Here is a 70,848-nt window from a genome sequence, read left to right as displayed (position 1 = left end):
TCCAGACAACAACCTGCTGTTTGAGTTCTTTGTGAGTATCACACTGTCATTCTCGAAATGCAAACATGTGTATAAATTCTATTGTCATGGCACAAAGGTTATGTCCATCTGTCAGATTGTCCATTAATCTGACAAGTTTGCAGTCTGAGAACTCATTGACTGTTGTCTCTACCACACAATTTATTGGGCCTAAAAAAAAAACCTGCTCATGGATGTGGATAAAATCTTTAAATAGACCAATAAGAAGTCAAATTATCATCAGAAAATGTCATTAGCCATTACTTTCTCTTTATATATTGAATTTTACTCACTGTGTGACTTATTTGCTCCCTACATTGGTTACTTGGTTGGTTATGCTGCTGCTGACTGTTTTTGACAGAAAAAAAAAAGAATTGAATCTTCAGGTTGCAAATACTGAGCAAACTTAGAAGTACCTTAAGTCAAGATACTCAAAATCAATCTGAGATATAAAAAAAATCCCATTGCTTTAGTGTATTTTCGTAATAAAAAGGTTACTCTTATTTCTGATGTTCTTTAAGAGCATCCTCACCAAATATAACCCTATTCAAAATTTTGTACAGATATGAAAGTTCTTTATCATCATTATCACCAAGCACTATGCATAGTTTTATGTTATTTATTTTCCTTATTATACCCCTCCACCACAACAACGTGAGATCATACACATTCTGTTCTTTTGTGTTAAGATCCAGAATGACCAGTGTCAGGAGATGGATCAGTCTGCTGATACAAAGTGGCTGAAGCTCACCAATCATGGCGAATGGGAAACCCACACGGTAAAGGTTTCACACTGTAAGATGAATAGGAGGAAGGATGAAGGACAGATCTTTGGCAATGGGCCTCAGTCTTCCAAAATAAATTTGTTGTGCTGCACATAGTTGGTGGATACAAGCAGGAAGCCTGTTTGTACACAGGAGACAGGAATCACAAAGTGCTGTCTCCTGTAATTTTCCTGTCAGACTGTAAAATTAGTTTCTTCAGTCATTTCCAGCACTATGAATGCTTTATGCATTAATATTAGTCTATTTAATTAGTTAAACCTTTTGAAATAAAACGATTATTCAGTTACCTCTTACGTGCTAAAATGCATGAAGTTACTGGTGACCTGCTTACTGCATGTTCCACTATGTGCATTGTGCTATTTTACGCTCTGTAGGTAAGCTTCAACATTTGCACTGATCTCTTAAAGAATTTTAAATTTAATATGGCATATCTTGTATATTGGAACTGCATTAAGCAGATCTGGAATGTTTTCTGTGTACTGCTGCACTGGATCTGTTCATCCCACACTGATAATTCTGGAAAACCTGTATTCAAGGTGAGCTTGAAATCTGGTACCAACATCTTGTACTGGAGGACAGGAGGTGTTTTGATGGGGACCAAAGTGGTGAAGCCTGTTCTGCTGAAAAATGTTCAAATTGAAGGTTGGTGATATATTTTTTCTGTTATTAGTTTGTCTAAAGAATAACTAAGAAAGGCTTAGCTCTTTTTTTTTCCCCCTACCGTAATTTTCCTCCCAACAGGTGTTGCCTATACATCAGAGTGTTTCCCTTGTAAGCCGGGGACATTCAGTCGAGCTCCAGGCTCCTCCACGTGTGAACCCTGTCCTCGGGACACGCACTCTGGCCATGGAGCCAGTTCCTGCACTCCCTGCAACACCACCACTCAGTATGCAGGTATGGCTTGGCATATATTTGTGTTTTCAAACTGCACTGCGGTATTTAGTGTAGCCTAATTGCTTTCACAGCTGCTCACAGAGGCACAGAACACATCCAAAGGATTTAGAGAGGGCTTGTCCTATTTTCAGCCACATTAGTCAAACTTTTGAAGAAAAAACATGCTTGCTAGTTCAGCACGATGAGCTCGTGTGATCACAAGGCAGAAGCAGATGGTGTTGCGATTTTTTTCTTTTTTCTTTCGAGCTTCTGTATTATTTACATTTTGTTTTCTAATGTCCCGTTTATGAGGATAAAAATGTTATTCTCAAGAATAATATTGAACTTTTCTGGGTATATTTCTGAAAGGGATTTACTTTAAAGGAAGTTGATTTAAAGTATGCTAACTATAATATATACATACACAACCTTTTTAGTTGTTGTGTTATTCCCAGGTGCATTGAAGTTTGATAAATCTAATAAAGAGGTAATCTTTTTACTAATAATAGATTTCACCACAGTTAAGTCATTCAGAACTTACTGCAGAAGGCTGGATCATTCTGAAACGTATTACATGTGAATTGTGATCTGTTTTGCCCTTTCTTTGCTGCTGTTTATCAGCAGTATCAACATTTCTATTTATTTTGACAGAACTGCAAATAAAGTAATTACTGGCTTTTCTTGATTTGAAAAGCACTACTACTTAATGGCTGTGTATTTCAATTTCCATCATGTATTTTAGAAGAAATTGTGGCTCATTTCTAAATCTGCTTTGTCATGTCTTCAAGAAAGCTTAATTTTGTAGGATTTTGGATAAACGATAAAATCAGTTCTTGTCACTGTATTTTGTTTCCCAGCTGAGGGATCAGCTGTGTGCAAGGCCAGGCCTCCGTGTTCCAAAAAAGATTATTTCCAGATCCACACAGCATGTGACCATGAAGGCAAGGTGAGAGAGAGAAGAAGCCACCTTTCAGTTAAACACGTTGAGTTGACTCAATCTTCTATACTGTGGTTCAATAACGTAATGTGGAATTTCAGACGCAGGTCATATACAAATGGATTGAACCCAAGATCTGTCTTGAGGACGTCTCTGGAGCTCAGACTTTGCCTCCAAGTGGTGCACGCGAGCCCTGCCCGCCCTGTAACCCTGGGTTCTACAATAATGACACGGCCACTTGCTCTCCTTGCCCTCCTGGAACCTACTCTGATGGAATGAAAGGTACCGAAATCTCTGTTTATTGAATTTCTTTTTCTTCTCCGTTTTTCTCCACTTACTCTTGTTTTTATTTTGGGCAGTTTCTTAACTGTGTTTTTCATTGTGTTAATTTTGCAGCATGTCAGCCATGTCCAGCAGGTACTGAGCCCACATTGGGTTATGAGTATAAATGGTGGAACGTTATTCCCTCTAATATGAAGACCTCCTGTTTCAATGTTGGAAACTCCAAATGTGACAGTATGAACGGTGGGTAGTCTACAACACTCTTGTTATTCAAGTCTTTTGATGTATTTTTTATTTGTCTGTCATATAGAAGGAAATTTAATTAAACAGGTTTTCAGGTGGCACCCAGCTAACATAGCTTAGCAAAAAGTCGGGAAAAAGCTAGCACAACTTTGTCTAAAAGAAGCAAAAATGACCTACTTATGTACCTAAAGGTCTTTACTTATTATTTTATATTATGAAGCTATTCATTTTGAGTTATTGTGCTTATTTTCAGTGGAGGCTTATTTTGCACCAAGCAGGTTGTTTGTCGTTGTTTTTCTTATTTTCCCATAATATTATTTGTAAATTCATTGCAAAACCTTTACCTATTTTCAGATTGGTGATACTAATTTTCGGAGATAATTCAAGATGTGTCTTTGCTAGAATTTGACCACTTAAACAACACAACTGCACACTGAACGGAACGTATTTATTTGCCATAACTGTGTTTCATGAATGGCTGCTGCTGCCCGCTCCTGATGGTTGAGCTGAGTTGTCACTGCTACTCACTTCACAAATGATACGCTTTTGTAGCCATACGATGTGTGACACAGAAAATTGTTTTAGTCATGTGCAGTGGTAAATGCATGCATTTAGATTTTTCAAAGGTATGTGTAACCTTAAAAAGCTAAAGAATTAAAAAAAAAAAGAAAGTTCAACACCATTACAGGCGAACATCATTATACAGCCTGTGGAGGGCTGTTTGTTGAGATTATTGATTTATAGATTGGTCACAGATACTCTAATCATTGTTGTATGCATATATTCGTTTTTCAAACCAGTCAAGCTGTATTGAGAGATCTGCTTCACTCTTTAGGTTGGGAGGTTGCAGGTGATCATATTCAGAGTGGATCAGGAAGCTCGGATAACGATTACCTCATCCTCAACATCCATATTCCTGGCTTCAAGTAAGTACAGTCATGATGGGTTTCACGCTTATTACTGAGCTGTCTGTTTCGTTCTGACTTGACTAATTCCACTCTTCTCTGTCTACATTGGCCTCAGGCTACCTACGTCGGTGTCAAGCCACTCTGTGACAGAATTTGGTCGCATCACATTTGAATTTGAAACTTTGTGCACAGCTGACTGCGAGCTCTACTTCATGATGGTGAGAGCAGCTCCTAATGCATGCTTGCTGCTCTCTACATTATAGAACAAATGTTTAGTGTCATCATTTCTTTAATGTATGTTTCAGGATGTCAACAGGAAGAGCACTACGGTAGTGGAGTCATGGGAGAAAACAAAAACAAGACAGACCTACACACACATCATGACAAAAAATGCTTCGGTTTCCTACACATGGGCTTTCCAGAGGACTAACCAACCTTCAGATGTAAGCGTGAACAGACAGATCCTTAGATATATTCACATTAAGGCTGTAAGTGAATGATATATATGAAATTTATCACATGTACTTACTGTTACCTCCACACTTCATATCAACTTGCATATAATAACATCTTTATCATGCTTGATATGTTTGGGAAACTCAGCCGGACATTTGAAAGAACCTTTCTTTTTTTTAAGGTTTTTTCTTCTTCTTGCAGTGCTGCTTGAGAGTTTGTAAATGTCTTTATTTCTGCATAAACACGGATTAAGACGTAATTTAAGACAAAAACACTACTATTCATCAAGTCCATCAAGGAAACCAATCTAAAATTACTTTATGTACGAGTGGCAATATTGATGTGAAAGTTGAAGTACAGTTGAAGTACAATTCGAGTCAGATGTCTTCAGTTAGGTAGATTTCTGTCAGGTATTTTCTAGAAAACTTTAATTTGAGTGGGTGCCCTGTATTTAAAGAGCTTTGAAGGAAAAAAAACCCATAACAGACAGTTTACTGTCCGTTACTGGGTTTAAAACACTTTTTTTTGCTGCTTTAGGTACGTCTGTACATCAACGATGTGGCGCGAATCTACTCTATTACAGTGAGCAATGCTGTGGATGGGGTGTCCTCTAGCTGCCGGGTTTGTGCCCTCAGCACTCAGCCCTCCAGCTCCGCATGTGTGCCATGCCCACCTGGACACTACATAGACACACTTACCAGCAAGTGTATAGAGTGCCCACGTAACAATTACCTCATCCCTCACGCCACACCGGGCTCTGATGCCTGCAAAGTTTGCGGACCAGCCAGTAGAAGTGACAAGGTTGGTTGCTGATTGTTGGAAAGGAATTGTGTTCATCTTTTTTGATACTCTACACAACAATGCATCTTAAACCTGGGTTTGAACTTTCTAGGACCACAGATACTGTTACAGTGACTGTCACTTCACCCACACAGAGGGCAATATCACTCTGACTTTTGACTTCAGCCTTCTTGGGTCTGTGGGGTCACTGATGAATGGTCCAAGTTTTACCTCCAAAGGAACAAAGTATTTCCACCTGTTCAATATCAGTCTGTGTGGACAGGTGTGTAAAGACGGAAACCCTCACATGCAAAAAAAATTCTGCCATTTCAAAAGTTTTTGTTCACAAATGGAAGGACTTTGCTATCTGCACTCTTTCTTTGTTTTAAGGGTCAGATGGCAGTCTGCACAGACAATGTGACAGACCTGTCAGTCTCTGAGTCCCAGAGAGAGAAAGGCGACGGTCCCACCGCTGTGAAGACCTTCATCTGTCAGTCAACAATTATCCCAGCTAGTGGGCGGGGCTTCCACACTGCACTCTCTTCACAGTCCATTAACCTGGCTGACACATTCCTTGGTAAGTAAGCATAGGAGGTAGGCGGCAGCAGGCAGCGGCAAAAATCTGTGCAAGATGAAATAGAAAATATATGGTGACAAGTAAAATGTCTTTTTTTCTTTTAATGTTAAATGACTGTTACAGAAGAAATATGGTCTAAAGATTAAATCACCGAACTTGCACATATTAGCAGTTATGTAGTTCTTTTTTATTCTTAACAGGCGCAACTGTGAATGATAATCTTGAAGGAATAAGAGCAAGACCAGAGCTGTATCCCAAGATGTCTAAGAAAGTCCCTGATGTCAACTTCTACTACAGGTATCTCTGTCATCTCAGATGTTTTTCAGTAAAGGAAAAATTAGTGCTGTAATGTCTTTTACTTTCGTATGTTTCTTGGTAAGATCTTTGGAAACGACATCATCTTGTGAGTCAGGTCGGAGTGCCGTGGTTACACTTCGCTGTAACCCAGATATGAGCGCTAAAGGAGAGCTCTCAGTTCCCAGGTATTGCTTATCATCTGTGCGGTGTCTCTTGGCCCCTTTACTTACATCAACTTTGACTTTTATCAATGCTTTCACAAGGTTTCGGAGTTACAGTGTGCTTTTGGCTGTTTTCAGTCAGTGCCCTGCAGGAACGTGTGATGGCTGCACCTTTCATTTCTTTTGGGAGAGCTCAGGGGCTTGTCCTACATGCACAGAGAGAGACTACCATCAGATAGAGGGAGTCTGCAAAGGACGACACCAGGTGTGTGTGTGGACGTAGCTTAATTCTATGAGTACGTAGCTTATGTCTATGAGTACAGGGGAGTCTTTGTTTTGGTTTTACAATCAAGCACTCTGAATTAAAAAAAAATACAATGGATAGACCTTAAGTTTTAATTTGATGCTTTATATGTCAACATCTGATGTTTTTGAAGAAAAATGATGTGCTCTTTTATACTCAGCCAAACAAAACATACTATGATGCTAAAACTTTTCAGCTCCGAGTCAAAACCTATAGACATTTCATTGCCTAACAGTCGTTAATGTATGTTTTGGTCCGGTCCCATCCGTCTTTAATTATGTATGTATGCGTTCATCCTCAGGATGTGGTGTATGTGTGGACTGAACCGAAATTATGCATGGGAGGTGTGACCTTGCCTGAAAAGAAAACATTGCTTTGTGAGGGTATGGAGTTCTGGGTTCGGCTTGGTGCTGGGATGGGAGCTTTCACTGCAGTGCTGCTTTGCTCCCTCACCTTTTACTTTTGGAAGAAGAACAAACGGTAGCTCGAACCTCATCATCTTTCCATCCCATTTATCTCTGCCCCCCTCCCCTTTCCTCCACTGAACAACTGTTTCTCCCGTCCTAAAGCTGAACTTCTTAATGAATGTAATTTTATTTTTATTCCCCTCTTTTGTTTGTCTCTACTTTGGAAATCCTTTTCTTTCCCTACTCCAAACTCCTGTCATTTCATCCCATCTCTTCTTCCATTCTTTCTTTGTCACAACAGTGTTTTAGTATTTATGGGGACATAGTTCCTTCCTACTATATTGATTGTTTTTCTTGTTTCTGCACAAGGTTGGAGTACAAGTACTCCCGGTTGGTTATGTCTGCTAACAGGGAGTGTGAAATGCCAGTGGCTGACAGCTGTGCTGTGATGGAGGGAGAGAATGAGGGAGACATGGAGGATGAAGTTGTGTACACAAAACCTTCTCTACTTAGAAAACTCAAAGCTATAGCTTCTAAGGTGAGAGTCACAGCATCATCACAGCAAGAAAAGTCTCCAAAGCTCTTTAAACTGTTGCAAAATAAACATGTTTGCTTTTGCTTCAAGGGAAATGGCGACAACTATGAGAACGTGCAGCTGAACTTGTCTCAATCAAAAGCACTGGTGTGGAGCTAGAACTGTGGGAAAGTGAGCTGGAAAGAAGGGGAGATATCAAACCCCTCAAGACGCTTTCTCTGAGTGACCCCCTTAACTAACCGCCCCCATTATGTGCTTTGGTACCTGGAGTTCCACTAGTGTGTACGAACACATGCATACAAACAAAACACACATCATGCACCTCGTGCCAGGTTCAGAGGAGTCCCGCTAACATGGTGGCCTTAAAGCTTGGTAAGACAGAGCCATAGTACTGTGATGCTGGTGTGTGAGACACTTCCTGATCACGTTCTGACGGCAACTGCTGTCAGGAAAGGTTGTTAGAAGAGCTCAGGGTAAGACAGGGACTGATTTGAGTTCCTGTGTTTTGTTTCTGTTTTATTTATATTTATTTCTCTTTGTGTAAGGTATGGTATTTGTTTGACAATCTTGCCATGTTTTGTGTGTTTCCATCTCCCATAGATGCTTCACACAGATTGGTTTGTTCTGACCGTATAAGAAATTTATCTTCTCATTCATTTGCATTTTTTCTTTTTTTTATGTAACTTTGAAGATATTGTAGTGAGATCTGCTGACAGATTGAAAATCATCACATCAAATTATGCTGTGTAGGTTGTTCTGTTGACTGTCCATGTGAGTCAAATAAATGATGATTGATGTATTTATGTAGAAGTGGACTCAGTGTGAGTGTTGTCTTGTGACCTCCTTGAAGACTGAAAGGTTTAAGTGGCATTGGGGGTGAAAATATATTTATTTAAACTGATTTTTGTTATGGAACACTCAAAACCTGATCTGCCTTGAAAATGCGGACACCAAGTCATATATTTTAAGTGTCATAATCTGTGAGGTCACATTGTTTGATCATTTGCCCCAAATTAACTGACAAATTGTGCATTACTTAAGAAAAGGAAATTTTCTTACTTCATAATGGGACCAGTAGAAAAAGAGAAGTTGGATAAATCAAAACTTGGTGTCTGGTTCACAAAAATACATTTAATCTATGTTAAAGCTGCAATACATTACTTATCCTTGTATGTCAGGGATGTGAATAAATAGCGTCACTGATTTGAAGTTGACCATGGATTTAAAGGAGACTGAAGAACTTGTTTTTTCCCCCCTCTCATAATTTGTCATTTTCATAACTCAGTCCCGGAAGTCATGTGTTTACACTGTTGGGAGTAATGATGTAATCTGAGTTTTTTTTTTTTTTGGTAGAATGAGTGCTTCTTCTCCAAGGATTTGTTTTATGCTCCACAGACCTTTGTCACTTTTCTGACAAAACTATTTCGTCGAAGTGCAGAGCTTTGGCCTGCCGGCTGAGGGTCAGTGGCTTTAAATTAGCTAAAACCTAATATGATATTGTACTAGCTGAGGGCACAACAGTTTAGTACAATTTCAACATGATTTATTACTTTCAAAATGATCACAGTTCAGGGTCAGAAGAATAATTTGAAACTAAGTGACCTGAGATTAAATGAGTTCATTGTGTAGCAGCGTTTTTGTCCTACAGGCATGCATATAATTGCAGTGACTGAGTCACCCAGTGTCATAGTTTAAGATACAGATACACACCATGGTGAAGCTAAATCAATGTTACACGGTTTAAGTAAAAAGGGTGTTGTATTATCGGTTTGTCACCCTTTTCAGTTAAACATGAATTTTCAAAGAAAAAATTTGATGATTTGATAGAACATGGTGACAAATGCAACTGAACTTCAAAACAGAGGAAAGGATTAAAAGTCTGAATAATGTAGGCAACATTATATTTTAAATTATATGGCTCACCTATAGTATTTTAAGATGGGAGATACTGGGTCCATCCTATTTCTCCCCTCTACTATGAGAACTATTTAGATGTATATATGTATAATTTTCACATTATTGAAACCATTGCTGCTCTAATGTCTCACTTTGCTCAGGTCTTCAATGGTCTTCACTAAATTGTCCTGCAGAGGGCAGTGAAACACAGGTGTTCCAAGACAACTTCTGATATTTTACTTAGTGTTTTGGTAGGTTTTGTGCATCATTACATTAAGAAATAATGAATACAGGTGATTTAAACATATAGATGTATGTATAATGCTCCTCAAGTGTTTAATGTGGTTAGGATTAAAATATGGCAGCAGTTGGCACAGTTATCTAAGTCAACCACCAGAGGGAGATCATTGCCAGAGCACAGGGAACGTCTCATCCAGTTATGATTATGTGGACTATAGAAATTATATTATATAACTACCTTAAGTAAATTAGTCAGTATAAAGGCATTAGAAAGAAAACGCCAAAGCATGCAAAACTATCCTTAACACTTTTCTTATCTTAACACAGTGACATAGTCACTTTTCACAAAACAAAGCAAACCTACTATGGCACATATTTGTCAGCACAAAATTTTGAAAGCTTACTTCATTTCATCTTTCATGCTTCCCTATCAAGGCTTTTCCTTTTTTCTTTTTGCTTTTATTCTATGTTCAGCCTTTCTTTCTTAAACAGATTAAGCCTTGACACTGGCATGCATTGTCCTAAAGCAGGGAGCACTCCAGTAGATGGTTTAATTGGAGGGCCGTCACTCAGGGAACAGATGAGGCAGAGTGTTAGAGCACATCTTTCAACATTTGCCAGCACACACTATGAATAGAGCCTGTGTGTGTGTGTGAAACGGTTGGTGATGTTAAACCTGTGTTCAACATTTAGATCCTAGCTATGATTTACAGACCCACTGCACTACATTTTCTAAGCACATCAGATGGAAGGATGAGCAGACACCTACAACTGTTTGCTTCATGTTCTTTATTATGATGTCATCACAGCCTCATTATTGCACATTTCATAAACACGGAACTATTGCTTTGCGACTGGTCAGTTCCAGACTACAAATTGACCTCAGCTTAATTTTGCCTGAAGAGATCCTGTCTCATTTCAAAGCCCAGAGGCCGAGGACACATTCTATTATATAGAAGGAGCTACAGCACTGAGGCCTTTGTAGAACACATGGCAGTTGGCAGAGCCTGAATAGAGGAACAATAACGATAGCAGAGAGCTGTTTGAAAAGGATATTCATGAGTAAAGCCAATTTAAGAAGTTTTCACATAAAGTTATTGAGTATATGAGATGATAAATTCAGAAAGGCAATGAGTTTTTAACGGATGCAATTTCTTTAAAGCTGAATTCCAAATTAATTTTCCCATTCAGCCACCAAATCCTTTGTCTGACATGCTTTCTCCTCAAGGCAGCCTCGATGGCATATGCTGCAGTGGGCACCCAGATCCAAGTGCTCCAGTTCAAGTTTGAGCCACCAGTCTATTGCTCTGGCTTAGGTGGTCTTGGCTGAAATGGACTGGTAGCAAGTTTCACACATAGTGTGGAGATGAGGTGCATAAAAGGTGGTGAGGGAAAGGTTGAAGGGGTGAAGCGGATTGTGAGAGAAAGGGTCAGAGGAAGAGTGTGAGATTTGTCTCAGACTAGTCTTTGGACTAAATGAGCAGAGAATCAGGGTTAAGTGATCCGTTTGTGCGGCCATTAAAAGCCGTGAGCACAGGGCCTCACTGAGCCAAATCTCATCAGTCACTGCCAATTTGAATCGGAACCAACAACCCGTTTTTCCTCTTTCTCTTCCCCTTTTCTCGGCCACTCCACACCCCTCCTCCCACTCCTTCTCTTCATGCAGACAAATAGACATTCCAGCAGAGAATGTGGTGGTGGTGGTTGTCCATAGCAACCTGCCATGCAGGGTGTATCTTGTGAGAGCAGGACCACTGTGTGAATGGCTAAGCCTTCTTCTAACAAAGACTGCGAATCTCTGAGATGCTTTGAGCTTCCATAGAAGTGCTGCGACTTCTGGGCTGTGGGAGTGCTTTACATAATCCGGCAGCAGCATCCCTCTGCTCTGCCACGTCGCTCTCTTCTGCTGCTCTCTGCACCTTACACACATGCCCCAATGTAGGTCGGCTCATCTTGAAGCAATGTCTGAAATTCTGTCAATCTATCATTCAGTGTGATAATCACAGGGAACTGTTGGAGGACAGCTGTGCGAAGGTGTTGACCAATCAAAAGATGAATATCTAAAAAGTTCAGCCTGTAGCTACAGTGGGATTTTTAACATGGACAAAATACATTTCAATTGCTTGCAAAAAAGTAATTCTGATCACTTGTCTTGTTGAAAACATCAAATGTAACAGTCACACTTTATTTCAGACAGCATATTATATGTAAACATTTAAGATCAGTTTATTAATAAATTACTACCATCCTAAATTCAACAAATAGTTGCATGAGATTAAACTCTTTAAAATTAAATTTGCAAAATTAGTCCTCTAGTTTAGACTATTGTCTTTTCATATAACAACTTAAGTCTTTATATAATTTTTCATTTATTCCACCACATGAATATCATCCAGCAGGGGTTCTGCAACATTTCCAGCCACACTTGAATATGTATGGATATCTTAATAAACTAAATTTATACTATGCATAACTGTTCTGCTCTCACATCCTTTTGTTAGCTGGGATTTGCAGGCAGCTGACACTGTGTGCTCTGCTTCCTCTCTGGGACTGCCAAAGCCAGCTGCTCCACTGTGCCTCCCAATGTCAAGACAATTAACACAGGCGTGTAAACTGCACACTTCGATAAGTTTACGAGTCACTGACTCTGTCTTAATAATATTTATATACTTCTCTTCACCTCTTTTCTGTCACTGGAACTGCTAAGGTGTAAAAAGTAAAATCTGTGTGATGGCTGTGTATCAAAAATGATCTCTCTTTTCAGTATCAGACTGGAGAAAGAAGGGTGGTGGAGAAAGTCATTATAAGAAAGGGAATTCTCAGAATCGCTGTTCCATTACCTCAGGTAAACAATCAATGGCAGAAGGCTTGCTCCAGAATAAGATGTACTGGCATACCACTGCTCTGAAGCATGTGCTTTATACTGAGGGCACTTTTACACTTACCAAACAAAGACTTGGAGCAGGGGATGTAAAACTGATCTCTAACAACATCTACCTATAAAACATACAATAAGGCACATAGCCATATTCAAAACATCACCACATATGGTATCTATGGGGCACAAAAAAAAGAAGCTACTACTGCCCTGTAGTTGGAAAAAACAATCAACATGTGTTCATCAAAGCAGACCATTTTCCTCCATCAGGGTCTGTGTCATTTGAGTACACAAAGTTCATAATTACAGGGTAAGACACTGATTTGTTCTTGTTGAGTGAACTACCGCAGCACAGTCTGTGTCGACAATTTTGAGGCTAAAATTAATGCGTTTGTTGTACTGTATCTTTTCAGCTCAGCTTTTTGTTATTATTAGTAATTAATCACAGCAATCTTTCAAAGAAACAGCAGTGTAAGAGTGGGTGTGAGATACTGCTTTGCTGGAACTATGGCCGTTTAGATAAAGGGATTCCATAATTAGAAGTAGAAAAATGAACATTTGTATCAAAAGCAAAACATGTTTTCCTGCCAAAAACAGCCAAAGTATGTTGTCATACAGATCCAGGATGCAACATGCATCTGTTAATATGTGATAAGATGAATTCTCAAACTGAAAATTGCAGATGATTTTGATGGATGGTTTTTTTTCCCATTCCGGCTGTTGTAGCCTATCCAGTTTATGCTTTTGTCACATTCATTCTAGGGTTACAAGACTTTTAACATTGTGCTGTTTGAACCATCAGTAGTATAATATACAAATGTACAGATAGACATTAGAAATGCATACATTATTGGTTATTACAATGAGACCTACAAAAAAGCATGAGAATAAAAAGTCCGTGGGTATTGCAGGTGAGGCAAGCAGAGCCACAAATGTGCATCCAGACTGAGGGACACAGATCCTCCTAACAAGATTAAGCGCATGTCTATTTACATAGCATCATAACAAAGCTATCAAAACAAAGGCTCCAAAAATTCCTCCTATAAACTTTTTTTTGTTCTTTAGTTTCTCTACGTACAACAGTGTCGATTCCATGTATATACATCCCTAGAAAATAATTTAATTATAGTTACACACTTTCTACATTTGTGAAACGATACAGTTCTAGTCCACGAGGAAGGAAGGTGTTCGTATGTATGTGTATATGTAAACTTGTTTATGTTGGTGTGTGTGTGTGTGTGTGTGTATGATTTGGGGAAACAAAGCTGGAGGAGACAATGTTCATCATTTGGCTAACAGTCGAAGGGCAAGATTTAGGGAGTGGACTGGATGTGGTCACAGAGAGGAAGTAGTGGAGTCGACAATTTCTCTCCCGTTGCACACAGTTGGGACGAAATTAGCGCTGACAGAAGCTAGAAAAAGATATTTAACACAAAGGTTGAAAGGAGAAGATGATGACAGAATAGAAAGACAGACATCAGGGCCTTCTTAGATATTTGATTTTTGTATATAATCATCAAACTATCCAGCTTGTATTTAAAAATGATATGAACACAGAAACATAAATGGAATATCATATTTTTTTCTAATAGAATACACCAGTGTGTTTGTCACTGATGTTTTTATCCCTACAGTAAATTCAAAAATGCACCAAATAAGATAATGTCATCGTGTTGTTTTTATCTTGTGATCTCAACAAAGGCAGCTTTGGAGTCACATTAAGCTGATTTCCGCCTGTATGCTGACATACCAACCAGAATAAGATATCCCCAGGACAATACTGGTAGTCACAAAGCCCGCCCACATCCTCATTTTGATCTTCTGTAATAATTCTGTAATTTCAGTATGAATAACCTGTGTTTACTTCAGTACCGCCTAAAAGTTTTTGCAAAAGTCACAGACATCTATAATAAAGTATTGCAAGATTACAGAGTAAACCTTGATTAGAATTAGAGTTTAAGAAATACTGTTAAACTATAAATGTATAGAAATGGGTACTAACTAATTTTATTAATTTAATGCAACAAAGCCTTTTGAAATAGGTGGGACAAGAGACAAGGGAGTTTTTACCGCTGTGTTTCATAGCTCCTTAAAGAACAGTTCACAAAGTTTCCAAAACCGAGGAGAAAAACTGTTTTGACAGTGAAATGTTTTTGTATTATTGATTTCCGCTCCTTTGTTGTATTTTTCATTTCATAAATCCCCAAATGTTTTCAGATTGTGACAGGTGTGAACTGCAGGGAGGCCACTTGAGTTTTTTTCTACTGACGGTACTGTTGTAACACGTGCACAGAATGTGTTTTGGCCATTTCTTGCTGAAATATGAAAGACCTTCCTTGGAAATATGCCGTTTGGGTGCCAGCATACGGTGCTCCAGAAGCTGAGTGTACTGTTCAGCATCAATGGTGCCTTCACAGATGCAGGTTACTCATGCCATGTGAATAAATGTAACATAATAGCATCTCTAACACTGGCTTTTAAACAAGCCATATGGTCCCTCCCCATTTAAACCTGAAGTATATGGCCTCTATGATTTAAACAAAAATAATTTGATATTTTGATTCATCAGAATCAGAAAGTGTTTTTAGGATGCCTCATTTATTTCTGAAAGGCTGTGTTCGATTTGACCTCACTCTGGCCCCAACAGTTCATTCACCAGGTTGAATAGCCCACTGTGTGGTGGAAAAAAAGATGGTGTGATATTATATGATTTCTAATCAAATGTAGGACTGGAATGATTTGCAGTTTATTACATTTTGTCATCAAAAGAGGTTGTACGTAAAAGCAGAATTTTGCTTAAATGCAGCATTAAAAAGATAAATTAGGCAGCACAGAAACTTTGACACCGATCTGTCAGAAGAAAACTGACATTGCTTTAGAAGTAAAGGGATTGGTTGTAGCCTACCATGAGATGCGTATGTGGTGGCAGCCCCACTGACACTGAAGCGATTGAGGTTGAGCCTGTGGCTGGTCACATTCTTTTGTGGCTGGAACATGATAATATGAACCTTGGGAGCAAACATACAGCCCAGTACCACAAAACCACTCAGGCTGACCGAGATACACATGGTAGTGGTCTGAACCTGCAGAAAAGGGGTTAAAAAGACAATATGTAATTAGTGTCTGGACTTTGATGGATAAAACTTATGCTAATTTTGCTGCAGGTAAGAACTAATTTGATGATTATAATCTATAGTAATAAACATTTTTCAAAGTTATCACTATAGATAATACAATAATGTCAGTTTAATTAACAATATTTAAGATATTGCCAGAAGAGTCCATCACTATGCATGTGTTAACCCAATGAGGCATGTGAGGTGAGAGGACAACTCTGTTGTCCAACTTTATGACCTTGTTACTGTCCTGAGGATAACAATTACAGAATCAATCGATAGAAGACTCAGTCAGCAGAGACCACAGCAGCCAAACTGAACACTCTCTTACTGGTAGCTTTAACATCATTCTTTGTGATTCATTGTATCAATGTGTGTTAAGTACAGTTTACTCTCTTGATCACAGGTCTGCAGAGTTGTTTGCTCTATGTCCCATTCAGATAGCCTTAATCGTTGCTATAAGTGTTAAAGCAACTCCAAGTAAGCTCACATCATAGCTGAGCGCATTAATCAGTAATCAACCCTTCAACATCTCATCTGTTTGTGTAAATACTGTGTATATGTGGGTATGCATATTGGTCAAGTTACAACTGTGAACAGACTAATCCTAAAGTAAGATTACAAAGCAAAAAAAAAAAAAAAAAGCTTATACCAGAAAGATTTTTCTTTTCTTTTTCTTTTTCTTACAAGAATCAAATTGGCAGCACTGACCTCAGCACTCCTCTCTTGGGCCTTTTGAAATACTGTCTGCGTGTTCATGGATGTTTGTGGACGTGAAGGTATATATGTGTCTGCTTAAAATTTGTTTGGCTTAGGTGAACACTCGCTCCTCTTAAATCTGGACTTGTGTCAGCAGTTTAACAGAGTCTATCTTTTTGTCACGCCTGCACTGCAGAGTTAGGACATCTGCCGATAGGATTAGAAATTAAGTTGCTACAGCACCAGTGTTGTCCCTGTTTTATTATCTGCCTGCCTTTATCAGTCAAGTTGAGGGAGTAAAAAATGCTTCAAGAAGTGATTCCTCAAAAGTACAGCAAATCTTTAAGTTTAGTCTAAAGGTAACTGGACATTTTTGGAAAAGTTTGCTATTTGCCTTTCTGACTGAGTTTTTACTGATGACAGTATATTAGGGCCATAGAGCTTTAAAGAAGAAGAAAATACAGAGCCAGGGAAAAGGGATCTTCATTACAATAAAAAAGCACAAGTTTCCCCAGATTTAGTTTGTAAATATACAGGATTGAAGATTACATTTCTGAGAGAAAATTCACAAATTTATGAGACAGATGAAACGACTTTATATCACACCACAGGCACTGCTGTGTGCTTTATATTATATGCCGGAGGTGAAGGCATTTAGTCAAGTCTCAGAATCAGTTTGGAATAAAAACTGGCTCATTCTCCCAATTTTAGCTTCAGAACCATAATACTATTTTTTCATGATGCAATGAGGCTTTTGTGCAGAGGCAGCTAGATTTCTTTTATTGCAAAATGTCTTTATTATTTGATCATATCATATCATATAGAAATCGTAATTCTCATAAATTTACAAATTAATTCCTTGAATGTATATATCCATATACATATACAGTATATATTCTTTACCTATAGTGGTCCTAATACACTGTCATAGTGGATTGATACTGTTCTCTTGTTGATACAATTGATATGAAACCGTGTGTGTATAGTTCCCGACTTGCTTCATTTGTGCACTTTGGTTGTTATATATTGTTCCTGGACTTGCAGTTTAAAAATCTAAATTAGCAGAAGCTCCATCTTTAGCAGTCATCATGATCACGACCTGTCACTTGTGCATGCATGTATACAGTATGTTAATATACCCTGTAATCACTGGATGTGACATAGAAGATGGGAAGAAAGGCCAGCCAAATTATACAAGTGGTGTACATGGTGAATCCGATGAACTTGGCCTCGTTGAAGTTCTCAGGGCACTTCCTGGTCTTGAAGGCATACCTATAGGAAGAGAATCACATTTCTGATAGGACAGACATTGCCTGGAGAGAAAATACCATTATCTGGTATTATATCAATATTATTAACTGCTGCTGGTTGAATGGGCCAGGGTGATAAACACGAGTCACTTTAGTAGGATCATCATTCACAATTACGAGTGACAATGAAATCATCTGTGTAACACTTACACAGTACACAGGATGACCAGGAGCACATCATATCCCAGTGACAGCAGCATGCTGGAGTCGCGTACATTACATTTGAGAATGACAGTCTGTCGTCGCTCTGGTAATGTGAAGCGTCGCGTCCCGGGAACCTCCAGCAGCAGCCACACTGACACCATCACTAACTGAACGGAGATTAAACTCAAACAGATGAACACCTGAAAAAGAAGGGATGAGTAGAAGATTGACCATCTAGCTCCACTGTTTGTCAGTCTATCCATCTATCTGGCTGATGTAGATAGAGGGACACAAAGCTGAACTCACTCACCTGAGAGGATGGGCTAATAAAGCGAGGCCTCACTGCACCAGCACCATCTTTAACACCATTGAAAATCCTAGCGATTCTGTTAGTTTTGGTAAGGAGGGCAGAGTAGCAAACAGCAAATGATGTACCCAGGCCGAGGCGCCGCAGAGCACAGATGGCAGGAGAAGGTTTGGCCAAAAAGAGGAAAGTCATGGCATATGACATAAACACTCCGGAGAGGAGGATGTAACACAGCTCTCTTCCCGATGCTTTGACCAGTGGTGTGTTGTTGTGTCTGACAAACACCCAAAACACCAGGCCAGTGCATATGAACCTGCAGACAGGGAGGAAGTTGAGCAGTCACAGAAGATCAGTGTCATGTTGTTTCTATCAATATTCTGTTATATAAAGATGAGATATAAAGATGAGAAGTGAAGCGTTTCCTTAATAGCATCGGCCAAAACGGTGAACATAAGCGAGCGCTGTATTTGATTAGTAGTATTTACTAAAAAAATTGGTAACTTTTATCAGCAATATTAGTATATGTCATCATATGTCACAACCTAGTCCCCTGGAAAATAGAATACAATTTTACATTTCTGGAAAATTTCAGTTTTTTTCTACATTTTCTATATATCTTTCATACATTTCTGAGTTTACTTGTAGGACACATGCATGAACTTCTTTGTGGTCATGCACAGACATTAGCTTTATCAACCAACAAGAGGTAGGCAGGGTTGATGAGAACCATGTTAACCTACAGTAGAAGATTACTCTCTTCTTTCACTCTGGTTAACACTGTTTCAAGGCATGGCTGCAACTCAGTGCACTCAAGCATTTAGAGGTGGTCAAGTTCAAACCAAGCATGGGGAAGAATGGGGAAGAAAGGGGATTTAAGTGACTTCGAATGTGGCATGGTTGTTGACGGGCTGGTCTGAGTATTTCAGAAACTGCTGATCTACTGGGATTTTCACGCACAACCATCTCTAGGGTTTATAGAGAATGGTCTGAAAAAGAGAAAATATTCAGTTAGCGGCAGTTGTGTGGATGAAAATGCCTTGTTGATGTGAGAGGTCAGAAGAGAATGGGCAGACTGGTTTGAGATGATAGGAAGGCAACAGTAATTCCAATAACTTGTTACAACCAAGGAATGCAGAATACCATCTCTGAACGCACAACATGTCGAACCTTGAAGAAGATGGGCTACAGCAGTAGAAGGCCCCACCGGGTGCCCCTCCTGTCAGCTAAGAACAGGAAACTGAGACTACCATTCGCACAGGCTCAACAAAATTGGACAATAGAAGATTGGAAAAACGTTGCCTGGTGTGACGAGTCTCTTATTTCCGCTGCGACATTCAGATAGTAGGATCAGAATTTGGCGTAAACAACATGAAAGCATGGATGCATCCAGCCTTGTATCAACGGTTCAGGGTGGTGGTGTAATGGTGTGGGGGATATTTTCTTGGTACACTTTGGGCCCTTTAGTACCAATTCAGCATCGTTTAAATGCCACAGCCTCCCTGAGTATAATTGCTGACCATGTCCATCCCTTTATGACCAAAGTGTACCCATCTTCTGATGGCTACTTCCAGCAGGATAATGCACCATATCACAAAGTTCATATAATTTCAAACTGGTTTCTTGAACATGACAATGAGTTCCCTGTACTCCAATGGCCTCCACAGTCACCAGATCACAATCCAATAGAGCACCTTTGGGATGTGGTGGAATGGGAGATTTGCATCATAGATGTGCAGCCGACAATCTACAGCAACTACTGTGTCAATATGGACCAAAATCTGTGAGGAATGTTTCCAACACCTTGTTGAAAGTATGTCACAAAGAATTAAGACAATTCGGAAGGCAAAAGGGGGTCCAACCTTTTACTAGCAAGGTGTACCTAATAAAGTGGCCAGTGAATGTGTAGTGAGGGTTGAGGAAGAAAATACATAAATTCCAGCTCTGTTGCCAGGAAACAAGGCATTCAGACTGTCTGCCAGACATGTGTTCAGACTGTTTGTCAGACGTGTTAAAAAAAATACAATTATTATGTACAGCATGTGCATTAAACACATATGGTTTGGTTTCCTGAAAGAAAAAAAGTGGGCTAATGTACAGGTATGGAAATATTAACTTTAAAACAAATACTTCTTAGACTGAGCCTCAGTTGACGATTCTAGACCCTGTGGTTATAACTCTTGCTACATCCGCTAAGCACATATCAAATTTAATGAGAGTAGTTTTATCCCTCATGCAAGTTTTGAAACTTAATTTGAGGGGTGCTGTATAACACAACTGGTTGAGCAGGCATCTCATGCACAGAGACTGTAGTTCCTCAATGCAGCCAGCTCGGGTTCGAGTCCCAGCCTCAAGCCCTTCACTGCACATCCTCCCCCACTATCTCTGCCCCCTTTCCTGTTAACCCACTGTCAAATAAAGGCAACTAGTGCCTATAAATCCTTTTGAAAAAATTGACTTGATTTGAAAATTCTTTGTTCCTCACCCCACACAGGCGATGGTTATTGGACCAATGGCCCAAGCATCTTCCCACATTATATAGTCCTCAGGAAGGTCATAGCAAGATGTCAGGTCTTCAGAGGGCCACTGACCAGGGGCACAAGGTGAGCAGGTGAACTCATCTGCCAGGTATTCATGAGGCTCACACGCTGTACAGATCCAGCAGCAGTATTCACCTGGGAAACAGGAATATTGGCAGAATATTTTTTTCTTTTTTCAAAAGGCAGCACTGCTTGGTATGTTGCTATGACAAGAGAAAATTGTCAAAATTCACACTCCTACCTGCCTGCATTTTCTTCATCTCATTGCGTTCACAGGGGTCACTGCACTGTGAGGTGGGCACCTCCTCTTTGGGCCAGTGAATCAGGTCGCTGTTCAAAGTCAGAGTCTCTGCCCACTCACCTACTGGCACATAACCGTAACGTTCACCAGAGCGCTGGTAGCTGAAGATGTTGTATCTGCCCATGCCATCCCCCTGGGTATCAAACTTCACTACTGTCTCACTGCCTGGGGGAGAAAAGGGTGCTGTAAGGGGATGAGAAGAGAGAAAAAAGTGATAAAGCCAGTGGAAAAAGAGAACAAAGCTAAACTATCACTAACAATCATGCCATTGATGCCTCATTGATCTTTTCTGTTGGGCTGAAGTGGGAACAGAGACAATAAGCAATGGTCAGCTCAGCTTTGGAGTCCAGAACAGAGAATAAAGGCCATTGGAATAACATTTTCATTACCAGCCAGTTTTAAAATTATTTGCAAAGAGACAATAAATGCCTGTGATGCTTGGTGATATGTGTATCACTGGCTTCCCATCCTTCCCGCAGGTCACATGAGAATAAAATTGCCGGCCCAATTTCCTATCTGATAAAGTTTACTACCAAATGCATCATTAACAAACTGTCTATAAAACCATAAAGTCATGAAGGCATAGGATTGAATCCCTGGACAACGTAATAGATACCCACACACTGATAGAATTAGCCTCTGGGTTTCCTCTGTGAGGGAGTCACACTGCTGAAGCTGCCAAATGGGTTTGTATATATGTTGTTTTGAAAGAATTACCATCTACCCCGAAGATGTGGGAGGAGATTGTGAAACTGGTTTGATACTGAAACTATAAAAAAGGAGAAAATATGTATGGACAGGTCAAGAAGGAAGTATTGGACCTGTTAGTGCTGACAAAGTGTATGTCTCTCCTAAGATGCCACATCTGTCCTTACAGCAGAGCAATCAACTCTGTGTTGCTGACACACAGAGATATGTATTATGTGCTGCTGCCTGTCAAATGATGATGTGACTATGGATAGTACAGGGTATGCTGGGCTTATAAAGCATCACTCTTCAACATATAACAAGACTTCTGGTCCTCAGTGTGTAGCAGCATTAATGATACTGAGATATCTTTCCTGTGTCTCTGTATGCTTGAGTTAACAGCAGAATATGCAGGCAAAATTCATTCTCCATACACACAGCTTGAGATCAGTAGAAAGAATCAAAACACAGATTGCAAATAAGCTGTCGGGCTGAAAAGTGTGCTCGCATGTGTCTGCGAGGATGTGCACACAAATGGGAGTGGGAGCTGCATTAAGTTTTACTTTACAGTATGATAGCTAACGTATTGCTCTGAGCACTGTGGGAGGCTGTGCTGACAGAACACAAGCTCTGACCCTGCTGTTAGTCTGCGTGCATTTGTGTGAATGTGTGTATGTGTGTGCAGGCAGCACTGACAAGGGCTAAAGCTGTCCTATTGTTGAGAAAGCTCAGTGCGCTCAGAGAAGAATGGTGTGTCAGATGGCAGCAGAGGGGGTTAGGGTTTATGAAATCCATAAATCACAGAGACAGCACAACTCTCTATCTTCCCTCTTTCTCTCTATGTCACAGGAAATTCTGGGTGTCAAGTCGTCTTTTCATATCAGAGCTAAATGTTTAGTTGACAGCTAAAATGAAAGTTATTTCAATAAGAATGTGCCGATAAAATCTTGAGATGACGGAAAGATATTAATCCATTATACTGCAAGTTGCCAGATAATAAAGTCTGCTAATAACACCAAGCAATAAGCAAGCCAGGCTATCTTCTTCTTTGACAGCAAAACACACTTGCAGAAAGAGTTTGCCATGAGCTAATTATCATAACTGTGCTTTACTAGGACATTAGATGTGTGCTGAAGTCTAATTAGCTGCATGTGGTAATTACATATAATACAGACTAAAGAGATAACAGTAGTCTAGACTACAGGCCCATCTGATGGCATTGTGTCCTTGACTTCCCTCAAATAGATCAATTCAGAGAGCAAATACACTGTTAGCACTGGTGACTCCTCTTTGTAGCCAACATAAGCAACCTTGCTGACGTGACAAAATGGCTTAATCAAAACAGTCTCTGAAAGTACAAGTTAGAGCATGTGAAAGTCATCAAGACGAGGCGTCAGAGAGGCGTCAGACTGCAGAGAGCAGAGACAAGTGGTCCTGGTCTGACTGATGGGCGACATTCTCTCCATAAATCACTGTCTTAGAATAAATGGAAACAATATGGTGAAATACAGTGGCAAAATGACTTTTGGACTTTTTACCCGGCCACGACGACACCTATTGTTAGGGGTATACCAATCTCACAGAAATGTGTGAAATGAATGCTACCGCTTTAACGCTACATTATGTGTACCTCTTGTTGTATTATGCACCCAGAAATTAGGGCCAGTAAATAGTCAACTAGCATCTTGATCATGGTGGACACACTACAAGTTTATTTTACTTTTAATAACTGACAAGCTTGGATGATTCTCACCCAGCAACAATCGTGAAATTAACCACAACCAGGCCAAGTTTGACATTAAATCCCATATGTCAGTGTTAAAGTCTTTGTGGGCCAATACCAACAGTAATACCATATCATTGTGCACCGTGAGATGTTTTGTTTTTCTCTTTATTGATTTATTATTGATTGTGTCGTCTTTTGCAAATCATTATTGTCAAGTCTTCGCTTTTGTGTGTTTTGTTTGATGTTTTGATTTGTGAAATGTTCTTGGTTAGTTTTGCTGGGGTTTTTTTGTGCACGTGTGCATTATTAATTTGAGAAAAACTAAACCAACATGCAGAGTAAGTGTATGAAAAACTGGGTACACTCATTCAGGTGTTAGTTAACACAATACAACTCTAGCACAAGTGTGGTAAGCAACATGAAACAGTTATGAGAACATTTCTCTTAGTTTCAAATAGCTGTTTCTCTACAGGTGAAGGGAAATTAGTGTACTGATCATGCAAAATGATGATGTCATCTCAAGTAATAGCAATCAGATAGTTATGTAAATACATGTATTATAATACAAATGTTAATTATAATATGCCTAAATGAACCAGCCATGCATCTTCCTGCAGCGTGTATCTAGAGAATGTGACTTTGATAAACCACAAACTGAACCAATTCAGTCATTTTAAGAGGGACATGGTGAGTGTTTTGTAATAATAACCTGTACTTGGACTTTTTTGCGGAGTCTTTGCACACTCAGAAGCAAAACCAAAAACAAATGATTTTGTGTCATCTCAACCACACAATACTTTCTCCTCGCTCTGCCCTGTCCAGCTGAGACCCACAGCAGACTTTGCTCTCAGCACTATGCATTGCTTTGAGTGACTTGCCATGCTTTTGAAGTGTTTTGTGCATCCAAAACTGGGCAATATTTTCTCAGCAACATTCTTCCCAATTCATTTATGCTGCATAGCCAAACTTCACAAGATGCAGTGTCTCACATAATTAGCAAAATAATATTCTAAGTTACAGCAAAGAAAGAAAAAAAAGCAGATTAATGGGAAATACTTTTCATCTTAGAGAACTCAATTCTTTGACAATTCAAAATGTCTTAATTCCCATAGAATATCAAATAAGGCAAAACACTGAAAATTATGAAGTTAGGTGAGATAACCTGCAGTACCCATGGGACTTTCACATTTCCACAAACCTGAGAAACACCTTATTATTCTAGCTTAATTAGAAAAATGATGAAAACAGGCTTTCTATTCAAAAGCTGCAAAATTAATTATGTCCTCAGCCATGTCAGGCTAAAGTGAGTCCCACTGGGGATTGTGGGTATTAAAGGCAGGGAAACATGGAGCAGGCAAAGGGGGACAGCAGGGATAAATAGAAATAAGTAATTTCAAAATGTAGAGAGAGAAGTAAAAAGGCTCAGAGCAAGAGGACAATTTTGTTTGTGAGTGTGTGACTAAATACACACACACACCAATCCCTTAGCGTTAGGACACAGATACACAGGGACGCGTACTCATATGTCACAAATGCACACAAAGGGAGATCACATTGGCTATATTTGTTCTCCCTTTGGATTCATTCTCAAGGGACAGATGCGCTGGGTCAAACAGCAACGGGCCTCGCAGGAGTACTAGAGGACAGATAGGGTGGAGTAAAGAAAGTCTAGAATAAGGGAGAGAAGTGGGAAGTAGCATTAGGCTGAAGCTTGAGCGAAAGAAAGGTGTTGAGATAGAGGGGACAAAAGACAGAAATGGCAGGCCAAAAACAGGGGGTGCCGGGATGGAGGATGAGCCGCAAGACAAGATAAGAGTAAAGAAAGGAGGGAAGTGACAAGGAAGGATAGGCAGAAGAATACAGTGGAGAAGGGAGGAGATAGCACAGGGGAAATGCAAGAAACTAATGTCATGCCAGTAGAGATATAGGTGGATGGAGAGAATAGATGGAGGATGGATAGAAGGATGAATAAAGTGAAAAAGTGGAGGAACAGACCAGTGCTAAGAGGCTGGCGAGCAACCTTGTGATGTCTGAGTGGGATGTGCTGTTTTTGAATGTACAGAGTAGCACACTTTCTGAGTGAGAAAGAGGAAGGAGATGGTGAGATATAGAAAGATGGAAGGATGGGGATCAGGAGACAAAATGTCAGAGAGACAGAGGAAGACAGAGATGGAGAGACAGAAGAAGAGAGGGAAGTAAAAACAAGACAGAGAGTGAGTAGAGATTGTTTTCTAGCATCTAAACGTTGGAGTAAGCTCTGTGCTCAATATGGCCCTGAAGGCACAACGCCTCTGCTAACACAGACATATCACACACACAAAGACACACACACACAAGCGCAGAGAAGGGGGAATATCACATCTATCACCACTATTTGAACGGAAGACTGTGTGCATGTGTGTATATACTGATCTGTTTGCTGCAGATCGGGGAGGTGGGTGGGTGGGAGTTGAATGATGGCTCTGAGAAGTGTGTGGGTTGGGGGTGTCTGCAATTTCATGCTGGTAGAAAATCAAGCATTTCAAGCTGCCTCTTTGCAAAAAAAGCTGACTGTTTTGCACATTTTTGTCTGTGTCTCTCTCTTGCGTATGTATATCTGTGTTTAGTGTTGAAAGTATGTGGCAAGTACTCATAAAAATACACAAATATGCTCCTCTGTCTTTTACTAGTTTGTATGGAGTGGTTCCCATCATCTACCAGATCACCTCAACAATTGGCAACACCGTCTGCTTCATTACCATAGCAACTAGTGAGATGAGACTAGATGAGAGCTGCATATGAAAATTCTCCAATCCATTCCTTCACTGGATCTCATACACTGTCAGTAAAACAGAACAGCCTAATCACAGCTAATGACAGTGTCTGCTGAATTGTGAATGAAAGTTAATGAGAGTAGCTTGAACTTCAGTACATCTGGAGGCATGAAGAGAGATTAAACTTTGATGTTGTATAAAAACTGTACAGGGAACATGCATGTATGTAAAAGAGGAGAAAGGAGAGAGTCAGAGAGGGCTGAGGAATGTTGTTTTTTCTAGTTCAGACTGAGAGCACTGCGGATGGTGATGCTGCAGTATTTACTCCCAACATTCAACCTCAACTCACCTCAGCTTCCTCCTCACATACTGTAGATGGGAAGATGTATATGTACAGCAGTGAGAATGAGTCATTCAAGGCAAACCAACAACTGAAAAGAAAAGCTGCTCCCATACTTAGTTAATCTGCATTGTCATCAAGATCCTATCGATACAGATTCTCTGAATGAGGACATGCATGCAATTATCAGCAGTAAAAAGAGGGGATCAACAGTGGTAGGTAAAAATGTAGAGGAGAAAGCTAATAAGCCATATATATGAAGGGAGCTCTCACTCTCTCCCAAATTCTACCCCATTTTGAAACTTTCCACCTGTGAATATACATATACATATACCTATTCCTATACATATTCTATCTATCTATCTATCTATCTATCTATCTATCTATCTATCTATCTATCTATCTATCTATCTATCTATCTATCTATCTATCTATCTATCTATCTATCTATCTATCTATCTATCTATCTATCTATCTATCTATCTATCTATCTATCTATCTATCTATCTATCTATCTATCTATCTATCTATCTATCTATCTATCTATCTATCTATCTATCTATCTATCTATCTATCTATCTATCTATCTATCTATCTATCTATCTATCTATCTATCTATCTATCGACTCTCAAATTGAAATGCAGACACACACCGAAAAGTCAAATCTTTTGATTCATTGCAGAAAATGAGGATGGAAAATTTCAAAGAGAATTCTCTTCTTCTGCTGACGCATGCTGTCCCACTCTGGAATTGCCTCAGTGCTTACTTGCTCTTTCCATCCTTTCCTCCCAATCACTTTTCTCTGTCTTACTCCTTTTCACCTTACTCCTTACTCTCTCTTCTCATTTTAATCAGCATGCCAGTCTTTTCTGTAAGCTCCCTCCTGCCTCCCTCAGTGAATGATGCAATATTCTCGTCCTCCATCCATCCCCATCCATCCCCCCTGCTCACTCTCCCCAGCGTCCCATGGCAAAGCTGCTGTGTTAATGTTGTTTGGCTGTTTTGATGTTAGCTCCTGGTCACGGTTGGTAGAGGATAAGCACCTCTAAACCTGTGTCAGTCCCTGAGACACAGCAGTTTATTTATAACACTTCCTTTGTACACAATCTGTCTGTCAAGCCAATCCTCTGTCTCTGCTCTCTCAACTCTTCAGAGACTGACAGACAGACAGACAGCCTACTATAGGAGCTATTATAACACACACAATCTCATTAGTGCAAGAGAGGAGAATATGGCTGGCGGATTAACTGCTACTCTCATACCTCAAAGCAACTTTGTAGTGTCGCATCAATTACGCATGGGTAGTAGGTGTCATTGGCAAGCTGGCTCTGACAATACAAAGCAATTAAGTAGATTTATTTCAGTAGTCTTATATGTTTTAAGGTTTAGGAGAAGGACAGCAGCCATGTGTCCATTACAAGATTGTTAAGTAGGTACAGCACCCACAATCCTGTTTATTTTTGGTTATCTTTTGCATTTCCTTTCCAACATTCACTTCTTTTTACTCTTGATTCACCTTCAACCCCTTATCTGGGACTCTAAACTCTCATCATCATGCTTTTGCTCTCTTACCTGTGAGGCTGACATTAAGGATGTAATCCCTGTAGAGTTTGCGCCCATCCAAGGCCTTCATACTGTCACACAGCTTGGTGGTGTTGAGGCACAGGCTCCGTTGCATATTATGGAGGGCATGGGCCATGGCATACACCGCATTAACCACAAACATGATCTTGGACTCTGGTTCAAAGTATCTTTTGTCCATTGACAAGTTTGTGTCACATGGTGGGAGAGACGGCTCTCCCAACCCCACACCACTCGCTCCCAAGGAGCACTGAAACCGCTGCTCCCAGAAGTCCTTGTACCAGGGATTCCGATGGTTTTTGACAGGATTTAGACTTAAGAAGTAGCGATTGAATTCTGGTATGGGGTTGGCAGCCAGTTCAAGTGTGATAGCTCCTTCAGCAGTGACCTCATTTCCCTTGACAATGCTTTCCTGTGCACCCCAGCCATCACTGGCCACCCATATGAAGGAGATGTTAAGCCTGGCAGCAGCTGCCAGCAGCTCTCTGGCATCATCACTACGCAGAAAAAGGACAGCCACGCGGGCATTTGGCTTCTGAAGGAGCTGGCGGATCACAGCTTCGTAAGACTTCTTAGCATTTGAACGCCCAACCTGGACAAAAAGAGGATGCATGTAATGGGAGTTTGTTAATGCCCCTTCCACACTGATATAAACCATTTAAAGTTTTCATCATTATGGAAGAAAAGCTAATTGTGTTTTGCATCTTCACACCAACATATACCTCTGCAGCAAATGAGATGAAAAATTTGACTATGAAAGTATAAGATAAGCTATACTTTTCATTCTCATAACTGACAACACTACTGTAATATTAAACGCCTTCTCAGCAGAAGATGAGATAAATCATAAAGACAAACTTTTACAGACTCACTAATTAAATGTCTAGTTCATTGTTACTGCATTAGAGTGATACACAAGATTTGTCCTTTTTTGTCCATTTTCAATTTCTTTTATTCATGTAGATTGCACCACAAAAGAAAAAACAAAACAACTAAATTCTGTCCCAGTCTTTACCTTCTCTGAAGTGGCAATACAGATGTTCCTCATGCGTGCCTCTTGTTCAAAGGCCTCTATACCAGTTTCACCGTAATCACCCTCAGATGCCACGGTGGACACGTATGTCCAGTTAAAGAATCGGAGGATCTCAGCCATAGCTTTGGCCTGGTAGAAGTCAGGTGGTACAGTGCGGGCAAAATAATCATAGCGTGTCTTATCACTGAGCTTGGCACTCGTTGAAGCATAGCTTATCTGAGGGATCTGAAAGAGCCTGAGAAGATTGGCAACCTGAAAGGATACAGTAAAATGAGTTATAAATCAGGTGAAAGCATTCAAAGCTTGCCCTACATGTTTCTTAAATACATCACAGTGATGTACACATTATATTTAGCCTGGATGAGAAGCATCACTTGTTTTAAGCTTAATTTGTTTTGTAATTAATAATACAAGACCTTTGAGTAGATTTCATAAGAGGATATGAAATGGATGTTATTACAGCTATATACAGTTTGAAAGAAAAGGTTATCAATAAGCCTTTAAGCGCATTATTCTATAGAACTAAAAACTTAACGCTGTCAAGTGGTTTATTGTAACATTTACAGCACAGATGTTTTGTGAGGTGGCAGCAACAGAGCTAGTTAATGTCCAATTAATTTAACAAGTCACTTGAAAGTGGTATGAATGTACACACAAAGAGAAGGAAATTGGGAGACACTGAGGAACTGTCATCAAAACAAACATTTTTTGTGGTTATGAAAACATTTCTGTGCTAAAGAAAATGTGGATTTACCCAAGATACACTAGAGTGTTATCTGCACACTTTAGGATTTGTTCCCTATAGTAATCTTGAAAGGTATCACAGTCATTCATTCATATCAGTGCAATAAACTTTGATATAAATAAATTGAAGTGCATAAAAGAGAGTTTTTGGTTCTTAATCCTTTGTCTCTGGTATTTTCCCATTGGAAGACTAAAAGGGCTTTTACAGTTAACTCAGTTTGTCTGGATTTTCAGACTTTTCAGCTTGATTTGGAATAAAATTCCAGGCGCCAAACCACTGTCAAAACACCCTTAGGCTTAAATAGTAGAACTCCAGTATAGCTGCTCAACCCAAACTATGTAAATCTGGGATTAGCATTGTTCGTTAGATGGTTTTTTTCCCCTGTGACAGGATAGTATGTATTGCAGACATCCTCAGGAGTTCATTCACAAAATCATGAAAATGTTTTCGTCTTCCTAGATTTAATTTAACATTCCCCCTTTCCTGTTTCATTGAGGTTTGGTCCTGTTCCCCTCTTTATAATTTTAGTCACAGCTGTTACACAAACAATGGAAATATAACTGCAAGACATGCTCATCTTCACAAAGACTTGTAAACATACACTAGCAAACTTGTATATACCCTAATAAACTACACAGACACGTTTTTGCTTCAGTTTAATCCCTCCAGAGTGCATCACTCTGGGTTTTTCTATATTTCAGTCATAGCTCAGTTGATGAGCTGTTTTGACAACATGTCAGAATCTCACAGGCTAATAACGGAGAAGATTAGAAGACACACAGGTCGACTCACTCACGAGCACTTGCAGTGACATAAAAACATACACACACACACCTATAAACATGCAGTCACACTTATGTCTGCTTATAGTTCTTCAGGCAGGTTTTATAGCATTAATTTAGAAGTTGACTTAAATGTCATGGAAGGTCACAGCTTCACAGGTGCAAATTGTAACCGCATCGCTCTGTGATCTGCCAATGACCAAAGACCAGGACTACCTACAATAAGAGGTCCATCTGCAGGGACTTGAGCAAAGAAAAAAAAGAGTTTACTCTGTTTGTGAAAGCTTCTTCTTTCCTTTGAGGGAGGAGGGAAGGGAGTTGTACAGTAGGAATGGGCTGATTGTGATAGGACTCAAATGGAAAAAAGAAGAAATGGTGCAGTGGAGGGGTAGATTATTGTGTGTTTTCTGCTTGAAATGCAAGTCACACAGACACACACACATACACAGAGTCATGCATCATAACTTCAGAAGACATTAACCAGTACCTCCCTACCTTAACTTAAACATGACATTTCTTTTAGTTTGTTTTATGTTGTCATCTTAAAAACTAAAAATGGGGACTAAATATTTCTCCCAACAAGGAAGGCACATCTCCATGATGTGAGTGTGTAAACAGATTAAGGTACCCACAACATGAGTAATACCTGGATCATGCTCAAAAACACTCACACATGGGAATAAACTAAGAAACACATACACACAAATGAATGTGATGGAGGAATGATGCCTGCTAAGTAAATGCCTCTGAGGCATTGGAGTGCATGGATAAACATAAAATAATTCCTTTCTACTTCATTTAGAAGCAACAGACAGACTGGCCAAATAGAGAAGCATGAAATAGTAGCTGCATTAGATTCACTGGCAGGAGATCAAAAAGCAAAGCAAAGTTAAGGCCTCATAAACAGCAGTGCCCTCAGAAAAGACAGGTTAAAAAAAACAACGACCAAGGCAACAAAGGGCAACAAGTCTGAGCAGTAAGAAAACAAAGGATAATTATGTGTGTGTGATGAAGGACAAGTGGCAGAGCAGATATGTTAACAATGGCTCCCTAAGGAAGGAGGAGGAGAAGAAGAGGGCTGAGGTCAGCACACACTGAACTTTCCCCAAAAAGCAGGGTGGGTGGTGGTGCTGGTGGGGTGGGGGTGCATTTGAGCACCTCTGGATGCATATTAAGATGGAGAAAAAAAGAAGAGAAGGAAGGGAGGAGATGGAAGAGAGCACAGACGTGCAGGAAAAAGCAATATAAAACACAAGAAATACAGAAGACCAGAGGATGAAAAGACAGAGAGACTGTTGCAGAGATTAGGGATTTAAAGACTGATAGCAGGAGGCTTTTGTGCATTCACAGAGGAGTAAGGGAGAAAGAGGTTTTATGCTAAACTATGCAAATTAACCATCTATGTGACAAGAGCTACAAGAGCTGTAGAAACACACAAGAACACTCTGACTGAACTTGATTCAACCAAATGAGAATGCACACTTGCATGCAGTCACATAAACATGGGAACTTGAGAACTAGAACATGCCACTGGAATCCGCCTTTGCAGAATTGCTCATGAAACTTTAGCAAGGAAAAAAAAAGCTACCAGGAAAGATGATGAAATATGTTAATAATTCTTTTCTATTTTTCTGTGTATATAATATATATATTTTTTTTTTTACCTGTATAGAGACACTGCTAAAGGACCCTCCGATGACTCCTGCAATGGCAAGTGGGCTGTCATCCTGTAGAGCGTAAGATCCGTCTGGACAGATGAACTCTGTGTCGTCCACCTTGGTGAGGGAGGCTCTTACAAACTCCAAAGCCTAGGAGACACATGCACATAGATATTTCATGTCACACGAGTGTGTGCCATACCGTGTACCATATGGCCTATCATTTCTATCAATTCTTTATCAGCCGTTGAATTGTGTCGCATAAATGAACACAGAATGTTTATGATTTTTTTTTCCATAATGGATAGTTTCTGTCTTTTTGAAGAGACTATAAACATCCATCACTGCACACCAGGGGCTTTTAATGCTTTCAGTACAGAGTCCAAATCGCAAATGAACTCCTCTGAGACCAAAGCAGATATAACATATTTCTATTATGTTGACAAAACAAGTATTGAATCAGAACCATTTAAAGACGCTAAATGTGAAGAATTCAGGGTTTATTCAGCGAGTTAAAATGCTCGTTACATAGCATCCCTAGATGCATCAGCCCTGAATAGCTCAGTAATAATAGGAAACTTTTTAAATTCAAAATGTGGCAAAAGGTCGAGTACCCCAACAGCACAAGATAATCATTGGCCTGACAAACCTTTGTCGCACTGATCTACTTTTGCAGAGGGTTTGATTGGTGTCACCTGAATCACATGTTGCATACTCATACTCTTGTTAATTACTAAGAAAATTTATTGCAACTGTAAATACTGTAGATTAATTTTTGAAGTTAAAATAAATAGAAAAAATACATTCTAGCAACAGAGGCAATAATCAGGTAAAAGTCTACATCAGTCACGTAATTACTCATTACTTTTAATTAGAGGCAATCTTGAGGAAGTGACATTTGATAATGGTATAGTAATATTTGGGTACCATAACTGAGTTAACTGAGGGTTAACTGAAATGATCAGGAGGGAATTATACTGCAGTTTGTGGTAATGCCTGCCCTGTCAGCGTTTTTGCAATGTCAGATACGAATAGGCTATAAAGAGTGAACATGTTTAGCACATGTGAATCATCTCTGTATTCTGCATGAAATTTTGAACTGATCACTTCCAACTGGGCCAAAAGACTCACTGTTATATTCTTGAATGTGAATGAAGAAGATGGATTGTGCTGAATGAGTATGAACTTTTTTTTCTCTCTCTGAACCTGTGTACATTGTGAGTGGCTGCAGATTACTTGGGTCTGGCCTCCACAATGAATTCCTGACAATACTGACATATTTTGGCTTTGTTAATTTAATTACTTACGTGTGTTTCTGGTGTGACCTCAGATTGATCAAAAAGTCATTTGTGAACCATCACCCGCAGAGGTCAACCATCGCTCTACTCCACTTTAAAGTCCCAGTTTCCCCAAATGTAAGTGTATAGTAGAAAACCCATGCTTGACTGACAAAAAATGCATTAACAATAATATGTACAATTACTATATACATACATAACAGTATTTCTTTGTTTGTTTTTCAGTTTTAGTATAATATTACCACGAGATGTAATGCAGAACAAGTAGTTGACCACTTTGTATCTGTGATTTATGATTATTATGCACAATTTAAATTTTTTAAGGTAGGCACATAGATGCCTACCTGTATCTAGAACAATAAGTTGTAAGTTATATGTGTTAGCAACAAACCCTTTTGGACCCTGTGGGTTTTAATTTGGAGTTGCAGGTTGGACTTCCTTCCCAGATATACGTATTGCTAATAATAGGCAGTTGCTTGGTTATTATTATTTTTTTATTACATTAATTAATTATTACCTCGTTATTATTATTATCTTCTTATTACTATGTTATTACGCTGCCATAATGCAACATGATTCCTGGCTATGCAACTCTAACACCTAACACACATATATGTGAAAAGAGTATTGTTTAGCTGGCAGGGAGAATAAACTTTAGATAAAAAATAACATTCAGAATCATCTCCTGTTGGGAAACAAGCTGAGTCTGTGCAGACTGATTATGCTCACCCACCTGCTCCAATGCATACGTATCTCTGGAGCAGGTATCAAGGATGTGGACCCCAAGGGAGACCCCTGGCAGTAAAGTGTTGTCCATGTTGATTCTGTCTATGGCAAACAGCATGGCCTCAAGCCTCTGGATTCCTCTATCTTCATTAACACGGCCACACTCCTCCATTCCAGCTCCTTTCTCATGCACTGGGAAAAGGCCGCCGAGTACCAGGTCGCCCTCGATGCGGATCTCTCGACGTAATTGAGGTGGGTCTGAGAGCAAGGTGCCTTGACACATCATAACCAAGACTAGAGAAGGAATACGGGACACCATGTTGGGCTAAGGGAGGGCTGGAATTGTCACAATGTGAGGAGAGACTCAACAGAGAGTGAGACAGAGGAGAGTGAGGGGCTGAGGGTAAAGGTTAGGGGTGAGGGGCCAAGAGTGAGGTGTACAGAGCGCAGAGGGGTTGAGTCAAGCAGTGGCCAAGGATGCTTGGTTCTATTTGTGGCCCATGAAACAGTCAGGGAGAGCTGAGCTGGACCACACATGGAGGGACAAACCATCTGGGCATCAGTGCTCCTTGAAGAGAAAAAAAGAGGACAAAGAGTGGAGATATGTAACTTAGTCCAAGTGTCATTGGAGATATCTTAAAGCTCAGGGGCTGCACTATGAAAAACTTTTGCAAGTGTTAGCACCATAAAGTATAAAGACTGCAAAGCGGATCTTTAGTGTAGATGGGGACATTTTTAACAAGGGCTCGGAGTCATTTCTGCTTCACAGCAAAAGCCAATCCATGACTAAAAGGGATATAGAATTGTTTTGAGACTGTACCCTTCTATTCTTCCAACCTCCTCCCTCCTTACATCGCACAGTAAACTTGTTATATGTATGTATGTGCGTGCATGCCCCTGGTTGTATCAGGATAAGCCAGCTTAGATGGCTGGTTGATACATGAGCACAGCCTTCTCATGCCACAGATCAGAGAAGCTTGTTTAATCTAATCTCTCTTCCAACATTTCTCTGCATGAGTCTATACCCCTAAGTATATGTGTGTGTGTGTTATCAGATTTATTGCTCCCTCTCTCCCCTGTATAATTATAGTGTGAAGACAGAATGGATTCTAGCATGAAAGACGCTATCTGACAACAATGAAGCGAACAACAGCTGATGCTACTGATCTCTTATGACTCAATTAAAGCTGTCTTTCGGCTGTTTTGTTCAACAACATTGTACACCTCCAATGATATGAAGTATGTGAGCTTAATTCCAAAGATGCATTCCACAAATTTTACAATTTACCCGTCACAGACCATATTATTCAGGATGTTACAAAATGCCCTCTGTAGCTTTGGTACAAGTTTTGTCTCATAGAGATGGAGTGTTTTAGTGGAAATTATGCATTAGAAACTGAAGGGTAGAGCTGTTGGTATTTATGCATTTATGGAAACAAAATATTACAGTATGTAAAAGGTCAATAAGAGAAGTACACTTTGAGGAATATCTTAAATCAGCTGACATCGCAGTGTAAACACACAATGTGTGTCTTGATTATTAATAATTGACAATTAGATTGGGTCACTTTGGGTCTTTTTTTTCTGCCATCATTGGGATCAAAGCCAGAAGGCAATAAGCCAAGTATGATGTGTGAAGCACAACGACAACTCTATTCTAAACAATCCTGAAGCAATTTGCAAAAAAGTCCAGTGGATTGCTGAACTATAAAAGTAGAAGCTTTTGGCCGCACTGAGCAAAGTTATGCTGAAATATATAGCGGGTGCAGAATTACATGAAAAATAAAATTTTTTAATTACATGAAAATCTGTCCAACTGTTAACCGCAGTGCTGGATTGATTATGTTTTGGCTTTGTGCTGCAGCCACAAGACAGGGAACGTTTCAGTGGTTAAGGGAAGCTGCAAACATGGATGCAAATTTGTCCCAATCGCTGATGTTGGTTAATTCACCACTATTGCCTATGACAAAATCTCGTCACAATTCTAAAAATAATGTTGGATTGAGAATAGCTATAGTAATGTTGGTGAGCCGTGAAAAACTTCTGCCAATCATCTATGGGTTCCACTGTCATCTATGTGAGGCTAATATATTTTTGAAGGACAATGGATTGAACTTCAATTAGATGGAAGAACTTTAATAGCTTTGATCCCCAATTTTAAACTTATAAGCAAATATTAGCATGTGAATGACAGTAGGCCAAGCCTCAAATAATTATCATGAGTTTGGTAAACATCAGCATGCTGATATTTTATTTATGACTCAAAGATCAGATCACCCAGATCCTTATCCAGATGATATCCTGAGACAATATACTTGTGTTATTTTGTGGGAACTGACTGTTAAAATGATCACAGTGCAACATTACAATACTAAAATTCTTGTATAAAAATATTCATTTAATCTTCAAGCAGTACTTGGTGTCAGTTCCTGATGTACCAGTGGTAGCATGTAAACACTGTAAACATCTTTCAGGAGTTGGGTGCACGTGTGAAGAACCAGAACTGCTTGGTTTCAGTTACGAAAAGTTTGAGGACAGGTCTTAGGGACAATGTTTCATAATGGGAATCCAGTGTATCAAAAAAGGAGAAAAAGATATACACTTTCCCTGGCCTGCTGAAACTCGATGGGTCCTGACAAAGCAACAGAACGCCTTTGTAATGCTGCCCAAGTGAGACAGGGCTGTATTCCGCCGCTAGTCACTTTGTCTTTTTCTCTGTGTTTGTTTTTCCTGTTTTACAAATGCATGAACAATTCACACATATGTTTCCCTAATATGGAGTTTCGAGATTGAAACTATTATGGTCATGAAAAAGATTCTTATAACAATATGTGTATTTTTTTCTAGGACATTTCATTCCTCTCTGTTCCTCAGGATGGACAAGACAGAAGCTGGAAGTAGTGACGATGCTTCCTGTTGATCACTTGTTTGTATTTATGTTTTGGTGTGTGTGTGTTTGTTTGTGACAAGACGAGAGGGTATGCCTCGCCTCTTTGGTGGGCAGGTAGGAGGATGAAAGCTTCTCTTAGATGTATACAGCTCAGATTTTTCTGCCAGCAGCTGCCATACCTTTACCACACTGCTCTGTAATATAACACACAAACAGCCAAACACACACACACACACACACATATCCAGACAAACACCCACCCACACACAAACAAACACACACGCACATACACACAGCCTGTGCTCCTCTGAGGGGTTGACCTAAAAGCAGACTATTTCTATGTTTTGGCTCCCCATTCTCTCAACCAACAGAGATCTGAGTGTGTTCAGGAAACACGTAGAAGATACACAGAATTTCGACAATGGATGAGCTGGTACATCATTTGAGCCACAAAAAACAAAGAATTAGAGAATAATAAATAAATAAATAACAAAAAAAATAATACATAAATAAATTGAATATATGATCTTTTAAAGTAAGCTTTTTCTCAGTTAAGCTGTATAAAGCTGTCTTCATTCAAAATTAGACAAGAATCTACCTGATATGGATATTTAATTTAACTTGATGCCTGTTTTTTTTATTCAGATGATAATGCTGATGGCGTCAATGAAAGACCTTTATACATTCTTGAAACTATCATGCTTCCCAGATGTGTGTGTTTGTGCACTGGTGGAAAAAGGATTCCACAGGGAAATGTAGAGTTCTTGGAAATTCACTCTCCAAACAAACTGATTATTAGAGGCCAGTTTGAGATAAACACAAAGGAATTTTGTAATGAGCTCTTTGAGGACAATATTGCAGCAAGGCTGCAGACATAGTATAGCTGCGTGTTTGTTTTGGGTATGTGAACTTGTTATGTTGATTTTGAAATACAAAATTGTATATTTATAGGACTAAACTATAATGAAAGCTTTTTTTTAAGGCCATACTTTGAGATTGATTCACTGTAATTGGTAACTCAATTGGAAGTCAATGTCCCAAAAATATGCCAAATAATATCTCCCAGCAATTTTACTCTCCTCCCAGGGTGTCGACTGAAATTAAATGTTTGCTTCATTATAACTTCTTGGAAAGTGACCAAAACCAGCTTCCTGTCTCAAGAGCAACTGTGAAAGCAAAGCGCACACTGTGATTAAGATGATTGTGATTCTTGTATTTAAAGGTTCTGTTAGCCAGACAAATTTAATAATCAAATATCATCTCACCTGAAAAAAGACCAGGGGACACTAGATTGTGCTCCTCTATTTATTGCAAACATTTGCAAAAGCAAATATATTCTGTATTTGGGTCTATGCAAGGGTTGCAAAAGCCACTTACAAACTAATTAACACACTATCCATCAATTCATTTCTATGTCAACTCTAATTTCTAATCTAATTTAGGGTCACTTGGGGCACGTTCCAATCCCAGCTACCATCAGGCAAGAGGTGAGGAACATTCTGGACAGGTCACCAGTCCATCACAGGGAGACACAGAGACAAACGAGACACACAACCATGCACACTCACTACTCGGGTCAGTTTTAGAGTCACCAATTAAACTGAAATATTTTTTTTAACCTTAACATAAACCAGAACCCAGAGAAGGTGGGGGCATTTCCGGATCTTCCTTATGTAGGCAATATATATATTTTTTTCCTTAGAATGGTAGATATTTATTTTGCTTTTCGTGATGCAGCCCGAGACTGTGCTTAGTGACAGTAGTTTACAGCAGTACTACTGAGGCCATGCAGTCAGTTTAGAATCGTGTCTTTATTAAGTTCCACCTGAGGGCCTGCCGACCATTGTCATGCAATATTGATTTATGGCCTTGTCTCCTACATATTTTTTGATTCTCTGACTATTTTAATGCCAGATAGCAACATTCCCATAACTGTGAAGCACTACATGAGGAAATGTCATTCTTGAATTGATTATGTATTTGTGTAGGAGTCCTTCCTAAAGTTGTAAACCTCAACACATCTTTACTTTTGCCTGATGTGTCCTTGGCATTACTTCTCCAGTCATTTTATCTACCATGTCCATTGCAGCACATAACACTCTTGGAAAAAGCTTTCATACACTATTTTTTCTGTAAATTCTGTCATGAAAACTGCATAAACATTTTCATAACATCAATATACACAATATACGCATACAATAAGCAAATGTCTCACCTGAATAAAAAGGGATAGGAGAAGATGGCAACTGGCACATGACAACATCACCAAAGACACCTGCAGGGGAAATGGAAGACACACATTAGTAAACTACAGCAAGAGAGAGACTTGACTGTAGATCATAAGAAAAGAAGGGTGCAGGGAGTTGACTACTGACCCTTCTCTTTGGTAGCTTTTATGCAAAGTAACATCTGACTGAAAAACCCTGTTTCAACCCTGACCCTGGCAAGGTGTGTAGGCTATACATAACTACATTATTTTCTTGCTTCTCTCACTCGTTTATTTCAAGACTTCCTCTCTGTATCCCCTTCTTCCTTCCCTCCTCTCCCTCTTCCAACCTCTTTACTGGATCTCCCATTTATTTTCACCTCCCTTACACCCTCCTCAGCTTTCACTCTCCCCCTAACAGGCAGGGCTGCTGTGGATGACACGTATCCAGCTGAGAGCAGCCATGCAGGGTCGATGGACCGCGGTACACTGGAGGAGAGATAGCCTCACAACCCATCCCTGTGTGTCTATTTTGTTTCTACTGTGTGCTCATATGAGCGTGTGCTTGTTTGTCTGTCTATCGTGACCCTCACAGAGCTCACCGCTACCCCAGTGACCTGAATCTCACAGTATGTTTGTGCAAATGTGTGCTTTAGAGCAACAGAAATGAGGGGTGCGTTATCAGGAGGTTTGTTATTACACACCAATAAATTTAGACTTTGTAAGTCTTCATATGGACTCTTACAAGTTCATCAATAAATTCCTTAATGTATCTTTTCAAATTATTTCTCTCCATTTTATCTTTATCACTTAATCTTTAATTTAATTAATCTTAAATAAGGACAGTGATACTCATTACTTTTGATTTGATTTGGGGTACATTCATTGAAATTGTCCTCGTTAAAATGTGTATGAAGTCTACTACTTTTAGTTTAACCCTCACAAAGCAATTACATGAGTGTTTGTACAGTGTATGTGTGTAAATACGGTGTCCCAGACTTCTGATGGTCTAACGGGTGCAATGGGCTGTGACCATTAATTATTTACAAAGTAGGTTTTAGGCAGGATAGACCAATAATCCATAAACAGGGCAGAAAGATCTTGCAAAACACAACAACTTAACAGCCAGCAGAGAAGATGCACATCATTCTTTTTTTGGTGGCACAGCAGTGCACATTGTAAAGAAAAACAAAACCAACAAAAAAAGCCACATTCTACTCCTTAACTAATAATCATGAAAAATAAATCAGGATGCAGTTTTACTGGGAATCTGATAAACTGTTACTGGATGCTGACTGATAGTGTGTATTGAGTGTTAGCACTGGTCTTACTTGGGTTAAACCCTTTCATCACCATTTATAAATCAAAATCAATGATCAAATACTCTGAGCTCAGACGTTCCTGTATTGATTAATCAGTCTGTTCCATGATTTGCATTAAGTTAAAGCGGTATCATGTTAAAAAACATAAATATATATATATATATATATTTTTTCTTTCTTTTCTGGACTTTACAGAATGTTGAAATTGAAAAAAGAATGACCACAATGCCATTAATATCATGCTGTGAAATTTCACAGTCCACATTCTACTAAAGAAAAAGAAGTGCGAAAAAAAATATATGTATATAAAAATGGATTAACCCACACAAGAAGTAGTGCTCTTCAGGGGCACAAAGGCTAAACTGGGCTCTCATGTGCAGTGGGTACTCCAAAAGGATGCTCCACCAAAAGAGCTTTTACATTTGAGCGCCGCACAAGGTTTAGAGTAGAAAGCTTGGCACTGTGGACTGCAAGAGCAATTAATATACTATAAAACAACTTTAAATTATATTTTAAACAAGACATTTTTAGGTATGTGCTATTTTGTTATTGGAGTTCAATGATGTATCTGTGTATGGCACGTGCCACTCTGTTTGAAAGATAAAAAAATGGGATGAGGTAGCATCATGGTTGAGCTTTTTAGCCGCAAAATACAGGTTATCACAAAACTGAATATATGTATGCTGAAAGAGAAAGTCGGGAATGAGGAACATGACGCGGTAAACTGTGACGATACTCGCTTACATTTCAAGCCTTTTCTCGAAAACTGAGCTGTGTCAAATTCACATCAGTCATCTGTTTATACACTTAAATACAACTCATAATTGATCTGCTTCACATAAGCCTTTCCGGATCTGAGCTGACGTCATTGTCAAGTCTATTGTTTAACAAGCCACAAAGTTCACAGACAGAGGAAGGAGGGGTGGTTGGATGGAGCAGCTAAATGCTGCACTTTTAATTGTTTGTGAGACACGAAATCAAAAATAACATACTGTATGTTCCACCAGTGGCAACGTTACTAAAAGAGTTCCTAGTTGAGCTAAGAAAAAAATGGTGGTCAAATCAGAAAACAAACATAGTTTCAGCTAATGTGCATTATTTTTACAATCTGTCATCCTCGTGGACGTTGTTTTACAATTTGCCAGAACGTGTCAAGGTAGTCTCATCAAACTGCAGGGCACACGGCCATTTATAGAGAGCCTCTTGCACCCTCTAATGACAACATTTACATTATGTGTACTACACATTGTCTAAATACCCTTAGATGAACAGTGTCTAAGGTGTCATTTCCACAAAGGTTTGTGTTCATATGTGAATTCATAAATGTCATTTGTAAATTTTGTCGCCCTGTAAATTAATACTTTAACATCAAAAGCATTTTTTCCCCCGTTCAATGATTATTTTTTCTTCCACCACACATAAGCAATTGACAAATGAGGGTAAACAGCAGGGTCACTCCCATTCATTCAAAGCAATACCTGACCCACAACAAATGGAGAGAATCTCATTGATAAAACTGTTTGACCTTAACTTAAGACCTAAAGTTTGCAGGTCTTAACAAGTCACAAGCCGTTTAACTTTCTATAGCAGCAGCTGGCTGCAGATGTTTGCCATTTCTGTGTATTCTCTGAAAGCACTTTAATTTTAGAAAATAGAAAAAGAGTGGTGCCAAGGCCATCCTTACATGTTAACTCCATTATAGAAGGTAATTTTTTTTAAACGATTTTGTTGAAGCTTGCAGAATTTAGCCTCATCGTGGCCTTCTATCTCAGAGCCCCCTCTGACTTTACTGTATATTCTTCAGTGTGAATGAGCAGAGTTAAGCAAGGATGGCATGACGAGGCACTGTTCTTTGTGCCATCATAGCACAGTGTCTGTGTGAGGGGGCATTCTGTCTTTATTTTCTCCTCAGTGTGTATTCCCTAAGTTTTGATCCTTCACAACTCATTTGACATGATATGATTAAAAATGGCTGCTCAGCCTAAAAACAGACCAGAACAAGGAAATGTGTGAAAGCATTCATCAGATCGGCATTTCATCATTGTAAAAGGGAGTGAGCTTGTCAGATGGAGAATTACCCTTCTGTGGATGGCATCTATCAACCTAACTGTCATGTAATGACCCTGGGAGACATCATGGTGCATCAGTCAACCTTGCTACAGCACACGCCTTGTGTATCCTATTTAATTCATGTTCACACACCCACCAGTCTGCTGTCACTGTGGTTTGATAAACAAGGTGTACTGAACATTGAGTGCTGACTACAGTCCATCTAAAGCAGTTTGAAGAATATATGTAATTGGCTTGGATGGGCGCAAAAGCCTCTTAGAAATAATATTGGATAATGTTGGTTGGTTTCGGTTGATTCAGGTCAGGTAGTGATGTGTAAAAACCAATTACTGCAGCCATTCTTCATTAATCATAATAACTCAAATACTGTACTAACTTTCTGATTTGCTCTCCCACTTCAGCCCTGGATTCCATTCACTCATAACTGTGAGAGGCATTATTCACTTTGCAGTGCAATAGATTCAGCTTGTTGTATTTAAACATGAAATGTTTAATTTGTTTAAACGGGTAAAAAAAATGTTTCCCATTATCATTATTGAAATGTGTCGTTCTTTGTGACAGTATTTAGAATTATATGCAGGCTGTAAATCAGTTTCTGTCCTGTTCATTAAGTATGACATTTTTCCAATGTATCAGTTCATTAAGTTACAGCAGCAAAACTATACCAATAACCAGAATACATGTTTGAATTAAGACTAAGTATATATTGTACAGAATAATTTATTGTTTCAGTTGTTCAGAGATGAACAACTCATCATAACATGTGTTATGATGAAACGTTCATGTACAAGCTCCAGATTTTGGTACAGAGAGACAGGTGGAAAAAGCCAGTGTTAATATTTCTGGCATCAGGCCAGAGAGCAGTCAGGAAAGTTTTTTCTGATACAAAGTTGGCATCAAGATGCTCAGATCAACAAAAGCAAAACAAGTTACATTAAGACTATGACCATCACAGGCACAACTCACTGCACTATATACTGTAAGTCAGTTTTTGAATTAGAATTATCCATGAATATCCTCATAAACAGAGTAATATTTTTTCACATAATGTGCTTTGGGATAATTTATTACCACAGGTCAATAGTTGCTTTATCAATCAGTAAACTGTTAAATCTGACTAAATTAAGAAAAGATACCTTAATTTCAGGCAAAACTGTCCTCATTTACAAAATACATTTTATTGTTTTTGCATTGGTTTGGATGGATGGATGGATGGTTTCCTTGCTAAATCCCAAGGCATAGACTTAGATTTGAAATTGTAGGAGTAGGGCATTCCAAACATGTCATTTTTTAGACTCAGAATGACTATTCATTAAGTTTACTTTATGCACTAGATTTGTAACTTTGAATAGAACCGAACTAAACTTAAATAAATAAGATGATTGGAGACAATGGGTTGCTATGTCATGAAAAGGGTCCTGACCTGACTTTTTGAACATGGGGTGGGAACACTGTCAGTCTCTGCAGTCACAGTCTCCAAAAGGGAAAGTCTGTGTGCAGTGATGGAGTTGATGAATGGTCCAGATAGCAGAACTGCTCACTGCAGCATAGCAGACTGGTGAAGGATTAATGGCAATTTGGAAAAAAAGGTGGGTTTATAGAGACAAATGGCAGAAGGTGCTGATTCTCATATTCTCCTATCCCAGTGGTCACTGGGCAAGAGGCAGGGTACACCCTGGACAGGTTGTCAGTCCATCACAGGGCCACAGAGACAAACAACTACACACACACTCACTCCTAAGGACAATTTTAGAGACACCAATTAACCTAACATGCAAATTCCACACAGAAAGGCCTCAGCTGGGAGTTGAGCTGGGAACCCTCTTGCTGTGAATTGACGGTGCTAACCACCACACCACTGTGCAGCCCCCAGTAAAGCACCAGAAACTTGTTTAAGAATGATGTGATCTTGGAAGGGCTGTAGCTAAAACCTGATGCGCATTCGAACGTTATGCGATCCATGTACTTTACCCTTTATTGTTTAGTTTCCCTCTTTTTCTCAAGCTTAATAACTTTTTTCTCAGCATTTTCAAATATTTAGAGTTTTCAGTCAATTGTTTTAGTTTGTTTTGCAAATTGAAAACCAGAAAAAGAGACGGGCAAAAGCAGATCCCCATTGTGACTAAGAATGCAGACCAATCATCATGTCTTGCTCAGTTATCATAATTGTGTTATAAACTATAATATAAATTATAATAAAATCCCATTCATTGCCAAGCCCTACAACAAAGTTAAAAAAAAATGTTTTTATTGTTTTGCAAAATGCTGTATGTACCATACTTCATTGGTTTTTTGACAATGACATTCACAGCAGTGAGCAAGAAAAAAGCTGAGTGGCCCGATGGAGAGGGTTCCACCTATTCATTAGTAGTGAATATCAAGGGTACCTACTGTACCTGATGCAACTGGGGAGAAACACCCACAAGGCTGTAGTGCCTGTAATTTGATCATAACCTGAGACAGAGATAGTTCTGTGTGGCAGTAATATTTGCATGGTCAGTAAATGCATGGGATTTATTTTTAAATAGAACTCATATAGTGTAGCGTTAAGATATGCCTTCCTTTCAAATGTGAACGTAAAATACTGGAATGTTTTGTTTGATTTCTTGGATTATTGTGTGCAATGTTAACCTTTGTGTGATAGGCGATTTCACCAGAAATCCAGTCTATTCATGCAGTAGTCATTTACTATCTAAATTGGAATAGATCAAATAATTAAACATGTGAGACTGCCAACCTCTGACATTGTTGAGATAAAGATGTAGACACACAGAGTATTGGTATTTGAATCTTTTTCGCACACAACCACCCATTAACCCTACATTAACCCTACATCCGAAAACATAAAAATTCCCGTACATATACAGTGGATTTGTAGAGCTATTTCATATTGCTGAACAGTGACCCCGTGTTATTATCCCACAGTGTAGAAATGTGTGAGGGGTAAGATATCCACACTTTTTAACTTTAAGGACTAGATTTTAACTTTGTATTGATGGTAACCACTGCATGACCAGTAAGCCACCTTTCACTATCCCATCCCACACAGTCACACACTTACACGCACACACAGTTTTCATGCTCAAGATCATCATTTATTAAAGAGTCTGATCTCTCTCTGAGACACACCATCACAGCTGTACATCCCACTGCCCTTTCACTGCCTCATCCCCCGAGCGTACGTTTGCGTGTGTGAATGTCTGTGCATGTAGGGAACAGGGGGGTGCAATGCTTACACAGTGTGTGCGTGCGTACTGGTATGTGTGTGTGTGCAGCTTTGTGTATGTTGTGACTGTAGTTAATGATGAGAGGTGAGCAGTGGGAAGCAGCAGTGATTTCTAGACACCTCCCTGTTTCCTCACTGGAGCAGAACAGTGTACAGAACAGATCAGAACATGTGGACTGCAGCAACACAATCTTTACTAAAACTTGAAAAACAAACAACTTCAGGAGCCTTTCAAACTTTAAAAAAACTAATCTTAACACAAGCATTTTAGTATAAACTATGATGTCCCCAGTCTTAAATTTATGTCATAATTTATAAATCATTAGTTGTTTATTCCGCAATGACTGTCTTACATGCAGTAAAAGATGATCAGGACATTTTTGCTGATGAAAAGGATGTGAAAAATGAACAAACAAAAGAAACTGTGAAAGAAAATGATATTACCTGTAACTGCTGAACTGTGCTGTAAGTGCTTTAACTATCTCACTGATGCTAAATCAGTACAGCAGAAGCTGAATTATCCTAATTATTTTGTCAGTTTAAAAGAGTCAAACCAAATTCCTGCAAACTCTCACATTGAGTTAAAAGAAAACATTTTCAAAATAGGCTGTTATAAACAGATAAATGAACCTGTGAATCTGCTAAGAAATGAGACTTTATGTATGAGCATAAACCACCTGACAGATTTAAGAGTGGGTCACAAAGAAGCAGTCTAATATTTGGGACAATAGAACAATCTTAATTTTTCTGATGATCTTTCTCGATAGCAAAGCTAAAGGTATCACACCCCTTCTTCAGAGTAAAATAGGTTTTTGTGGTTACTTTCTTGTTTGGTCAAAAGGTTTTTGGTTTAACAACCTACCAATCCAAGGCCAGTCACGTACAGTGCAGATAATTAGCAATACTCACATTCACACCTATTACAAGAAATTTATAGTAATACATTAACCTAATGTGTTTGAAATGTGGAAGGGAACTGAAACACCTGGATGACACCAACAGTTGCATGAAGACAACATATAAGCTTCCCAGGGACAGCATATTTCATAGACTCATTTGTTTATCATATTTGGTTCAGTTGCTCACATGAGAGTGGACTGGAGTCACCCATCTTTGTTAGTGTGTTAGACTCCTTTTGACTACTCAGATTTATCCCACATTTTCATCCCCATGTTTTCTGTGTTGATGAACAAATGAAAGCAGCAAGAATAAAAAAAAAACAAAACAGGCATAAATTAGAAGAAAGTCACGATTGTTGCTTTAATGGAACAGTTGCAAACATACAGTTTAATGTGCCGGGCACTTAATTCATACTGTGTATATTAAAGACAAAGCTATTTAAAATGGATTCAGAACCATGGACAGCAACGTAAAAAGCTCTTAATTCTGTCCTGAGAAACACCTGTAGAGCTTCAAACATATTTATAGTTGCACTTAACCTTTGAAATTGATTGTCATTGAATGATATGTACAAAAGCACAGCTGGTAATTCATTGCATTAGAGCTCTTGGATTTTTCTGCCTTTCCCTTGTCCCAATCGTTGTGATATGTTTTACTGAACATTTGTCCATGAGAATGGAGGATTTAAAATACTGAATAGATTTATTTTATTATGCATAACTTACTATTTTTTTACACAAATGATAAAAAGCTGTTAGAAGGACTTGATGCACACACTGGGTTTGTAACAGCTACAAGTACCTTTGTACTTCTCTTGCATCCATGAAGTTTGTGCTTTATTTACATCATATCCCACTTCTCAGATCAACATGTGTAAACAGCTGTTTTACCATCACTTTTACCATCTTAAAATCTAAAATATTTTCAAATCGAACAAAAAGCCATGTTAGTGTTTGATGTTTCTGTTAAAAACATTTGTCCCTTATGGAACACAGTCTGAGTTCAACTGGACAAATGTTTTCTGGAAATTTGTTGCTAGCAGCAACATTTGATGCAGGTTACATTGTCCAAAGAACTTCAAAAGCCACTCTTGCAGCAAACCCACTTTGCTGCTGACTTTGCAGCATTACAGTTTTGCTGCAATCTGATGGTTATCTAGACTAATTAACTTTTTTAAAAGTTGGCTTTGTATGAATTCAACTTATTTGGAATTTGATTTGATTGGATTATGCTTTCATTACAGTGAATTGGATTGTAATTGTCTTTGAAGTGCCTTAAGATGACATGTGTTTTGATTTGGCGCTAGATAAGCAAAACTACAGTGAATTTAATCGAATTGTGCAGTGTGCTTGGTAGTTACTGTATGTACTAACATTTTCATAAATATATTGTTTAAACATATTTTATAGACACTTCAGTCTCAACAATTATGCACAATTCTGTCAAGTTTTATATAGGTATTTTTGCAGAGCGATGGAGTCTCAAAAGAAGATCATGCTGTGGAGGCCGCTTAAGAAATTTCCTTGGATATCTAAACGTTTGAGTTTTTTTTTTTCAAACTCAACAGAGGGATTGAAATTCAATGATAGATTTGATAGATTTGGAGAGTCACCATTAAGGGTTAGTCCAAGGAGAAACAGTTTGCATGGGTTCTACATGGAACAAACTCAGTCAGTTAAGGTGGTCTTACTTATCAAAGAGGAAATTAATATTAGACAATAAAATTAACTGTTCATTGTTTAAAAGAAAACAATGAACAATTTGATTGTGTTGTTTCTAAAATTAAATCAAATCAAAGTCTGTGTTACAACATACACTTCTCCATGCACTGTATTATAGCTGCTAATGGTCATATTCTGCACTGCATGCAGTCCAGTGAGAGAAGCTCTGTCAAAGCTACAAGGCCACTTTTGCACACGTTAACACACACAAACACACGCACAAACACACGCACACATTGATCCACAGTCACAGGCTAATGTAAGCACATTTACCGACACAAAAATGCTGAAACTCAAGGCCACATTCATTCACCAACAGTAATTTTCCACTGATTCGCACACAGATACTGGCTGTCCTACCACACATTCACACACACAAACACACACAAGCCTGTTAACATGTCTTTAAGGTTTGACAAGACCACCAAATGCCCACCCACGCTTGCGGCCCTCTCCTGCACCACGTGTGACCTTCCACTGCAGACCAGCACACGATGAGATACTTACTAATACACAAAGTGTACATATTGTAATATGTAACATATGTATGCTCAATTAGGCAACAAACAGTTGAAAATGCACATACAATCTGCACATCACACAGACATGTTTAAAGTAAGAGGCATACCAGTAAAATATACAGGTATTTAAACAACATATTATTATATGAACTAATTATATGCTTTTTCTTTTTTACAAACTAACAAAAAAAGTGTTTGGTACACAACATACTGACCCCACCTTTGATTAAGGTTTAAAAACACTCCAGAAATTTTGAAATCATAAATTCTTTCATTCCTAAGACTACTGTTGGATATGGTATTATTACTGTCAATATTTGCATGTCTCCCAAGGGACCAAGCTCTTCAAACAACTCCGTATACAGGTGCTGCCAATCCGTCCAAGAGCACATAGAGAAAATAGTTCATTTAAAGTTCCCTTTCTCCTAATTTAGTAATCTATATTCTGATTGATGTTGCAATTAAAATTCCAATTGTATGTAACAACCCTCAAGGAAGACAGTTCCATGGATTTATAGAATTTTGTGTTATCCCAGTTGATGTTGTAGTTCTCACTGCAAATATGCCTGAATAGAACAGGAATATGTATATGCTGCATGTCACTGCAGTATAATTTGAAGCTTTTCATTTAGGAAAAGAGAGATAATGAGCACTAACAAACAAAGTTATTCGATGGCTGACCAGCACATCACTGTATACTTTATCATGGCTTGAGATTGGGTGGGCATATGACATATTAACACAATAGGAAATGTGCATAAAATGCGCATAAATGGGATAATCTTGAAAATTAGATTACACCAAAAATGTAGATATTACTGAATGTATATTTTGAGAGAAAAACGTAAAATTGCCGGAAAGCTAAGGCCACTCTAAGCTAACTCTTGAATGACACATCTACATTGTAAGAACACTGTCAAGAGTTTTGATGTTTTTTTAGAATAAAATGCATTGTTTTCAGTATTATCAGATAAAACCACCTGGACGAATTGCACGTGGGTTACGTGTTGGAAGTAAGATGCATGTTTATCAAGTTCTGTTTCATCTCTAACCTTGTCTGTGAAAAAAACGATCAACGTGTCTTTTAAGTCAGTACAGTGTTTATAGCATCTGATTTGGACAAACACTTTGCCCGCTGTACCTAGAGTGCAAGTCCACGCACTCTCCTCTGGCGCAAGGTGTGGGGTGGATTATTTAGAGACAGCTGTAGAGTAAGACCACTCATAAACAATGCACAGATCTGGCTCTCTGATCCACCTGTACGCCAGTTTCCACAGACGCACTACCCACCCATATCCCCCTGTTGGACGCCTAAAGCCCAGGGACATGCCTCAGTGCGGTTCATATGAATCCATATAACTTGTCGGCGCAGCGTAAAATACCCAACTGCAGATACTCTTTGTCTCATCTTCTATATATCTTTTATCGTTCATCACTTGCATAGATGAGCTTCCAGGGCTTTTTTTTCTCTACAATAACCCGCCGTCTGAACCTGATTAAAATAACTCATAAGATCTGCGTATGTGCAGTACAACCGGGTGTTTAAATCCTGCGCAAAGTTCAAAGCAATTGCACTGGCTGACGCGCACTTGAACGCTCCTGGACTGTCAATTTTTCACTGCATCCTGTCGCCCTAATCTGTAATCTACAACTGCCCATCAGTAATAAATGTACTATCATGGACCTACCTTCGTGTCTTCGGTCCTTCATAGGTTGCGCACAAATCTTAAACTGCTGAAGTTTGACTTAGTCTACTCCTGATCCCTCGGAGGAGTCGCACTGAGGGAGAGGATGGACGCCACTGCTCAGCGCGCCAGCTCCGCTGGTAGCATGTGTGTGAGTGTGAACGCGCGTGCACGGGAGAGGGAACGAGAGAGGGAGAGAGAGAGATTGGGAGGGAAACAACAGACGTGGAGAGCTGTAGCCCCTTGCCAAAGGATGCTTCAGTCTCCTAGCAACAACAATCGATCTGGCAAGGAGACATTTTTATTGGATAAAAAGAAAACTTAGCCATTCACCTCCCTCAGCACATGTTTACCTCTCAAAACAACAACTCCAGCTTTTGTGAGTGAAGACAGAGACTGAGGTAGTGAGAAAGAAAAGAGTCGAGAGATAGATGCTCCCGCGGGTGAATGTTTGACATGCGTGTGTGAGGTGCAGAAGGACGTCCACAATCCCTGCGTCCTTCCAACAAAAATCAAATCATATCGAGTGGAGAAAGTCACATCCTGTTTTTTCTTCGTCCAAGCTCCATTAATGTTTTAGCACAATATTACACCCTTTGAGGTCAGCGGCAAAGAAAAACTGGGAAAACCGCACTAAACACTTTGCCCACTTCATCTTGTTCAGACACGTGAACAATGAGGTGATACATCTAGAAGTTCACATCCAAAGCCTTTGTTGTGCAGCACGCAAACACTGCATTGTGTTTGTGTGTGTGTGTTTATTTACAAGTTAGATGTGTTCCCATTTTTCCAACATGATAGCAGAAAAATGGGACTTGTGTGTGACTGTAGGTAAAGGTAAGTGTAATTGTGTGTGCATGTACACACACATCTGTGCATCTGTACTTGTTTGTATGATTATGCACATGGATTCATTAGAATGCAAGTATGCAAGTGTGCAGCTCCTATTGAACAGAAAATCCTCTTCACGCATGATTGAGTCACAGAGCGTCCTCGCTCTCTACTCAACACAAATACACACGACACTGCACGTACATACACTCACACACAGAGGCTCTCAGACTTGAAGCCTGATTTCTGTATTGTAAAGTTAGTCAAGTGTATAGAGACACATCGTCTGAGGGCTTGCTTTGAGCAGTTTTTTGATTGCAGCTAAAGGCCACGGCATGTTGTTTTGTCTGTTTCATATGCAGATGTATTATGACAAGGAGTCCCTTACTGGCTGGGATGCTTTCCATGTAAGAGGTGCATAATGCCATGTAGCATAAAGAAACTGAAGTAAAGAGATGGATAACTTTACTGAAGAATTAAGGGAAAGAGCATCCACTTCACACCTCTCTGACACACACCCACATGCATGGGAACGAGGAGGAAAACTCACAAACACATACACTAGAGCTCAGTGTCAATCACAGCTTTCTCGGACTTCATCCCTTATCCCTGCCGTTCCAGCTCAGAGATGCTGGCTACTCTTATAAAGGCCTCATTGTCTACATGGCATGCATATATGCAAAAAGCCTAGAAAGCCAGCTTTGTCCCATAAGGGTCGCTCAGCGAGTGAGCTTTGTGCCTTTCTCCACAGACAGCACAGCCCTCTCTCACAACAGAGAGAGAAAGAGATAGAAAGAAGGAAAGAAAGAGAGAAAGAAAGAAAGAACAATTTGAGAGGGAAAGAGATACAACATCAATATGATAGATGGCAAATCCTGACGATATGAAACCACCTACACTCATGAGGCCTTGTGTGTTTCTTAATGTGTGTGGAGGAATTTAACATTTTGCCTTTGTCATGGTGAACTGTCACAGCTCATGCTGTACGAAGAGGGTCCGCTGGGATTATGCTTCCTCCTTCTTTGATTCCCAACAGATTGTTTGTGTCCTCGCGTTAATAGAATTAGCCATGCTTCATTTCCCATGGTCTTCTGTCCTGTCTTGGCCTCGTGATGGATGGAGCTTCACACAGAGGAGTGAGTGCGCTTAGAAGTGTGCCGAGAACTGGTCAGACAACGGGTCTGGTAAAAAAACACAACCTCTCATTTGCCTTGGTCAGTGTGATCACTTGTGGTTTGAACAAAAAGTAAATAAACTGATAATGAGGTTTGACACATTTTGACAATATTACTGTTGTGGGAATTCTCTACTTGACATACAGTATGATGAGGAAATCAGCGTCTGTGTTTAAGTCTCAAACCAAAATTTGTGACACGGTTTGATGAAATAAGAACAAATCTCCAAGGACCCAAATGTGCATTAAACAAAAACTATAAGTGTTTTCTCCCAAAATGAGGCTGGACTTTAAGATGGAAGGGTTTTCTGATATTTTTATAGGCTCACTCCAGATTGGAAAGCTGATGTCTCAGGGGAACAGCTTAACCAAGCTCTGAACTTTACTGCTACAGTGGGTAAAGGCTGCTGTGGAAATATTTATGTTTGAGTCTTGCTCATTCTCAGTGTGATGAATCAGATCCATTTCAAGCTCCCAGAACAAAGTAGCAGGACACACATCATGTTATATTGTCATGTTTCCATTTAATTACAAGTAAATTTGAAACCAACTTTTGAAAGGTCTCCTAAAAAGAAAATTTGTATCATACATGTTTCTTTAACTGTTTTGGAGTAAATAAACTTGGCTTGATAGTCATCAGAGTGGTGATACTGATTAACACAATTTTTAATAGGGAGTAAAATGTGTACTACTTGCTGACCAGAGACAAAACCTTGAGAAAGATTAAACAAATAAAGTCAGTCACCCTGACCATCTACGAAAATACTTTTTTTTTCAAATGGACAGGTTGTAATTAGTCTGTCATGTTAGCTAGTATTGCCCATCTTTCTGTTCTGGAAATGGAAACAGCACACATGATCAGCCATTTGCATCAAAACTTATTCTCAAAAGATATTTTCTTCCTCTATAATGAGTATAAGCTGAGTGAGAAAGGTAAAAACTATCTCAAATTAAAGCAAAACTGTTTAGCAAAGTTGTAGACAACTATTTTTAGAATGCTGCTATGTCCTTCAAACTTTTCCAGTGCAAAACTTCAAAATGTGCATAAGAATAATGCTTGATACACCACTGTTTATTTTACAGACTTTATTTCACAGAGTTATGCAGTGATGAACCTCAACTAAGTAAATGTGGACCATTTTCTGCTTTACACAGTTTCATAATGATTGGATTGTTTGTTTGTTTAGGATTGTTTTTTTTTTTAAAGGTAATTTAACATGCTTTAGAGACATAATTCTAAGTTCATTTGGACACCACATCCTCCACTGAGGCTAAAACATATTTCACAGTTTTAAAGAAAGGTATATGATCCACAAAAGTATTCAATGGATTCTTCCTTTGCCTGTCCCACACCTCCATCAGGTGTCACAATATTTGGCATGGTAGTTTTCAGGAAATCTTGTTGACAGACAGATATTCTGATAAGCTGATAATGCATCGCTCTACCTTAGTTCTCACCTGGCAGGAGAATGAAGGTTGTTTTAAGTTCCCAATGAGATGAGATTGAATCACACTGCAAAAGATTGAATGAATACATGTATTGGATGTATAATATCAAGTATCTATATTACAATTCTCCTGTAACATATAAGGATGATCCATCTTGGCCATGTAGAAATCATACTGTGAGACATGTTGCTGCCATCAAATTCTCAAATTCAGTACTTACGAGATCTGCCCAACATTGCATTCTGTATTTTACATAGCATGCCAGCTTTTTTAAAACAGGTATTTTACTTTTTACATGCTTATCTGTGCCCAGGAAGCATATCACAACAGACATTTCAAAATAGCCATCGTCATGTCTTGATAATCCTCAGACATCTTCCACTATGCTGCTGACCTTTTAAAATCATCTTTGCATCTGAAAATTAGGTGTGACATAATCAATTTGTCCTCATTATATTTTATATGGCAACAATAATGTGTGTGCTTGAGCTAGTGTTTTGTTTTTTGCTGTTTATAGCTCTTAACAGGGGGCTGGTCTCTAATTATCCTGGTTACAGAGGCATGGCCAACAGACTGCAGGCCACACACACTTCACAGGACATGCACTGACCTGTCTCATATTCGTCTGCTCACAAGTCCCGCACAAACACACGGCCAAACACACACACACACACACACACACAGACACACACACAAACGGAATACTTTATAACTGAACAGGGACTCACCTTCTGTCCAGCGTGCTTTACTCCAGAATTTGATTTTCAGATCATTTCAGAAGTTTCTGTTTGCCATTTTTCTGTTCTTATTCTATTCTTTAGGGTTACTCATTTTTCTTTCTTCCATTGAAAAACCTGATTCTAATTTGCAAAAAACAGAGCTGATGAATTCATTATCAAAGAAAAATGCAAACACATAAAATATTCATCTTAAGGAAACTGTTGCACACTCACTGAACGACTGAACTTTATACCTTAATATGAAGCATTAAGTACATAATAAATATAATGTATTACAGGATGACAAATTAAAAAAAAAAGGTATATAAATCTGTAAAAAAATGTTAGAGAGAATCACTGAATGACATGTTAATTAACTGCATACGTAACACGTGCAAATGTAGGCATTCACTATGCCCGTTTAAAGACATATTATACATGTCCGTACATGCACACACACATGCATTCTGCATATAGTATATGATTTGGCCTCTCCTCTGAGCTTTCTCACCACGACCACAATTCATTAGTAATTGACCGCAGCAGCCTCACTCATTAAACATTAACAAGCTACTGGTGAATAATTGATTAATGATATGAGGCGATCTGCAGCAGCATTCTGACAATAAGAGGGCATAGATGAGCTGAAGAAGAGGCCTCAACACATGAAGCAGACACTCACTCACTTACTCGCTTGCTGCTCAACTGACTCAGTGTCCATGAGTTAAAAGATTTATTCTGTGTGTATGCAACACATGCTATTTTTGATGCCATTTCAACTCCTGAACCAGTCAGGGAAGCAGTGACTTCCACACTTGTGCTCTTAAAGCTTGCACTCAATCTTAATTTAAAACCAGTGTAATTTTTCAGCCAAGACTCTGCAACGTGTCACTCCCAACAAGTATGCATGCGTTGTTTTCTAATTACTGTGGCCAGAATATCGCAGTTGCTGTAGCTTTCAGATATCTTCCTGAGAAACTGTAGATATTTTCTATTTAAAACTGCAAGGCTGCAGCCTCCAAAAAAGGTGGTGGTGGATCGATGCAAGACACAGAACAAGCCCTCTAAATTTAATAGCAAACTAAGAAAAACAGTCAGTTCTGAGTAGCTGATTGTTAGTCCCTGATGTCAGGACAATGCCATTCGTCATTGTCTTCAAAACTGTAAAGAATTGCTGTTGAAAAATAAAGCCGTTCTCTGTCCTAATACTTCTATGGTTGAGGTTTAATAACATTTAAGACACACAGATTACTTTTTTAAGGTGAGGATCAAGCAGCATTTATTGTTTTGATTGGGAAAAGGGTGGAGATAAACTGTTTTTAGCTGACTTTCAGGAACAGAACCATTGTTCAAACGTTGCCTTCCCTGCCATACAGTATGTCTCTATTTGCCCTAAATGCCCGTTTGCTCTGATGCTCAGTGCCTCAACTTCAGTATTTGTTCTCCTGCCTATCCCCAGCCTATTTCCTTTCTTATTGGTTGGTGGTCTGTTGCCTGAGAGCTGCTACAGATCCACAGTGAAGCCTCGTCACACATTGCAGCTGTATATGTGTCATCATCATCATATACATATACTCGTTTAATAAGCAAATATATATATATATCTCTGATTGTGTGGTCAGTTTTACTACTGCACAAATACCTTGGTTAGGGTCATTGTTGATTAATGTTTTTTTCTTTCGTAGAAAACAGGAAATAGATAATGCCCTTATATGTGGAAGTAAAATATTTAGTTGATCAATTAAATCCAGTATGTACAGTACATTTGATGTGCTTATTTACATGTTGATTTCACAGCTATTGTCAATAGTCTTTGTACACTCCCTGATCAATTGTTGTTTATAGGAAGTGATTTCCAGTGGTTCTCTGAATGAGTACATGTGAAGTTTCTCGTGAACTCGTTGCCTAGAGAATCTGAAAATAAAGCTGGCTGCTCAAAAGACTCAGGGCTAGTTTAAAGTGAGAAAATTACTTTTAACTATTACTGTTGCTATGACTCCCGAGGTAATATGATTTTCAAGTTTGAATATTATTGTATATATATATATTAAGGGTGTGACGAGATATCATTTTGGGTAGTTTTGGAAGTGATAAATGGCAGTAGAGTGATTGATAAGACACGGACAATATGCAAGCATTGTATGAAAGTAATGCTGTACACCGTGGCTAATATAAAGAAATATTTTATTATAACTTTTATAAATTTAGCTTTTAGTTTCAATTTGTGGAAGAAGAAGTTTATTAAAAGCTCATGCTTACATCATGAATGTAAAGAGTTATAATAAAACATTTCAAATGCATGTGCAACTCGGTTAAATAAAAGTCCAGTCATACATATTAAAATCTCGTCTCGTTTTGATCTTGTCAGCTGAGTGTATCGTCACACCCCTAATATATATATATATATATATATATATATATATATATATATATATATATATATATATATAGGGTTATTCATGTGTATATATGCATCGGTGAATGAATAACCAAGTTCTAACATGTAAAATACAACCATTTTCACTGCATTCATTCAGCAGTTCCAGATGGATGTTTCTGCTTCTTTTTCTTACTCCAGATGACTGAAGCACATGCGGCTGGGGTGGGTTTGGTCTATTAGTAACCTTTGGGCTCACTGAAGACCCCTCTCTGATAATATCACTGATTCCATGTAGATAGACAGGGATGCTCCGGGCAGTTTTAATCCCTCACTTCAGTGCCTTCCTGTCTCACAATAAGCAGTGCACATGCCATTCCAGTCAGGGATTTTTCCAGTTGGGATGCTTTCCATTGCTCCTCTTTATAAGGGCGCAAATACTCAAAAAGGAATTTCGCCTTTTCTTCTTTTAAGAAGTCCAGTAATTTGTCAACTTTCTCAACCACAATGGAAATGTTGATGATCATGACAGTTTCTCTGATATTATTTCCTAAGGAACTTAAACTGTCCCTTGGTCCTTCTCAGCTCACTGATGTAGACAGGGGTGTGGATCATTGACTCCTTTTTTCCAGCCCCTAGCTCTGGTTTTTGTCACGGTGAGCAGCAGGTTATACTCTGACAACCACACAGCAAGAGTGTTGATTTCCCCCTGATATGAGGTCTTATCATTGTTCATAAGCCAATAGATACTGGTGTTTTCATTGGCAAATTTCACAGGAGAGTTCTCTGCATGTTAGTGCATGCAGTCAGCGGTGTGCAGTCTGAAAAGAGAAGAACTTAGCACACAACCCTGAGGGGCTCCAGGACTGAACGAGCAAAACAGTGGAGAAAGTGTGCCAATCCAAACTGTCTGAGGTCTGTTTGTTAAGAAGTTTAACAACACTCAAGTCCGAATAGATAAGTTTACAATTCAGTTTCATGGAAGAGATTTTATTGATTGTTGAGCTGAAAATAAATTTCTGTTGCTATATTTGTCAGAGTGTGTAAAGACAGATTATAAGAGTCTGTTAGCCCTGAATGCAAGTTGGTAAGGGGCCATGCTGGCTGGGATGTTGTCTTTGATACAGAAACAACTTCTCAAAGGACCTAATCAGAGTTGAGGATGAGAGCCTAAGGCTGGTACACATTTAGACGAGACACTGCAGACTTTTTTGGGGTATGATGGGAATGTGGTGGGTGTCTTGGAGCAGGTGGGAACAACTTTCTGTGCCAGTGGTATTTTAAAACTGTGGGTGAAACATCTGCTGGCTGACGTGCACATGTTTTTAGCACACAAGTAAGGATGTTATCAGGCCCAGCAGCTTTACAAGTATTCTGTTATATATTGCTGATGCTGCAACATTCATGCCAGCTGGTGAAAACTGACTTTGAACAAAATGGTAATGCTTAATGTGATGCAGGAAATGGCACACACACACACACACGCACACACCCAGAGTTCCATCCCTTTAGAGGACATAACATTAATTACAGATTCATCCTTACATCAACTATTACCATGTCTTACCAAACCTTATTACCCAAACTCTATGTAATGATTTGTATAGGGACTCACCTTTCTTTAACCAAAAGAGACACAAACCCCCCTTAATGTAATTTTGTACAGAAATATCGGTTCCCACTGTATGAGTGAATACACACACAGTGCTTATATCGCCAATTATAGAGCGGAAATTAGGGATATGGCAGTGAATGGAAAATAAGAACTAAATGACTCTTTGCTAATGTCAAGCTGAGAGTGTGCACCCTCATCAGAGCGAGAATAGAGTGAGTTATGTCCACTGTGAGTGCTGATGAAATTCACCAAGAATCAGCAGGGTGCCTCTCATGTAGGTGCTTGGTGATGAATAGAGGCAGGCTCACTCCTGTCAATAATCTTACATTGTGAGTATTTGTGTCTATTTGTGTGCCTCTACTCATGCAAGCATATCCTATATGTCTTGTCAGCAGTTAGGCAGACAGAGTACTTCATTATCACGTTTTAATATTTAATTTTAAGATTTGATGAAAAAAAGATGTTTAATCTTTAATGAGGTGATCCATCCCTGAATGTCAAGAGTCATCCAAACCATTGAAACTTCCTCTTCTCTTTGGTCTACTCGGAGCGCAGCATGTTGTCGTCCCCCCCCCCCCCCCCCCCCCCCATTTTTGTTACATGTTTTTGCATGTTTGCTTTAAATAGCACAGAAATTATTTAATCCCTGTCCATTAATCTCCCATTTGGTTAATTATTGCTGTCTCTCATTACAAATCTCGCAACTGAAGTGCTTCTTCTGCCTGTGTATTTCTTTATTCTTCCACTCCAATCGCTTACCTTCTTCTCTATGTTGCTTTTCACATTGTGGCCACAATGAGAAAACTTTTAATGAGCTGTAACTATAGCTATAACAAAATGATTAAAACTGTCTGGGAACATACTCTCAACTCATGCAATCTTCACGCCGAAGCAGGATGGATTTCTTGCTCTGCTATTAGAATACCGCCCCCACTTTTTAAGTGTATGCCTTGGTTGGGGCTGGCTACACATCTCTGGCCATCAAGCTGCTATTTCTGTCCATGCCAGTCGCTCCAGGATGGCTGCTCTGAGAGGAGTGCTTTGAAGAGCTGTCCAGGTGCGAGCTTGGCACAGGCAGAGTATTTCTGCTCTTTCACAACACAAAGTGCCCTTCAGGGACTCAAACTGCCCTGCAGTGTTATGGATAATACTCAAATGCACACCGAAATCCCACAAAATACACATGCAGACACATACACAAGAACTCCATCCAGAGTTTTCTTTGCATACCCACAAAGCATGTGCATACTCCTAATGGGACCCAAATGTACTGATAATAAAAAAGGGGGTTGGACTACACAGAAAAGAGGAAGAAATTACTCTGGTGAGTAATTTTCCCATTGGGTCATTTTAAATTCCTTGAAAACATAACTGCTCTAACTATTTATTTCTCTCTCTCGACTTCAGTTCTTCTCTAAGTCAGCCTTTTTATTTCCTCTTACCCTTATTTAATTTCAGATCCTTTTTTCTAATCAGCAGAATACAAAATCAGACGACAAAACACATGATCATATGTGGCTATGAGGATATGTATCCAATTACAAGTACTGCTCTCTTCCAGGATGCTCTGGAGAGATAATGGTGGTGTAATGAAAAGTGAACTGATCTCTTGACAGATACTCACATGTTCACCCAGAATGCAGTACGTGTTTATACCAAGAGGAGCTGTTCAATGATTTCTCTTTCTGAATACCTCAAATGACTGACCTTGTGTGGACTGATGCTACCTCAAGGCAAAATTGTGTTTTTCTTTGATTCTGGTGGCTCTCTACCTGTGAGATGAGAGGAGCATTGCCACTAAGAAGGCTCCCCTTTTTTCTTACCTCAGTTATGGATGTTCATGAACTCTCTCTGGTGTTGCCAGAAAAGCTATTTTCTATCACTCTGACATCCTCAGTAACAAAACAAGAACCGCTTTGTCCACGATTTGCATGCCTATCCAAGTGTATCCTAAAAAACAGCCTCACACAATCATCGATAGACTACAATAACCAGCACAGATGCAGTATTACGCACAAATAAGCACAAAAACATTCACATACACAGCAAATTTCTGACAAAAAACACGAACACAGACAAATCCAAACAAAATCTTTCAAAAGACACACATTTAAACACACACAGGCAGGCATTTGCTTGTTGCATGAACACAAAGATGCAGATTGCTTCCAAAAGTGGACCAGTGTGGGTAATAAATCATTTCCTGCTCACATAATCTCACAGATGACAAACTGCATATAGCTCAGAATGTATCTGTTCATGAAAGTATGTGTGTGCTTGGGTAGTTTTTTTTTCATTTCCGGTGTGTCTGTTTGTGTGTGTATCTGCAGGTGAACTAAAACCTGTGTAAACTGTGGCATTAAGCCTCCGGGACACAATTTTAAATCACAGCCTCAAGGTGGCCTCCTCACTTATCCAATTAAACAAGCCAGTTACTGCGGTGCACCAGGTGAGCCGATGTAAATGGGTGGTGTGAGGATTTGTTAGCTGCAAGGCATTGACATTGGGCCTAAATGTTAAACAGATTGAATATTCGTACAGAGAAACATGGGGGGGTAAACATATATATATATATATAAATAGATATAAATAGGGGGGGGGGGGGTAAACACATATATATATATATATAAATATATATAAATATATATAAACAAATAAGAACTTGATGCCAGCAGTAATTCTAAAATACAACTTTCATGGACTGGTTTTGCATTATTGATTTTGAAAGTTCAAAACTCCAGCTCATTCTACAGGAAATCTATGAATTTTTACCAAAAGAAAATGTTGTTTGGGGTGGGAGGCAGTCTCAAAGTTTTACATGACTGCCAGCTAGTCAGTAAATATCCCATTTGATTAAATATTCTTTGAGCTTTATTTAGTTTGAAATTTCAAGTGTGTTTGTACTTTAGTTTTTAGTTTAGTTTAGTTTGACTGGGTTCGGCACCTAAACCACCTGTTTGGGTTTTGCAATAAAGCCCTACGTGGTCCAAAATACACACATGGTCTGGTCTTGGAAAAAAACTACCCACCAGTTGAAAAATTATAATAATAATATGATGATTATGTTTTGTATTTCATATTTTGCTGTGGGACTCGATATCAACATGTTGATGTATACATAAAGTATGTGCACCTCTATATCAATAAAAAGAGTAGTTCAATTTGTTAGCTACACTGTGCGATTTTGAAAAATATGCAAAATTACCTATAATGTTCTTTTTTTCCCCAGCAGTGCCTCTCAAAACAGACCTTTAATTAATTTTTCTTCCACTAACTTCTGCAGTTAAAGAAGCTGCTGGATGAGTGGCATTGGAATCTAGGCTGTAGCATGTAGCCAGCATACAATCTGAAGGAGCAGATCTGAAGTCAGCTTCAAGCCTAAATTAGAGCACTTAGTAGCAACACATTGTAAATGACTCTTAATGAGTTTCCCAGCCTTTATTTTCTGCACTATTAGACAGCCCTATGGCAGCACTGAGATGTCAGCCACTCCTGCTGGGGCTAATATCCTCTAACCATCATGATGACACTGCCACCAGTCATTCACACACATGCAGGTAATTGCATGCTCTAGGCATATACTGTGTATATATTTGTGCGTCAGTCATTGTATTGGAGACTGCTTGCTGAGTGCACAAGAAGATAAAGATTTAGTAAATCTAACATGAAGCAAAGACAAAAAAGTTATTTTTCTTACATTGTAAGTGTTGGCAATGACAATTACATGTATCATACTTTATAGAAATCTTAGCAGATGACAACCTTTTATGGAGCACAGAATCTGGTGTTGAGTGTGTGTCACACTGTTCGTATACTGTATGTAATTTTAAAGACATCTGTGGTACACACACACAACAAACATTGACTGCAATGCATTAAGAAAAACAAACAAACAAACAAAATGTCTCCAAAGGAGATGCGCAGATTTTTAAGTGGAACATCTTTCTGATTCTGTGTGTGTGTGTGTGTGTGTCTGAGTGCGTGCTTTCGTATGTGTATGAATGCAGCAGCAATCATCTCATGACTCATCTGAATACAAAATCTCTCTTTGCAAAACACCTTAAATCCTTGTGTACAAAGAAAAAAAAATTATGCTTGTTCTTCCAATTTTGTCAAACCTCTGGCAGCATCTGCCATGACGACTTAGAGATGTGTTAGCGGAATGTGGAACGGCATACATTAATCATAAAGATATTGAGTGGAGTGACAGATACTCATATCAGCATTTACATAAACAAGTGGAACAGGGTAGGAATCCAAATGATGTACCATAAAGTATAGATGATGTCAAACAAGAATTTTCCACAAATGCTGGAGAGCAAAAATGGTGGTGACAGGCAACTGAAGAAGCAGGGACTGCATGGATAAGCCACATAATAGAACCCAGCAAACTTCTCGTCTCCTCTGGGTCAATCTGACAACTCAAATTGCATGTGTCTGAGGATGTGTCTCATTCAATGTTTGGAATTAAAAAAAAAAAAAACAGAGAAAATAAATTCGAGGTCCTTTCCATTTCTGGATGTAGCACAGCTATATTCAAAGGAAAAGAGCTGATCGGTGAATAATGTGGTACTAGGATATGACTGAATGGTGAGTGCCAATCTAATAGGGCTGTTAGGAATTTGATGAATACAGCATCACAACAATTAAATGCACCATAATCTGAGGGTACTGTCGCCTCTTACACCTAATCTTCTTACAGAAAGGAAGCATGCAACAGGGAATCTTCTTAGCTGAGAGAGAGAGTCTGTTTCAGTAAGAAGTAACTTTCCCTTTGATCTGTATATTTGTGGATCAATGTATTTTTTCCCATTCTCTGTTATCTGTGTGTATCCTGTGTATCCTGGCCTGGGCAACAACACTTATTTTGTATTAAAACATCTCTTTCTCTCTCTCTGACTTTTAAAAGCAGCTTTTAAGCCATACTAGCGACATGATGTGGAGATGACTGTCTTTCAGTAAGGGTGTAGTAATTGTATGGGATCCAGGATTCCTAGCTGGATGCATAATGAGAAATACAAAGAGGATGGCATTTGTTGGTGTGCAGTGCAGCATAACCTCTATTTTGCAATGAAAGAACACAGAAGCTACAACTGAAAATGAGATTGTTTTTTCTGGTAATTTTACCTCAGATGCTGAGAAGAAAGAAAAAAAACAACTTGGTGATGTAGCTCATTATTATGAGTAAAAGGGAGGAGGAAAGTTTGTACAGTGCTGCTACTGATATGTGAAACAATTACCTTAACTTGATCTACTGATTCATGTCCACATACATGAGTCTATTTTATGCAATAAAAACTTCTTTGTTAAGGTTAGGTAGTAAAAACAAGATGGTTAAGGTTAGGAAAACATAATGGCTAAAAACACTACTGTATCAGAATCTCCTTTGAGCAGATTACTGCTGAGTTCCTTGCCTGTCGCTAAACACAATAAATGCACTAGTTACACAAACAAGACATCCTTTTGAAATACATCACTTGATGAAAATGTGATGAAGACGATTTGATACATTTATGCTGAAAACAACATAATTGGTTTTCTTAGCATGAATACAAACTTTTCTCTTTTGAGACTACTTTTGTTTACCTTGAGGCCAGCCAGGGAAAAGCACCAGTGACTAACGCATGACACTGACACGTTCAGCTGACACTGGATTAATGGAAAGCAGCACATGTTTGAAAGGGGCTTTCATATTAACATGTTGCTTGAAGTATCACTGCACCTAAGTGCTGCCTCACATTAACACTGGCATTGCTTATGTGTGTTTGTGGGGCTTTATGTGGTATACTGCTTTTTCATAAGTTAGGTAGGTATTTGATATTTGTTTTTGTAACATGAAATAGTAAAACCCTCAGGAAAACAATGACCACCATGGTCTTACATTGGCCCACAGAGTTTCTCAATGTTATATTAGCTCACCCCGCATGTGGGGGGTATCTGTCTGTGCAAGTATTTTTGAACATGTGCTTCTTTAGAGCTTCAGGGAAACCAGCAGTGCTAAACAAAACACACATAAATATCAATATTTTCCAGTGCAGATAAGAAGATTCTGCATGTGAAGTGTGAACCCCTGGTCATCTATCCACCCATTCTTTTTTTTTTAATCAATCCAGGTCTGGTTACACAGGGGCAGCAGACTTAGCATAGATATATCCCATTTACCTGCAACTTCTTTCATCTCTAAAAGGACACAGGACAAGACAGCTGAGAGACATATTTTCTCCTGCTCGTACAAGGTCTGCTGTGGATTCTGCTGAAATACCTAAACCACATTAGTTTGGTGTCACCTGGAGGGGTTCCTGAAAAAATTACACTATATTGAGTACCTCCTTTCTATGTGGAGGAGAGAGCATCTCCACTCTGAGCTCCTTACAGAGCTCCTATTCATATCTCAAAGGGTTTGTCCAAACAAATATTTCGGAAGAATGCTGTTACTATGACTTGATAATGACTTTGTCTGATTCACAATTTATAGGGCATGGTTATACATTTCATTGTGTACACTGATAAACTATTGAATAAAAAGTCAAACCATTGTATTTTGGTTCAACTATATTTACAACAAAAAGGTCAGTAAAGTATTCCAGCTACCTTCCATCTGCAATATCACTCCAGATGGTGGACTGATACTTCTGTCTTATTCTTCCACTCTAGAGCAAAATTCCAAGGGGAATAAAGTCTTCCACTTGAGGCTAGAACTTATTCACTGCCGTGGGTGGGCAACCCACCATTTCCCCTCCAAAGCCCCTTCGACACCAAACTGATGTTAAGAACTGCGATGACCCAAGGGCATCTGCTGTATTACCTCATGTCCTCAGCATCTTGGGAAAAAGCTCTATCAATATGAATGGGTAACAAAAACCTGCTAGTAGGCAGAGCAGGTACCTACTGGTGCTTATATAGGGGAATGGTGAGCACTGATAACACTAATAGCATGGCATGACAACAAGTCGAGGTGCATCAGCAGTTCAACACCCACTGTGCAATGCAAAAGGTTGGGTAAGGTAAAACAAAACTGCCATAACTGTGGGCATGGTACCCCAAGCTACCTCCACCAGGATACTGTAACGGGTGCAGCCATGTGCCTTTTACAAGTTCAGAAATGTCATTACCAAAATTAAAAGTCGTTATATTTTTCTTTTTTTTTCTTCAGAAAAGTCCATAGACAGTGCACACAAACATTCACATATTATTGAATAGCTACCAATGTAGTTACAGGCTTGATGTTTAGGGTTACTTGAATTGTTTGTGGCCTTGAATGGATATATTACCTTGTATTTTTACTGAATATCTTCCCCATCCTTCAGTTTTTCCCTGCCTCTGCCCCAGCTCTCATCCCTCACTCCCACCTTCTTCCTTTTCCTTTTCACTGAGTGGAGGGCAGGGTAGAAGAACTGTCTCATCTTTGAGACAGGAGGAGTTTGATCTTAGAAAAGTATGTAGAATCTAGATAGCATGTCTTGCTGTGCTTGAGGGATCTGGCTTTATGTATGTGTGTATTTGAGTGTGCAGACGCCCACGTGTGTGTCTACCTTATATTACAGAGGAAGATAAAAGCCTTAACCCTGACATTGCTCAGCTGGGCTAAGTAAAGCAACAGCAATGGTTTACAATTTCAGTTGTGCAGCAGCAGCTTTGCCTTCATAAATTTCGCAAAATGCTGTCATGATGAGTCATATTCATAATACGTCATTACTCACACAGCTACCTGTCTTTGCTGTATTATTGTAGGTTGTGGCATGAAATCCAAAGAAAGAAAGATTTATGGTAGGTCATTATGCATCACAAATAAGCACAGTGAAGGATTTAGTTCCACAAATGACAATGTAGAAAGTCTCATGGCAAATTTGCAGAGTACTGTACGACCATTTCCATTTCCATTGGATGACCTTGTAAACAGCTCTGATTTTACCTTGCTATCTTATCCAGACGGAAACATGTTTAATAAAAGTCTGTGTTTTGCCATTACTCTCTTCAGTTTTCATTTTGTTTTTAGTGTGTCTCTGTAACTTAAGATTGGCTGCAGGAATATTTTCAGGGGACCATGACCTGGCTTTTTTACTAACATTCACCTTTTCATACAGTCGAACACATGACGCAATTTTATGAAAAAGTTCTCACCCACACAGGTCGTGTTCCTGGTCTCACAGGAATGTATTATTCTATACAGGTGTAGATTTTAGAGAAATAATTATATATTGGGGCTTGTGTCTTCCACATCTGTATGTATCATTGCATTTGTGCATTTGAGCCCTTGTACATGTTCAGGGAATTGGTGATGTGAGTTAGAACTGCAGAAAGCATCAAGCCAAGTGTTGCATACTGTCGACTGGCTTTGTTACTAGATGAAACAGACTGAGAGAATGAAAGAAACAGAGACAGAGCCGAGAGACAGAACTGAACTTAAGTAACATCCTACAGCCTTTCACACTTTGAATTCAGGAAGAATTTAAATGAAGAGTTTAACTTCCCCGAGGTCACTGCCTGAACCTTTGCAGAACACTCCAGTTGGGTCAAGGTAGAAGTGAAAATAATTCTTTGACTCCTAAAACTCATCATTTCATATAATCACCGCCATCAACATGCTCCACTAACATTTAAGCACTTCATAGATACAGTATGGTGTCTGAATGACAACAGTATGTCTTTCTTTTGCAGATGCAGCCTTCCTTGTCAGTATTTTCAAATGTCTATGATTTAATGTAGTATAATTCTGGTCCACACCAGAAGTGGTACAACATTTGGTCTTTCAATCCACTTATCATAGAAAAATGTTGCCACTTTAGGTTTCTAGAACCTAGGGATACTTATTAATGGAAATTATTGCTATTATACTTTATTTGAAGTGCTTGTCTTGTCCTGCAAAAGCATGTATCTGGTTTACCAGTAACAGGTGCACATTTGGACCTCAACCCATTTTCAACTTTACATCTTTACTTATGAAGTGCAGAAAAACGAAGAAATAGGATATGACAAGTAAAATTTGTCATATCCTATATTGGATAAACAAATTTTATGTATGCTGGCTCTGAAGAGTCAAACAACTCTTAAAAAAGATGGACAGACAAGAAACAATACAGAAAATCTACTGTGTTCTGAAAACTTTGATGACAGATGAAAGCTGTGGTGTCAATGTGCAATTGTGATCTGTATAATGTGAAAATCTATTTATATTTTACTGTTCAAATCTTGTTCATTGCAACCAGTTTCAGGGGTAGATTGGCTGAATTCCAGATTATACATTGTTAACTTGGGGCTAACTTTGCGAACAAAGCATTTTTTTTTTCTGAAATACTACTCCCTTTGTCCACTGATCTCTCTTTAATGCACAGTCTGGTCAGTTATAGAGTAGTGGACATACCACAGATTTTTGCTGGAAAATTGTCCTAAAAAATGAAGTCCATCCAGTGGGCTCGGGGATAATGTAACTATGAATGTGACTCTCTGCCTCTGAAAGCAGAATATTTTGCAGAGAATACTCTCTTTATGGTCCTAGTTTGCCTCTCATGTTTAAAGCCGCAAATCTGAAAAGGTAACTGAATGACATATTTTCAGATGTCAATGCTTTTAGGGGCTGTTGTTACTTGAGATACCTAATTATGAAAAAAAAAAAAAAAACTTTCTCTGTGCTTAAGCACAATGACATCTCCTTTAACCAATGCTCCTATGTACAGACACACAAAGAAAAAAAAAGAGCAGAATCTTGTTTTCAGGCCTTGATGAGAGCCAAAAGGTAAAAGTAGTTCATGATTCTTAAACATGAGTTTTGTAATATAGTTTGAGCTAACAAATTACTTTAATTAGAGAGGGAGATATGTTCACGTTCAACTGAATCACTCTCTGCATAGTGGAACGGACTGTTATGCACAGTGGGGCTTTTTTAGCATAACCTTGAACCATGATTGAAGGCTGACTTCATTCTACTGTGTCAGAGCTTTGGGTGTTGCACAAGCATTTTCTTTCTCTAATTCCACCGCATATTCTTCTCTCTTTTGTGCAGGTCTAAAACTCTTTGAATTTGAAGCACAATTCATTCACTGGACTAATCTCACCTTGAAAAGTAAAGATAAATGATCTGGTTTATCTCCTGAAACACCCCACATTTCAAGAGTTTCTCATGCAAAAAACCCAAAAAAATCACATCCTCATCAGTCAGGGATTTGATCATGACATAGAACAAATGCTGCATTACTTGTTTTGCTTTTATGATTATATTGATTAATTTAATATGACAGTATTGACCATTCATAACCACTAAATGAGAAGCAAAAGGAAGGAGCTGATATCGATGCATTGTTCACATCCAGTCTAATTGTGCAGATGTACTGTTTAATACATGCACACTGCACACACACCACTGTGGACCCCTGATGTGAGTATGTGTATGTATAAAATACTGCACAGCTGTGCTCTAGTTTTCATTAGTATATCTCTAGGTTATACTAAAATTTATCAAAAATTAGTACATACACACATACATACCTACCACACAGACACACACACGCACACCCACACATACCATTAAAGAGACCTGTTTTTATAAAGTAATAGAATTACTTTATCAATCTCTCAATGCTGTTTTTTTTTTATACCTTTCTTCAACTGGCTGGATGCTAATACGTGGACAGCTACAGCGGTTGAAATAAGGAGCATGAATAAATTCACTGGTTTATCACTCTCAGCATGTGGTCCTGTTTATAAGAAGACTGTGAGGGAATTCAAATCGACTCCACTCTGGCTCTGACTCCAGGTTTCTATTGTTAGACCCAAAGAGATTGAGTACCTTTCTTTTTCCTCCTTCACGCTCCTGACTACATTTTCCTACTTTCTCCTCTCCCAGACTCAGTTCTTACTCTGCTCACTCACTCTACACTCATGCACACTCATAAAAGGCTGTTGAATCAATTTTTCTTCAGGGAACAGACTATACAGTAGAAATGATAAAGTAAAGAAATGCTTCACTAGATCTATGCATTATATAATGAAAATTATACATGAAATTCCTATAGCTCGTATAACACATTATGCAGTATGTGAAAAACTTTTCTTTTAAAGGTTTTGCTGCTGTGCCATAATTGGATGCAGTTGCTCCCGCTATTGTTGTGCTACTTTCGTTAGCATAACAATTCAATTTCAATTAGAAAATTAAGATTGAACAGCACCTTAATATAACACGTGTGATGAACTGGTGACCTGTCCAAGGTGAAGACCGCCTCTTACACCATGGCAGCTGGGATAGTCTCCAGCCCCCCGCAATGCTGAATTGGATTGAATTGGTATAGAAAACGAATGGATAGATTGATGGCTGGCACATGAACATCGTAATTAAACCAGCATGCATACACTCCTATAATAACAAACAAATCATTCATCGTCAAACATTAACAATGAGCTGATGAAGCTACACAATCTGGTTGCTGTGGGAATAAGTATAGCCTAAGGCTAGTGGCTCAAGAACGATGATCAGTTTGTGAGAAACCAGAGACCCAGAGAGAAGTTCAGAAGTTCTATGATGGGCCAAAAACAGACCTTAGCTGATCAGCTGTCCCCAATGTTTAGCAAGAACAAGAGCTTTTGATATTGTTGGGTTGAAATACATTTGTTGTCTGCCCTTCAACATGATTAACTAGAGGAGGGAAAAAAAAAGGGTTACATCTTTCTTCTCTCCTATTGAAGTGAAGGGAAACTAGAAGCTAAGGTGACTCACTAAATTATATTTCATAATGTTAACATGCTAACTTCAGGAGTTATCACAGAAACTCTGCAACATATATTGTGTCTAAAACAGCTCATGTCTGTCATAACATATTGCATTTTGAGC

The 70,848-nt window shown here is 39.0% G+C and overlaps 2 protein-coding genes across 3 annotated transcripts in view; one reads left to right on the top strand and one right to left on the bottom strand.

Moving 5' to 3' along the window:
* The window catches only part of elapor2a (endosome-lysosome associated apoptosis and autophagy regulator family member 2a), a 20,683-nt gene extending 12,274 nt beyond the window's left edge, over positions 1-8,409 (top strand). The window contains exons 5-23 of one of the 2 annotated variants that reach the window (XM_072385714.1): positions 1-31; positions 708-797; positions 1,340-1,445; positions 1,545-1,697; positions 2,534-2,622; positions 2,715-2,895; positions 3,010-3,138; positions 3,974-4,064; positions 4,162-4,264; positions 4,352-4,489; positions 5,040-5,303; positions 5,395-5,565; positions 5,673-5,859; positions 6,060-6,156; positions 6,240-6,341; positions 6,456-6,582; positions 6,923-7,101; positions 7,398-7,566; positions 7,654-8,409. The exon at positions 1-31 is cut by the window's left edge and continues 117 nt beyond it. In XM_072385714.1, the coding sequence (XP_072241815.1) occupies positions 1-31; positions 708-797; positions 1,340-1,445; positions 1,545-1,697; positions 2,534-2,622; positions 2,715-2,895; positions 3,010-3,138; positions 3,974-4,064; positions 4,162-4,264; positions 4,352-4,489; positions 5,040-5,303; positions 5,395-5,565; positions 5,673-5,859; positions 6,060-6,156; positions 6,240-6,341; positions 6,456-6,582; positions 6,923-7,101; positions 7,398-7,566; positions 7,654-7,722 (2,476 nt within the window). In that variant the 3' untranslated portion in view covers positions 7,723-8,409. The remainder of the gene's footprint in view (positions 32-707; positions 798-1,339; positions 1,446-1,544; positions 1,698-2,533; positions 2,623-2,714; positions 2,896-3,009; positions 3,139-3,973; positions 4,065-4,161; positions 4,265-4,351; positions 4,490-5,039; positions 5,304-5,394; positions 5,566-5,672; positions 5,860-6,059; positions 6,157-6,239; positions 6,342-6,455; positions 6,583-6,922; positions 7,102-7,397; positions 7,567-7,653) is intronic. The other variant, XM_072385715.1, reaches the window with a different exon arrangement.
* Positions 8,410-11,683: 3,274 nt separating this feature from the next.
* Positions 11,684-50,985, bottom strand: grm3 (glutamate receptor, metabotropic 3). The gene is made up of 13 exons (XM_072385735.1): positions 50,866-50,985; positions 39,427-39,486; positions 34,329-34,889; positions 32,304-32,447; positions 29,095-29,364; positions 28,071-28,671; positions 20,932-21,174; positions 20,636-20,825; positions 18,157-18,466; positions 17,853-18,046; positions 17,532-17,664; positions 15,483-15,660; positions 11,684-13,989 (listed from the first exon to the last, which is right to left on the bottom strand). Exons 3-13 carry the CDS (start codon positions 34,638-34,640, stop codon positions 13,913-13,915), a joined length of 2,652 nt encoding a protein of 883 aa, XP_072241836.1. The 5' UTR covers positions 34,641-34,889; positions 39,427-39,486; positions 50,866-50,985; the 3' UTR covers positions 11,684-13,912.
* Between the last annotated feature and the right edge of the window lie 19,863 nt (positions 50,986-70,848).

This window comes from Leuresthes tenuis, unplaced genomic scaffold (assembly GCF_036924035.1).
Source record: "Leuresthes tenuis unplaced genomic scaffold, fLeuTen1.0.hap1 SCAF_5, whole genome shotgun sequence".
NCBI lineage: Eukaryota > Metazoa > Chordata > Actinopteri > Atheriniformes > Atherinopsidae > Leuresthes > Leuresthes tenuis.
This window is presented reverse-complemented; position numbering and strand designations above follow the sequence as displayed.

Coding starts and splice junctions, on each gene's coding strand:
- grm3 (XM_072385735.1), bottom strand. CDS start 34,640: ATGGTGTCCCGTATTCCTTCTCTAGTCTTGGTTATGATGTGTCAAGGC. Junction 20,826..20,931: donor GATGAAGAAAATGCAGGCAG/GTAGGAGTGTGA, acceptor CCTGTTTCCCAG/GTGAATACTGCTGCTGGATC. Junction 18,467..20,635: donor ATAACCATCGCCTGTGTGGG/GTGAGGAACAAA, acceptor CCCTGTCTGCAG/GTTCATATGCACTGGCCTGG.